Source organism: Bidens hawaiensis, unplaced genomic scaffold (assembly GCF_021521415.1).
Source record: "Bidens hawaiensis isolate Kalapana, Puna unplaced genomic scaffold, B.hawaiensis_p1.1 tig00004685_1, whole genome shotgun sequence".
Classification (NCBI taxonomy): Eukaryota; Viridiplantae; Streptophyta; class Magnoliopsida; order Asterales; family Asteraceae; genus Bidens; species Bidens hawaiensis.
Window position 1 is genome coordinate 1,419,856 of NW_027491287.1, and position 70,547 is coordinate 1,490,402.

General features: G+C 35.7%; 4 protein-coding genes, 1 non-coding gene and 2 pseudogenes across 6 annotated transcripts; 4 read left to right on the top strand and 3 right to left on the bottom strand.

The window, feature by feature from the left end:
* Nucleotides 1-235: 235 nt before the first annotated feature.
* LOC143627512 (protein AUXIN SIGNALING F-BOX 2 pseudogene) lies at nucleotides 236-604 on the bottom strand (annotated as a pseudogene).
* Nucleotides 605-13,625: 13,021 nt separating this feature from the next.
* Nucleotides 13,626-25,049, top strand: LOC143627587 (uncharacterized). Its single transcript, XM_077097372.1, has 10 exons — nucleotides 13,626-14,032; nucleotides 15,095-15,267; nucleotides 15,948-16,106; nucleotides 16,566-16,715; nucleotides 17,273-17,416; nucleotides 17,487-17,643; nucleotides 17,734-17,906; nucleotides 19,493-19,548; nucleotides 24,716-24,818; nucleotides 24,911-25,049. The coding sequence occupies exons 1-10, from the start codon at nucleotides 13,819-13,821 to the stop codon at nucleotides 24,998-25,000; spliced, it is 1,419 nt and encodes a 472-aa protein (XP_076953487.1). The 5' UTR covers nucleotides 13,626-13,818; the 3' UTR covers nucleotides 25,001-25,049.
* On the bottom strand, nucleotides 19,912-21,940 carry LOC143627476 (uncharacterized). Its single transcript, XM_077097285.1, has 3 exons — nucleotides 21,275-21,940; nucleotides 20,106-20,338; nucleotides 19,912-20,020 (listed from the first exon to the last, which is right to left on the bottom strand). The coding sequence occupies exons 1-3, from the start codon at nucleotides 21,938-21,940 to the stop codon at nucleotides 19,912-19,914; spliced, it is 1,008 nt and encodes a 335-aa protein (XP_076953400.1).
* Nucleotides 25,050-30,228: 5,179 nt separating the features above from the next.
* Nucleotides 30,229-37,175, top strand: LOC143627638 (uncharacterized). The gene is made up of 11 exons (XM_077097418.1): nucleotides 30,229-30,517; nucleotides 32,084-32,143; nucleotides 32,294-32,367; nucleotides 32,447-33,238; nucleotides 33,761-33,854; nucleotides 33,947-34,021; nucleotides 34,116-34,667; nucleotides 34,749-36,116; nucleotides 36,206-36,266; nucleotides 36,536-36,684; nucleotides 36,767-37,175. Exons 1-11 carry the CDS (start codon nucleotides 30,433-30,435, stop codon nucleotides 37,090-37,092), a joined length of 3,636 nt encoding a protein of 1,211 aa, XP_076953533.1. The 5' UTR covers nucleotides 30,229-30,432; the 3' UTR covers nucleotides 37,093-37,175.
* Nucleotides 37,176-38,837: 1,662 nt separating this feature from the next.
* TRNAV-AAC (transfer RNA valine (anticodon AAC)) lies at nucleotides 38,838-38,911 on the top strand. The gene has a single exon. It is a non-coding gene; the product is annotated as a tRNA-Val (tRNA).
* A 6,091-nt stretch (nucleotides 38,912-45,002) lies between these two features.
* LOC143627588 (ACT domain-containing protein ACR4-like) lies at nucleotides 45,003-48,333 on the bottom strand (annotated as a pseudogene). The gene is made up of 6 exons (XR_013152616.1): nucleotides 48,048-48,333; nucleotides 47,805-47,965; nucleotides 47,181-47,248; nucleotides 46,038-46,639; nucleotides 45,831-45,935; nucleotides 45,003-45,471 (listed from the first exon to the last, which is right to left on the bottom strand). The product of XR_013152616.1 is annotated as an ACT domain-containing protein ACR4-like (transcript).
* A 10,802-nt stretch (nucleotides 48,334-59,135) lies between these two features.
* Nucleotides 59,136-59,801, top strand: LOC143627513 (uncharacterized). Its single transcript, XM_077097306.1, has one exon. The coding sequence runs from the start codon at nucleotides 59,136-59,138 to the stop codon at nucleotides 59,799-59,801; it is 666 nt and encodes a 221-aa protein (XP_076953421.1).
* Nucleotides 59,802-70,547: the final 10,746 nt, after the last annotated feature.

Here is a 70,547-nt window from a genome sequence, read left to right on the forward strand (position 1 = left end):
TTTAACTCGGGCTCGGCTCATTTACACCTCCATTCCAAAAAACTAAAAATTGTTGGACTAGAGCTCAGTTTCCTACCAAATATACACATCTATTAAAGTAAAATAAAATTGTTAACATAATCTATACTTCCAATGAAAAGTAAAAAAAAAAAAATCCAAAATCCATCACCAAACCATAAAAAAAAACTCCTAAATCCGCCACCAGAACAAAACTCATCCAACACGAAATCATAACTTAATACTCGAAAGCATTAGCTGAAAACGCATCCTCACCAAAAGAACAAACCTTCTTCAAGTTCATGCACCCATTGAACACATACTGCAATCCCACATCAGTTCGACACACACTCGGGACCGAAAGCACCTCCAACCTGTCCGCATACATTCCAATATAAAGAAAAACATCATCGGTCAACCGTCCCGAAGCGGTCAGCTTCTTGAGGCCCTTGCATGATTCCACAATCGCACCAAACCCATAGTCAAACGCTTGAAGAGTCGTGTAGTCGGGCTCGGTTAAGTTCGATAAGATTAGTTTGAAGCGAGTGACGTTTAGGCAGTTCTTGTAAAAGGTTACCAGGGCGGTATTTGTCATTTGAAGAGTCATGGACATTAGGGTGAGGCCCGTAGTTTTCGAGGCCGATTTTTCTTTTATATATTTATAAATATAAACATTAGAAAATAAAGATTGAACTTTGATCATCTCTTAATTATTATGCCCAATTTTCTTTTTGACTTATATATTTCATTACTCGTTAGGGTCTACGAGCTTTTTTATATCGGTTTGGCCAAGTATTTAAACCCTCGTAAAACAACCCTGTATATTTTTGTAGGACCAGATTCATTGATCTAGCAACAAGAATTGCATTTCCAAATGTATTTTATGGTTTTGGTTGTCAAACAAATAGCTTAATTTTGATAAACGTTACATTGGCATGGTCACTTCGACGTCCTTTAACGAGAGGCACTCCTTCCAAAGTTACGAGACTATTTTGCTAAGTTTCTCAATGAGAGTTGTCTCCCGTCCCTAGGTATTCTCTACCCACCCACCTATGTTAGTTTCAGGTAGAAGACATGTATGAACTAAATAGTATTATTCTAGTTGCGAATGTACTTGTTGAAGTTGAAAATAAGATACGGGAAAATAATGTCTTTTCAAAGAAATCATAATGATCATTCAGCATATTACGCGTTGCATTAGGGCAAATGTTTAACAAACAAAAGGGCCGACCCTAAGGGTATGTCGGGTGGGCGGCCGCATAAGGCCTAAATTTGTTTTTCTTTTATATATGTGAATAAACTATATTCAAACTCATAACTTTGTTGAATGTTATAACATTTATTATCATACTTATGAACTTTGGTTTTTATATTCTATTCTAAGGGATCATTTTACCCATCCCGTAATTCAATAATATTGTGTTACACTCTCAACTCATTTCATCACAATTTTATATAGTATTAATATGCATTCTTGGTGATGTTTGCTTCTGATTAGTCCACGTGGCACCACATGGTTCATGTCATTTTTTAGTTTAAACGAAAAGAGACTAGACACTCATACTCGAACCCACGATACATTTCAACCCAAAAAACCCTCTCAAGCAATCCAAGTTCAACCACCGGCTCTACAATCCTGATTTCAACATGTTACCTAAACTCACAAGGATCGCAATAGTGTACCCCAACCAACCTACCTTAACCCGCAAGCGAGTAGGTTGACCGTCTCTTCCAAACTTCCACTCTAATAGTGTTTATTCATCCGGTCTAATATTCTCTCTCATAATCAACATAGTTGCATCCGGCATCTATCTATGATTTGACAACACATTGGAGATTATTCAAACACAAAATTTATCAACATACAATGGATGATATTGCAAAAGAATTAAAACAAGTTCAATTAAAAACAGGCAAAGTGATCCATGACCAGACAACAATAATTTAGAAGAGTTTTAAAATGTTCTAATATCTTTTAACTAACCTTTATTTTAATTATTTAATTACTTAAATAATTAATATTACTCAACATGTCTTTTTATATAAATACTATAAAATGGAATCATGTCATGTGTGCATTTTCTTTTATGCTGATTTAAGAATTCTAGAAACATATGTTACTGTTTATGTAAAAGTAACGTCATACTTTTGAATGTGTTGCGGCTCAAATTTTCCCACTTTCTTTTTAATTATAATTAAAATAAAATAAAATAAAAAGGAAAGAAAAAATATTGTTTAGGAGAGGTTTGCGTGTGGGAGTTGAAGTGGAGAAAAGATAGAAACGTCAAAGCCTGCAATTATTCCTTTTACTACCATTATATTTTCATTTAATAATTTACCTTTTTCTGCATAAAATATATGAACATATTATTTTTATTTAAAATATGAATTAATTTCATATATACCCTTACAAACATTACAAATAGCATATATACCTAAGCAAAATTTAAAATATCATATATACCTTTACAAAGTAACTAAAATATCATATATGCCCTTATTAACACAATTAAAGTATCATATATACCCCTATTAATTAATAATAATTTATTAAATGACCATTTCACTGTTATTTTTCAAAAAATTTAACTTCTATATATACTCATTTTAACGAATAGACCATACTACCCCTTTCTATTACATAATGTGTTTATACCGTATGTTATTATTTTAATTTTAATCAACATTTCTTACCTTTAACGACAACCAAATAGTCTCTCGTCACTTCTTCAAAATTACAAACTATTCAAAGATTTATCGCATCGAATGGTCTACATTATAAACATTTTGTCGCATCTAATCAAACTAGAGTAATATGGTCATTTTTTTAATGAATTTGGTATATATGATATATTAATAACTTTTCGAGGGTGTATATGATATTTTTAGTTTTGGATGGGTATATATGATATTTTCAATATTTGTAAGGGTATATATGAAATTACCCCTTAAAATAAATATAAAATAGAACATGAAGCTACATCTTAAATACCTTTACAGTTAATATTTATACCTATGGTGTAAATAACTTAATGAGTCGACTCAATGATAAAGTCTCTTAAAAACCTAAAGATTTTGTATGTGTTTTAAGTCTCGAAAAACAAGAAATGTATCGATAGAAAAAATTCACTCATCTGTTATTTATTAATTTTTTTTATTTATATACATATATTATTAGCTTTATACAGTTATAATTATACTTATAGCATGGTATGTCTTATTTATCTATTTCTATTATAATTAGTATATACATTGCAGTATTTATTATGTGAGGTAAAGTTATTATATTAAAATAAAGTTATTAGATTTTTTGGTAAATAACATAATCGTTTTAGTTATGTACCTAGCTAAGCTTGGTATAAAAAGTTCCGTTCTAGGTTGTTTATTTGAACGAACGGATCTTGAGTAGCTTAAACTACATTTTCTTGATGACCTTGACAAGTAAGTTCTTGTTCCGCCATTGTTCAAGATCATCCGGGCACGATAACCTCACGTGGTATTAATAAATTATTTAATTTAGACAAAATCGTAAACACAGATCAGCTCGCTAAAATGAGTGCTTTGGACTAAATCGGAACAAATAGTCAATTTAAACTAAATTTGCAGATTTAACAAATATTTTGGAGACCCAAGTTTGTAAATAACTAAATACTAATAAGCTCTAATAATTTCTCTAACCAAATATTTGTATATAATTTTTTTGTTAAAAAACATAAAAAACTAAAGTGGAGATACCTCTAAAATGTGACTTTAATATTCTTGTGTTTCCATGTTTAAAGGGTAAAGGAGGTCTTTTGATTTGAAGGTGATGGTGGAGTAATAGTTTAATGAAAGAAAGTGGTTAAATTCAACTCTTTAAAGAGGTTGCCCTTCTTTGAAGCATACCACATTGACCTTCATTTCTTTTTTATAAAAAGACTCACATGTTTTACAAAACTAAAAGAAAGATGCAAGAAATTAAAGTGGTGAGGAATACACCTTTTTTTACTTGTTTTTCTTTTTATTGGCCCAATGGCTACAATGTCATATATAGAAAACCTAATTAGTAATCGAACTTATTTACATTTCTCAAGATTTCAGTATACATTATCGTTGTAGAAATCGCTAGACGTTTTCAAGGTGTTTGGCTTAGAAGTTGCGAGTATTCAGTCTAAATAGAGAGTCGGAGAGTAATCAAGAAATACTCGGACTTGGCAAATTATAAAGAAATTATATTTTAGAAAATTATATGTGACAAATATTATAAATTTACTAATATTTATAATAAAAAAACACATACCTGTATAAATAAAAAATACATTTTCAAACAGTAAAGTATTCTAAAAACCGATGATCATTAATTAAAAAGTGTTATTAATTATTTAATAATATAGACATATGAATTATGTTTGTTTATTTTTAAGTCAATATCGGTGCGAGTTGACAGACTAGATTCGATTATTACCGATGTTGACCACCTTTGATCGATTCCACGTAACTAGATTGAGTTAACGAGAGTCGTCTCGGCACCATACCTGGTAGCGACTACTTCTGGACCTCCTTTTACAATACTGCTAAAAGTATTCAAAATTTTTAACTGTATTAACAAGAAAGAAATTCAATATTTTTTTATTTAATTTATAAACAATATGGTCTTGTAGATGAAAATGAAAGTTATAAAATGAGTTGTTAAATAATCATGATCACTACGTTTATACTTCTACAGACATAAGATAAGTTATTTGAAAACTTAAAATGAATACACAAAACACCCCGTTCTAAAATAAATAAATAAAATAAAAATGAAAGAAAACAAAATGGATACGTGAAAAAGAAGCACACATAAAATAATTAATGGATCATATATTCATCTTTCTTAAAAGAATCATTCCATACATTAAAATCAATAAGAAACGTGAAATATGTTCAAACATATACTTATTATAGATAAAAAAACTTACCCGGCATGCTTACTAATGTGTATATTTACGCAAAAGTAACTATTATACATACATGGAAAAAAACGTGTCAAGTAGGTTTCACTTTACACATGTACATCTAGTCAGTTTTGGGATTGTTGGTAGTCATATCCTTATAATTACAAGTAGTTTTAAACAAAATGTGGTCTTTAACACTCAATTGTAATTGAGTAGTTCATTCATGTATCAAACAAACGATTACTAGATGCGCAATTGCAATTAGTTTAGACGGTAACAAGTTTGGACTTGATCTTCAGGAAAAAAAAGAAGAAGAAACACCTTCTTATAGATACATGAAACCTAAGCTTTATATGATTTTTCTCAATCTAGTTATATATAAAATAATCACACTATGGTATGCAATGATGGGCTTATATTTTCATTGAATAATAATTAAAGCAAAAGGGAGTTGCACAAGTTAGAAAATGTTAATAAAATGGTTGAATAAGAATTAATATTATAATTAAGAGACATGCACATTATTATTAGTATAATAATATATGTCAATCATTCAAATATAATGGCCTTCTCCTTTTCTATTCCATTAGGTTATCATTTGATAATGGCTAATGGCTATGTCTCAACTCACATATTTGGTGCCTTATCAATATTTTAGTTTCTAGCGTCTTTAACCATTTTTTCTATAAAATAATGTCGTTTGTCATCTTTTATATATAAAATCTTATATTTTTTTAAATAATTAACTTTCTTTAATTTATTGTTTTCTGTGTGACTTGAACTCATTACTTCCCAAACCAACTCAACTCAATATGTTTAAAGCTCATATTAATCAAATTTCTAAACATGTATAATTAAAGTTAACGTAAACATACAAGTAAAGCGTTCTTTTTTAATTATAAGGTAAAAACTTGCTTCCGTATGTTTCATTTTATATTTTAGTTTTTTTTACGACAAATTTCTTTCTCTATAAATAACTCATGAATCACGGATCGAGTTTTATATTTTGCTGAGAGGTGTAAATGAACTAAGCCGCTAATGAGATAGCAAAAATCGATTCATGACCTTAAATGAACTCACCGTGTAAACGAACTCAAACCTAAGCTCATTAAAGTAAATAAACACATAACTTATATAAATATAATAGTAATTATATGCATGACATAATATAACATATAATTACTTAATAAATATTTTTAAAAAACTGAAAAAAAATATTATTTACTATTATACTTATATGTATAAATATATTAAAAATATATAAAGAGAAAATAATAAAAGTGATTAATAAAAAAATGCATATAGCAGTATTACTTACGAGTCAAAATCGAGTTTTAAACATAGTTTAAATCAGTTAAACAAGCAATTGATTATAATCTTTCTCATGGATTTTATCCAATATTTTTGATTTTTTTTCTTTTGGATTTAGATCTTTTGCCTATGATACACGTATATTTTAGGCCTTGTCGAAGCACGAAATGAATCTTACCTGATCCATGACGATGTTTCTACGGATTTAGAGATGAACGAACCACATCTGGATCTTCTCGTCCGGCTGCTGTGACCTGCAATAGCCTTTTGGGGGTGTGGAGGTGACCGCTAAGATGTCGAAGCACGAAATGAATCTTACCTGATCCATGACGATGTTTCTACGGATTTAGAGATGAACGAACCACATCTGGATCTTCTCGTCCGGCTGCTGTGACCTGCAATAGCCTTTTGGGGGTGTGGAGGTGACCGCTAAGATGATCTTGAAGATCTCTTGTTCACAGACACAAAAATATGATGGTGGCTCTTACTGAGAATGACCAACCCCTGATAAGGAGGTGGAGACCTGCTTATATAGGGAGTCTCATGGCCACCATCATGGTACCCTAATGGGCCTAGCCCAGTTAGGGTTACCTCCACAAAACCCCCTCGGCCCAATAACAATATATTAGTCCATGTAATGAAATAAGCCAAACGTAATAGATTTAGGGTCGTAGAACCGGGTTTTAGTACCATACCCCTACAGGCCTCAACTCGTACCAAAATCAAATTTCTTAAATAAAGTAAAAGTTTTATTTATGAGATGAAGAAGAAACCAAATTAATTAAAATAGTGGTAGTTTGCTTTATTTTGAGTTGGTTACTTAAAATCATTATTAGTTAATTGATTAATTATGATTAAAAAAAACATAACATAATACAAGTGAAGTCTTCCTTCAAACAAGCAAACATAGATACGTAAGCTTGAATTAATAACACTCCCCACTGCAAGCTTGTCACATTATACATCCATCTATTTAATTCATTTGGTTGCGTTCATATATTCTTATTTTATTTAATTAATAATTTGTTTAGGTATCCCAAAAATCATATTCTATAATCGGGTCGGGTTGTGTCGGACCGGATAGACTGAGATTGGTCCACTTTAGCATACCTATTTTCGTTTACATCTATCGGTTGAGCTGGACCGATGGTTGGATCACATTTTTAATAGAATAGCGTAATTATTTTATTAACATTGAAAATACACATCAAAATATAATTTAGTTTTGTAGTTTATTAAAGATGATATGTGACACCATCAGGGTTTTAAACTGGTCAACTAGTTCGATAACCCTCCCAGTTGTGAAAACATTGCACAAAAGTATTGATAGACTCGGTTGCAAATCAGAATTTATGTGGGTCTAAATGGGTCAGATTTGAATGGGTCGGGTCAAACAATTTAATTAAATTGTAGCAAAAATTCAAACTCCAAAAGATATAATGAATTTCATTTTAGGCCATAGTCGTGAATTAGAAATTACAAATAGTAGCTAAAAAAATCAAAAAAATTTAAGTGTTAGTGAGAATAACAGTTTTACCGATAGACTAAATAATTAGCCCGTTAAAATTAAGTTAAATTCCATCGAGTTTTTAACGAGCTAATTATCGTTAAACCTATATTTCTACAAATACTTTTATTTATTTCAATATTTTTTTCATTTTGTTTACACGTTCTTTCATGAAAAACATGTTGGTGTATATAAACCAAAACAACGTACATGAGTGTACTTTTATAGGTTATAGTGTAAGCAATGGTAGTGGCATGTGGGGACACAAAGGTTTCGTGAAAAATAACGTTCTCTAAAGTAGAAAAAAATAAGAAAAAAATAAAAGAAAATAAAAAAGAAAAAGAAACGTATTGGTATGGTGAAGAATGGGGTTTCACTTTAGTGTTTGGACATAATAACACGATACCTCTATCTCTATGCACCTTCCTATTCATGTTCTTAACCAAAACCATCTTTATTGTGATTTTATCAAGATTCTATGCCTTTTTTTACCATCTAAGGCACTTTTGTACTCAAAATATTATGTTCATATACACACTCGATGGGCTTTCGTGTTTCGCATTTAGGGTAAAAGACGCGTTAGACGTATAAAGCTTCAAGTCGTGTGGTACAATCGGGTCCCGGTTGAGTTATATTTTAAGTTTCTTGTAATGATATACAAGATGTGTTAGATGTTTTTTTTACTTAAGATTAAATTATATTTAAACTATGTTCAATGATATTTAGTATGGCCGTTTTGCGGAATTGTTATAGAGAGGAGAGTTGATGAGTTTTTAGTTAAGTTTATAAAATTTAAGAAATCATGAATATTGTAACTAATATGATAACATAAAACAATTGGTTTTGGAAGGCTGACTAGTTAAACGTGGAATCATGGGCGGACCTGGTATTAGAGGTGGTCAAAAAAACCGGTCCGGGAACCGGTTTGGCGGTTTAAACCGGAAAAAGGTTTTTAAGAAAACCGGTTTTTTAAAAACCGGTTTGACCGGTTTACAAACCGCCGGTTTGTATTTCGGTTACACATTTTAGAGCCAAAACCGGTTTACAAACCGGTTATAAAAAAAACCGGTTTTTTTTAATAACCGGTTATAAAAAAACCGGTTAACCGGTTTTTTTATAAACCGGTTTTTGACCGTTGTAAAAAAACCGGTTAACCGGTTTTTCCATAACCGGTTAACCGGTTAAAAACCGGTTTTTTTTCCGTTGTGGAACGGCTATATAGCCGTTTTTTTTTTTTGACCGTTTTTTTTTTTTACCATTTTACCCCCACAAACATCTATATATAGTTTAGGTTGGGTATTGGTTAGATCACACTCGATTATACAACTCCAAACGCTCTAAACGTTTATTTCATACGCGATTATTTTGTTATCTCACGCTCAATTATACCACATTACCACTCCATACGCTCTTATTTCGTAGTCGATTATCATGGCCTCCCAAAGTGCTGCTTCATCCGTCAACATGGGTGCCTCGAACACGGGAGAAACGGTTGTTCGGGTCATCCCCACGAAACGAAACCAAGATGTTTGGCAACATTTCGACCTATGCGAAATGTCTAACGGTAGCCAAAAAGCTCGATGCAAACATTGTTTGAAGTTTTATGGTAAAGATGCAAACTCCACTTTAAAAGCGCATGTACAAAGGCCCTTTTGCAAGGCGTTGAAGGACGAATCGGGAAGTAGTTCGCAGCCGGAGATGACGAATCAAGGAACGGTGTTTACGTACGACCTTGAAGCGGTACGTCAAAAGTTTTCAAACTTTGTGATTCAACAAACACTTCCTTTCAACCACTTCGACAACCCTCAATTCACGGAGATGATGCAAAAGTATGTTCAACCACGCTACCAACACGTAAGTCGTTCGACCCTTAGAAGAGATTGTCTTAAAGCATGGAAAAACGCTAAATCCGAACTAATTTCATACTTTTCAAACTTACAAACTGGTGTAAACTTAACAACGGATGTGTGGTCGGTACCTAATGGTTCGCCCGACTCATACATTTGTGTGACGGCTCATTGGGTTGACCCCGAGTCGTGGCAAATGATGAAACGAACCGTTGCGTTTCAATTGTTTGATTACCCGCACACGGGTAGAAATATTTTTAAACTTTTGGATAAAGTCATTCGACAATACAAGATTGAACATAAAATCTTTTCAATTTCGTTTGATAACGCGTCCAACAATACGGCCGCGGTTGGCCATTTAAAATTAAAGTATAAACCTATTTGTGATGGAGCGTTTTTTCATAGCCGATGCATTGCACATATTATCAACTTGGCCGTGCAAGATGGGTTAAACGTGATCGAAACGCAAAGAAACAATTTTAAAAGAATGTTACGAGATGTTTTTAGCAACAATAAAACATTTTCAAGATACAAAAAATTTTGTGTAGAAGCTAATTGTCAATGGTTGGGGCCAAATTGGGATTGTCCAACAAGATGGAACTCGACTTGTGATATGTTTGAGAAAGCCATCCAACAAAAAGAATCATTAATTGCGTTTCATCAAATTTTGTCAAGTAGGGGTAAATGTGCACCGTACGATCCTAGAAACTGGTTATTGATTGAGATCGTTCAGGAGGTCCTTCAAATTTTTAAATCTTGCACAACTAGTTTATCCGGGGTTTACTATCCAACAAGCCCCATTGCTTTACCAAAAATTGCTGTCATGTGCACAAAGTTGAGTGAACTTCATTGTAGGGGTGCACCTTATTTTGATATGGGTGTAAAAATGAAAGAAAAATTTAGAAAATATTTTCAAGAACTACCCGCTGTTTTGACATGTGTTGCTGCGTTAAACCCTTGCATCAATGTTGGTGGTGTTGAAGCTTTAATAGAAAAAATATGTGACGAGCTAGAGTTAAACGACGATCAAAACCCCTATTATAACCAAACTTTAAAGAATGCTTTCAACACCACCTTGTCAAACATGTATGATGTTTACCTTACAAAATACGGGTCGTCTTCCCAAATTCATGACTCGTTAAGAGCTGTTGCCCAATCCCAATCCCAAACCGACCTTGAAATGGGGATGTACTACATGATTTAGGAAGACGCCGGTAAACGTCAAAAGGTAAACACCCCAAGCAGTGAACTTGGAAGGTATGGTGGTACCAACTTTGTGAAACACATGACTCCGGATGAATTTAGAAGTCTTGATTTGCTGGCTTGGTGGAGAGGTAAGGAGGATGAGTTTCCGATCCTCGCCGCCATGGCCAAAGATTTACTAACGGTCCAAGCTTCCACGGTAGCTTCGGAGTCTGCTTTTTCTGTTTCTGGCAGGGTTATATCGATTAGGAGGACTCGACTCACTCCACCAGCTGTAGAGATGTCGATTTGCTACAAGGATTACTTGGACTCTTTAGATAGGGCACAACATCAACGCTCACTCGAGGGGGAAATGGAGTATGAGGCGGGCTTGTATGAAGACGAGGTCAATCAAGGACACACTCAACCAATGACCGATGAAGAAGCCGCGTACGACGATTACCTAAGGAATAGCTCGGGATCGGGTAGCGAAGAAAATTAGTTAAAGAAACAGCAAACATGGAGGCAAATAATGAGTAAGAAACAGCAAGTTGTTAATGTAATCGTGTCTAAGCATTCTTTAATGTTTGTATTTTTGAGTTACGAATATGCGATAACGATTTAATGTTTGTATTTTTAATGTAAAAGCTATAAATGAAAGTTATGTGTTTTTAATCTTCCAAGCAAAGAACCATAACAACGAAAGCAAAGAATGAAGTGAGTCCGTTTTGCCTTGTAGTTACCGGTTTGCCTTGTAGTTACCGGTTTGTTTATACTGTGAAAAAATAATGGTTATTTAAAAAAATAAATAAATAAATAAAATAAAAAAACCGGTTTTTATAAAACCGGTTAATAAAAAAACCGATTTATTAACCGGTTCTAACCGGTTTCTAAACCGGTCCTAACCGGTTAGACCGGTTAGGGTTTTCAGATACAAAAACCGGTTATTAACCGGTCCGGTTATTAACCGAACCGGTTTTTTTTCCGGGTCAAAAAAAACCGGTCCGGTTAATAACCGAACCGGTTTTTTTAAAAAAACCGATTTGTGCACCTCTACCTGGTATATAGGGTGTGGGTTCCCTTGATCACGTACTTCAGCTATTTTTCTAAATGGTTATTGACAGGGCCGGCCTAGGGGTGTGGCCGGGTAGTCGACGGCCACGGGCCCGACACCCCGCTAGGCCCGAATTTTTTTTTAAAAAAAAATTATAGGTATTTTTATGAAAATTATTTGTGTATAATCATTGTTTCAACATAATTTTATAATCACTAACTTGGTCTAGTGGTAAAGAAGTACGACATCTAACTAAGAGGTTGTGGGTTCTAATCTTAGTTGAGACATTTTTATGTTTATTTTTACACACAAGTTTTTTATACAACTAAAATCATAACTAAGTTAGTCTACTTCAAATTAAATTGTTTAAATTGTTTAAACAAACCGAAATTGTTTAAACCCAAAATTTTTTTCGCCTTTGGCCCAAAAAAAATTCCGTATTTTCGGAGCCGGCCCTGGTTATTAATCACGTTGAAAACTTCTTTGTAACGTTTTATGTTATTGATATGAATTGAAAATTCGAACATTGAGTTAAGAGACACTTGAGCATCGAGTAAAAAATGATCCTGGTGGAAAAGTTTCTAGGTACACCATTATCTTGAACCTCGAACATCATCACAGTGGTTATGAGTTAATAGACGCAACATGTTAAGTGTGGAGTCACCATTGTTATAAGTTATGAGACCGAGAACAAATGAAATGATCGGTTTTGTGTAATTTAACAAAACCACCTAAACCCGAAACAACAATGTTGAATGTTGACGCTTGCTTCTTATATTTGCTAGTTGAAACGGTATGCTGGTGGAACTACCGATTCGACACCCGGTCCGGTTATACAATATTTATAAAGAAGTTATGTCGTGAGATTAAATGATCATAAACCCATTTAGGTTTGGGTTGCGTTATTTCTATTGGGCTGGAGACTTCTCTAAGATTGCTCATACAAATATACAGCTTAAGTTACTTTTTAGTTTAATTGGGCTTTAAAGGATGACTTGTGTTTACAGATTGGGCTAAAGTTCACATAGTTTATTAGTTTTGGGCTAAATGGCTAAAGTGCTAAACCGGCTAACTTTTGTTTTAAAATTGAAAAAGAAAACATAAATACATTTATATCTCTCTAAAAAAAATAAAAAGAAATTGAAAATACTCATTTCCGGTCACATTATTTGTTGCATAGTTTTATTTGTGTCTCTTTATTTATCACACTTTAATTTTCTACGGCGTATGGAACAACCATGAATCAATACGTAACGCGTGAGATGTGTGTAATTATGATGTTAATTTTAAACCACCAAGTGTGAGATAAGGTTATAAAAAACTAGGATATGTTATTCAGAATTAAAATTAAGATTTATGATGATAGTTTAGACGTTAATATCATTGTTTCGTAAGGGCATGGGGTTGACGTCACCTGCGGGTACGCCATGAAACGCCACGCTAGGCCTGTGGTTTGACCGTTCGAGATTTTTCATTTATAGAAGCACAAAGAAAATGAATTATGTCAGGTTGCCCGGGTAGTTGGTAAATGCGATTATGTAATTGGACCGGGTGATCGAGCATATTGCAAACCGCATACCCTTCTCAAATCCGTAAAAATTTTCAAAACTAATCTCAACCCCATCCCATACCCTAATAAGACGGAAATTACACTTTCCAAATATCTCAGATTACGGGTATTCCCGTCAGGTTTGACTATATAAAAAATTGTATGCACACACCAATACTTTTAGTGGTCCATTGCCACCCTAGCATGTCCGGTAATTATTGTTTTCCAGGTTTCCCATGTATTATCCAATGTTTTTTTATGTATTATTTCAAAATCATTAATATTATTTATATCCAAAAATCAATAAAAAAAGGTGAGTGGTGAATTACTAAATTAGTTAATTGAATGAGTTTGAAAGTGGACGAGGAAGTTGATTGTAACGTGACAAAGACCACAAAGAATGAACAACAATATCTAGTTGCATAAATCTTGTTTATCATCAGTTCAACTTTCTCATGAATCCTGCAATGGAAATGAACTCGTCTCGATTGATACTGCACAACGCGTTAATCGTCACTATGGATGATGAACTTTGTGTGTTTCGTAACGGTGGAATTGTTATCGAAAATGACCGAATTGTAGCCATCGGGCAATCCTCGGATATCGTTAGTCAATACTTGTCAAATTCGCATGAAATAATCGATCTACATGGCCAATATCTTCTTCCTGGTATGTTCCTCTACACCTTCAATCATAGATTGAATTCGTAACGTAAGAAAAAACAAATTGGATCGGTCTTGCTATCCAAAAAGAGGTTGCAACGCAACTTTACAGCTTGTTGCCTGCTTAACTGTCACTTTATTGTGACTGTTTGACAATCTTGTACTAAATGATTGATCAAGTAAACTTGAAACAAAAACTTTGTTACAATGTTTTTATAACATATAAAAAATTTTAGCTAGGCTCAAAACTTTATATCTAATACGAACATAACTTAATATATATCAAAACTTGAATTCTTTTCTGAATCGGGTTGTACATTCGGTAAGCTTTCGTGCTTGGTTCCGACCCGAAACAGACCAATGGTCTTCTTCGACCATCTATTTTTATTTTTATTTTTCAAATTGACCATGTGTTCAAGTTCAAAGCCTAAAAAGGATCGATCACAAGTAAAGCGCTTTCGGTGTGGCCAATTCGCAGGGCCGACTCATCCTTTTTAATGGCCTAAAACAATGACTAAAAATGATGCCTTATTGTAAAAAAAAAAAGAAAAAACGTTACTCAAATCAGACACATTAATCTAAATCCCAAATTACAAGTAGGGGCCTAAAGCCCTAGCTTCATTTCACTGTCCCCTAGAGACGACACTATCAATTCCGACACTTCGCATCCGTGTGTCCGGAACAACTAGCCAATCTCGCCGTAACCAATGAGCGCAACCTGGCTCAAGAACCATTGAAACCGTATTCCTAAACGAAAACAAAATAATTCAAAGCCAATTTGACTCCGAACCAATAGGCATTTATACTGACAACGGAGCGTCAAACCACGTGACTGGTAATCAAACGTACTTCTCGGAATTAAAGGAACAAATCACGGGAATGGTGAAGTTTGGAGATGACTCTTTAACATCGGCTACTAGCCGACATTTATTAAGTAACCCAATTCCATAACTCAAAACCGGTCGACTCGACCCAAACCGACACTGTCAACATTTAACACATTGTGTTAAACATAATGCGATTACTTAACATGTTTAACTTAAACTAATCAATAAGCATTGTTAGCCAGGTCTGATCAATACACACGTACATACGTCTCAACAACTAGCTAGAGGTATTGCTGATGACGTGGACTTGCTTACGTGGCTGCACCATCGCATTTGGCCGTACGAATCCAATATGACTGAAGAAGATTCCTACATTTCAACTTTACTTTGTGGAATCGAACTCATTCACTCTGGTGTAAGTTCATTAGCTCCCGGTCTGCTCGTTTATTGTTTATTAATTATTTTACGTACATTTTTATTTTTTTATATATTTTGAAAAGAATCTTAAACGAGCGAAAGCTTGGCTCGAGGTCGACTCGTTTTGACTTACGAGAGCTCGACCTTTGCTCGTTTTCCAATAACCTCGGAGTTCAGTTCGTTTATTATTTCTTAATTATTTTATATTCATTTTAGTTATTTATATACTATGAAAAAAATCTTAAACGAGCCCAAGTTTGGCTCGGGCTCTGCCCATTTTGACTTACGAGAGCTCGCGCTTGGCTCGTCTCAATCTCTTTTTCTAAAGCTAGAACTCGGCTCGGGCTCGGCTAATTTATTTATTTATTAATTGTTGTATCTGCATTCTATTTTCTTATGTATTTTGAACAAATATTAAATGAGCCTAAGCTTGGCTCGAGCTCAGCTCTGTGGTGTGAAATTAATACATAGAAGTCCAAGAGAGTTAAAACGTAAAAGTACACTAGGCTCCTTAACGCCCAAAGAGCTTAACGATCTTCTCATAGAAGGCTCGAGCTTAGGCTTGATAACTAAATGGATTTTTTTTGAGGTTCGGGCTCAATAAGGCTTAGTTTGCTTCAAGCTTTTTTATCATCTCGAGTAACTCTTGAGCAGCTCGGCTAATTTGTCGAATATCAGGTCACTTGCTTTGCGGAAGCAGGAGGACAACATGTATCAGGAATGGCGAAGGCCGTAGAATTACTCGGTTTGCGTGCATGTTTAACGCAGTCAATCATGGATTCTGGTGATAGTTTACCATCTTCATGGGCCATTAAGTCTGCAGATGAATGTATTCAGGTCAATTTCCAACTCTTCAAGTAGGTGTGTGTAAACGAGCTCGGATCATGAGTAGTTTTTCAAGCTTGAGCCCGGGCTCAACTCGTTTATTATTTATAAATTATTTTACTAATAAATATACCTATTTTTTGTATATATTTTGATTGTAACTTTTATTTTTTTATAACATAACACATACTATTTACTTATTGTATCATAATATTATACATATAATTATCATAAAAAATCTTTATTTAATATGTTAAGAAATATTAGGTAAATAACAGGCTTGCGAGCTCGGGCTCGTTTATTAAACAAGCTTATTGTTAAGCTTGAGCTCAGGCTCGGTTCAAGCTTATAAAGAGTCGATCTCGAGTAGCTAACGAGCTGGTCGGCTTGTTTATACCACTAACTGCAAGCTTCAAATGTATTGAACTAATGTCTTAATGAGAAACTAATGTTGCTTCTGTAAAATCACAGTCCCAGAAAGAGTTGTACAAGAAGCACAATAACACTGCTGATGGACGCATCCGAATATGGCTTGGGATTAGACAGATTATGAATTCAACCGATCAGTTACTTCTTCAAACACGAGATGCTGCGAAAGAACTGCAAACTGGAATCCACATGGTCTCTTTTACCTCCACCCCCCAACTATGTTTTATATCTAACTAGTATTAAACCGGCGTGCATTGTGGCACGAAAAAAGTTAACATCATCGAAAGTTTTCAAACTCAAAACCTTTACGTGAACCATGGAAAAATATGTCTTGGAATATGTGTACAACTTTAGCAATGTGTTATGTGTACATTGTACATAATCACGCTCAACTTCATTTTAAACAAAACTTACATTGAAACGTAGATGAAAATAAGCATATCGCGATGGTATATTCAGAGTTTTATAAAACATAATATTTTAAAAGTAAAAAAAAAACACTTATGAGTTTGACACTTGTCAAATTGTAATTGGCCAATAATATAAAATATTAAACATCTGAAAAAATCTATGGTTTGAATGGTAAGTTTAGTTAAAGTGAAGAGGGTTATATTGTAAAATTTATAGGGCTAATATAACATTTAAAACCATTGCATTAATAATTGTAACAAATGAATAGTGTTTTTTTAGACACAAACATTTTTTGCTAATTATGAATTTATGATATAAATAACTATTTCAAACCTTAGCATGTTGCAGAGATACCCTTTGAGAATCATCTCATGATGCAAACTCGAGAAATCGATCATGTAACCGTTACATACCTAGAGAAAGTCGGGTTTCTGACAAGCAATTTACTTTCAGCTCACACTGTTTGGGTAAATGAAAATGAGGTAAATTTCATAAACAAAATTATAAGCTTTTAGTGTATATGAATTTGATCTTATATTATATCATTTTTAGATTGGATATCTTTCTAAAGGTGGAGTTAAAGTGTCACACTGTCCTGCTGCTGCAATGCGCATGCTCGGATTTGCACCGGTTAAAGAAATGCTTGATGCAAATGTTTGTGTATCGTTGGGTACAGATGGCGCACCTTCTAATAACCGAATGAGCATTGGTAAGTAAATGTGAATTTTGGTAGCAAATATTTTAGTTTTAACTTATTTAATGAAGTGGTTTAAAGTATTTTAGTTACATGTTTAAACAGTTGATGAAATGTATCTAGCTTCTTTGATTAATAAAGGGAGAGAAGTATATTCAAAAGGTACTACTGACCCTACAGCTCTACCTGCTGAAACCATTCTTAAAATGGCAACTATAAATGGTGCAAAAGGTGTACTTTGGGAGAATGATATTGGATCTCTTCAAGTTGGAAAAAAGGTTTTCTTTTTTTTTTCCTTTTTAGTTTTAACCAAAACCGAACCCGTATTTCCGTTGTTTCTTCTTTATGCTAAGGGTGTAAACCAGTCGAGTTGAACCAAGTTACGCCTAAGCCTGAGCTCGGGTCGCTTTACATTTTTTAGTTTTTTTTAACTGTTTAAGCCCTGCTTGCGGTGCGCGCATATAATGTATATATGTGTGGGCCCTCGGGTAGGAAAAAGTGAAATTGCACTAATTTTGACGTTATTTTACTAATTTCGTGAAAATAACGTTAAAAGTGGCGGAAGGCTAATCAGGCATCATGTGGTGGCGTTGATAGCCGAAAGACAAGGGTACATGCACCAGTTAGTCGGGGTCTCGATGGTTGAGTGTTATGTGCCTTATGTCCAAGGCTTGATGCAAAACTACTATCGAGCCGGAGGTCTCACCAGAAACAGCCTTTTTATTCCTACGGGGTAGAGGCAGGGGCGGACCCACATAGTGTGGATCGGGGTCCCGGGACACCAATGTTTTTTAAAAATTTATTAGAAGCGGTATATTAAATTTTTTGAGGACCCCATAAGATTTAATACTTGGAACCCATACTATTAATGTTGATGTGGTCTGGTGGAAAGTCTCTTGTTTTATCTTTGAAAGGTCATGGGTTCAAGTCTTACAAGGCTCAGTTTTTGGTTTTTTGTGTTAATTTTTAGTGTTAATCAATCATTTGATTGCTAATGTTGCAATGATAACTTTGGAAACATTCAAACACCTCTAAAATACATATCATTGTTTTCAACTTTATGCATGGTTTTCTTTAGAAACATTCAAACACTTTAAAATATCAGTTTTATTTTTCACTAGTTTAAGTTAATGGTTTTCAACACATGCTTATGAAAGGGTGGATCTAAGTTCTATCTCAAAAATGTTTAAGAAAGGGAAAACAAAGTGTTTATGTGTCAACCCGACCCATTTTGACCCGTTCAGGTAGTGATGATTGAAAAGAAAGTTTTATTATGATATTGTTTTTTATTATGTTCTTCGCCTCGACCCGACCTGAACAACGACCGACCCGAAAAATTTGAACACCGAAAATATGGGACCCCATTGACAAAAAATCCTGGGTCCGCCACTGGGTAGAGGTAAGGCTGTCTACATCTTACCCTCCGCAGACCCTACCATAGCTTTGCTATTGGTGGGATTTACTGAGTACGATGATGATGACGATGTATAATGATTTTTATAAATTTTACAATTATAATTTTTGTATAGCATTATATACATTATTTAATTAGTTTTATCATAATTTTATTTTTATATGTATATAGTTTTGATAAATTGAACAAAATACAAATGATATGCTTGTTTGGGCCTGCAAGCTTATACAAGTTTAATGCATGAAGCTTGGGCTCATGCTCGTTTGTTAAATAAGCTCCAATATAGTCTCGGGCTTGAGCTCGTTTAAGCTCCCCTCGACTTGAACTTTTAATTAGCGTATCTCTAGTAGCTCACGAGTAGCTCACTCGCTGCGTTGCTACTAGTAGAGTTGACAAGTTTGACCCATTTACGCATTATCCATGATTTTAATTCTATGCATATCTCTGCAGGCTGATATGATTGTAATCAATCCTTCCTCGTGGTCTATGGTTCCAATTCATGACTGGTATGTACATCAATTGCATTAACTATTTTTAGAATAATAAAGATGGTTTTGATGAATATATACACACACGAATATGTATATAGTCGGTTTGGTTAACTCGTTGGGTTCTAGGCTTTAAACTAAACCGAACCGTTAAACCACCAAACCGCAAATTTAATCTCGAATCGATCAAACTGGCCAACGTGCTTTAGTTTGGGAGGTTTGATTGGTTTCAATGCTATGACTAATTAGAATGACTTGTTCATACATATTTGAATATAACTATGAATGACACTGATTAATATAAACTCATGAATAAATCAAACGTGAACTCAAAAATGTAAATCATGCAATTTACACACGAAAAAAATATTATGCGAGAATTCAAAATCTAAAGCATAAAAGCCCATGCCTACATCCTCGACGCTTCTGTAATTGTCTCCGGTCCGCTTTCGCCATTCTTATAGGACTACTGTTCCACTCATTCTGCAGTCTACACACAACAAAAATATTATTAGATTATAATATTATATCAGATACGCGCTTCAATATGAACACAAAATTTATTATTTTATTACATGGGGAAGGCAAACGATTGGGTGCTAGTCGTGCTGCTATCTGATCGACTAGACGTGCTTCCAGAAAATCCTATATGCCCAGAATATGTTACGAGTCCTAAAGTGGGACCAGCAACCGCAAAACTCGAGTCTCCTTCGCCACCATGGTGGACCACTGCAACATTATTTGGACCCGCATCTTGAAGCTTTGGTGCACCACTACTCGTTGCTGGTTCGGTTTTGTTTACAGGACTCTGTAATTAAAATTATATAATTCAGTAAAAAGTTTGTTAAGAAAAAAAAAAAGTAGGTGCATATATAACGGGCCGGGTCAAAACAGTTCAGGTTGTTTTGAGTTAAGAGTTAAGACTTTAGCTGCAAACCTTTTTGACCGGTTTTCATGAATAGATAATTAATGTGTTAAATACAATGTGTTAAAAACCGGTTCAAACCGGCCAGGTGAACCGGTTAAACATCATACCTGCGGTTTTTATCTAAAATACCGGTTTTTACCGGCAAACTGGTTTTATGTCTGAGAATTTTTAGATATTTGCGGGCCATATGTTTTTCAAAATTTCTTTAAACCAGCAATTAACATTCAAACATGTAAACTTTAGGACTATTTTTTTTTTAAAATTGAGTGCTTTAGATTATTTTTTGTTATGGAATCATTTACTTTTGTGTTATGTTTGGATTGAAGTTACATTTATAGGAAATTATAAGGTAAATTATTCAACCGGTTGAACCTTCTGGTTGTACCATTTTTTTAGTCCAATCCGGTACAAGTAAAATACCAGTTTTTAAAACATTGGTTAAATATGATTAAAAACCAATGTTGTTAAAACCGGACCGGACTGGCCGGTCGGACCGGGAATTGGTCCACCAACCGGTCCGGTTCTATGCTGCTCGCTCGGTATCCATAAAACCGGTTGAACCGGTTTTCCTATTATTATTTTTTTTTGAGAAATTTGTATTCCTAGCATTTTTTTAAGCCGAATTCGTTCGGCCGGTTGAACCGGTCGCCCGACCGGTTCGCTATCCGGTCCGGTTATGAAAACATTGTTAAAAACTACACCATTACAATAATTCTATCCTAAACTTTTGACCTGTTTGACCCGGTTCTTTTTTAGCTAAATTTCTAAAAACTATACCATAGCAAATGAACCATGAAACAGTTGGAAAATACTAACCTGAAAAGACTGTTGATCATTATCAACTGTTTCAAGGAGAGATTTAAGGGATGGCAGTGGTTCTTCACCGGGCTGCAATGAGATCATAGGCCCGTTACCGTCAATGGCTTTAAATATCAACTCCTTTGAAACAGTAGAGCCGAAAACTTCTTCATGGGTCCCACGTTCTTCGGAATCTAGTTTTGAATTCTGTAAATCTTGATCGTTGATAGGTTCATTTACAGTTAAATCAGCCTGCACATCTTGGCTTCCTGAAGATGCACCAGATGAACTTTTGATCACTTCATCATTATTATCTTTAATATTCATATGATCATTAAAAGATTCTAGTGAAGTCAAACCAGTATTATTATTGTTATTATGATTATTTTCATCAAACAAAATCCTTTCTTCATCAACACAAATATCTTTGTATAGTTCGGTTTCTTTCTCGCATAATACGGATGGTGTTAACGAAGTTATCAGCTTATCATCTTCAATATTTGAATGGTTAAGTTCTTGAGTCCATGAGTTGACTTTTCCATTCGCTTCGTCTGATAAAAACGGGTCTGTGTATCTTTCAGGGCTCTCTTTCATGGCTTCCTTTAGATCATCCGCGTCAAAAGTCAAAACAAAACCAATGTTAGACTCACATGACACGAAAACAATCAGGTTTTGAGTTGTCATATAACATGTTTAATAAATGTGTCATGTTCATGTTAAAAAGAAAAACAAAATCCACTAAGCTCATTTAAATATTATTTACACAACATAATAAAATAGCTAAACAGAAAAATTAAATTAATTTTTAATTTAATTAATGAAACTCTATGCTAGTCATAACTCATAACAAATTCTATATAACTGCATATTTAGGATGAAAGGTATAAAGAAAAAAATCATTAAAAAATTATATTTACATAATATTTTTCAGAGTTTTTGTAAATAAACACATGTTAGAAGCCGTTTTAATAGAAAATATAAAAGAAAGCTTAAAAAGCGGTTTAGAAAAGAATAATAAAATTTATTAAACCGTCTACTAAATGTGTTTATCTGCAAATTCTCCAAAAACATTATGCAAAAATTAATTTTTTACATGTAAAACTCACACTTCACCGGTTCCTTTTTTTCTTTTTTCTAGTGAACCTCTAAGCCACATTAATTACCTGTAGACAAACTCAGGCAAATTAATAAAAGTCTGTTTCGCCTCCGTTACCGCAGCGGTTTAGAAACACAATTAAGGCTGCAAAACATAAAAAGTAAAAAAAAAACAGGTTTAGGTTAAATATTGATTGATTGTAATAAAATACATATATAGTAACAAATATTGACGTGAAAGAAAAGGAAAACAAATCAACATTCACACATAGATTCGTATATCTATATCTATAATAAATATAAAGAGCCAATATTAAATGCAATGTACAACCAACGATGCATTAATTTGAAAATTTAGGGGTAATATGATATTTGGCCATATGATTTATGGTTGGTTAAATGGTTACCTATTTGGTTTCAAAAATAATAACATTGGTCCTTCAATTTTAACTATTTTTTTTGTTAATTTATAATATAATTACATATTTACCCTTTATTTTAAATCAACTACTCTCATGACTTTTTAACGGCCATAACTTTTTCACACGCTAGTATTTTTTAACAATAAAATACATCATAAAAACGAGCATTTTATTCTCTTTAAGTTGAGTATGGTATTGCTATACCTTTTAATTTTAAAAAACTAACATGTTACGAAATTATGCGTTAGGACCAGCAATGGTTCCAAGTAAGGCGGATATGGTCTTGTATAAGACCATATTAGGGTTGAAACAGGTTGATACAAAAAACAGTTAATTTGGTTCGGTTCGGGTCGGCAGTAGGGTTCAAATCGAAATGGGTCAGGTAAGAACGTTTTTATTTAGACCAGTGACGGGTCGAAACATGATTTGAGTCAAAACAGGGTGGTTTAAAAATCGATTTATTTAAAACTACTACATATTTAAGCTTTGCTTCTTTATTTTCACCACTTGTTGCACGCGTTCAGGCAATTGCTACGCGGATGACATTGCGTGATGCACTTACCAACACTGGTTACAAGTCCGATGTCGCGTTGTGCGCATACCATCATTGGGTTACCGTCGTTCCGTTGCAAGATTATGCACGTGTTGACACATGTTACGCGTTCGATGTTATGTTTGCGTATGTAACCCGCAACATCGCGCAAGCACTATCCTAGTTATATATAATACAAAGGGTAAATTAATACACTTGATTTTAAGAGTTTTACAAATGTTAATGCATAAAGTACATGTGTTAGTATGGGTAAACTTGTCTAAACACAATCCATTCAACTTATAAATTTGGTCCCTCATCTTTAACCATATTATGTTTTTAATTTAAATTATAACTAACTCCCCACCCATGATTTTTAAATAACTATAACATTTTCATACGTTAATATTTTTATAAAAAATTACATCATAAAAATGAGCATTTTATTATCTTTAATTTGAATATGATATTGTTACAATATTTTTACGTAGGGGTGTTCGGTGTCGGTTTTGATGGTTTTTAAGTTAAACTTGTGAGCCCAACTGTTAATACCAATTTTTTGTCATCCAAAACCAAACTGAACCATTGAAAGTTGAAACCGAATCGTTACCAACGGTCTGGATCCAGTTTAGTTTCCCAATTTAAACTTTAATCATAAATTTAGTTTAAAATAATTATTAATTTAACTGTACCATCTTTTTTAACTAAACACCAACATAATATGATACTTGAGAGGATTATAAATAAAGAATGATAAATTTAGCCACATAAATGGTAAACACTAATGGAAGACCTATGACCTGAAATAATAACAACAAATATTACAAAAAGATTCATACTACAATTAGGTTAATTCAAAGTTGTAATAGCAAAGTTATTTGTATTAAAAGGATTATGTTCAATTATATTTTAACTATATCTAATATATATATCAAAACATATCTAATAATTAATAATAAAAGAGATTAAAATACATTCAACATTTACAGTATGGTCTGGTTTCATATAGCCGGTTTTCAATATAAACCGCAAACCAACCGTTCACTACGTTTTGAAAATTTTGAAACCGACCAAGTAACCGAAAGTAAAAAAAGAAGCCAAACCAATGACCGGTTTAACTCATTTAACCGATTTCAAGGTTTTAACCGAACCATAAACACTCATATTTGTTACGTGATTAACGAGGTCTGTGTTCAAACACCCGCTGCATCACGCTGGCACCCGCCTAGTAATTGATATATATATTATTAACATTAACGAAAAGTGATCAAATAAACAATGTTAACCATATTAACAAAAAAAAAAAAATCCCTAGCTAATTGGTAAGTTACCAATGGTAACCAACTTTGGTCCAATTTATATTTAAGTTAACCATCAATTTTGTGCCAAGATTAACCATTAAACTTTCAGCATCTCCAGCCTCGTGTATAGCCTGCGAACTGAAAATATAGTCTCGGTTATGTGCAATGGCCGTTGGATCATGAAGAATCAGAAAGTCGTGAACGTTGATGAGGTATATTAATTAATATTACTCTTATGTATACGCTACTCGAATATTTGCACGAAAAATGTTATACCGTTTACAAAATTTGCTGCTTGTAACAGGATGAAATTATTTCAATGGCAAAGCATGCTTCTGCGCAACTTTTGAACCGGGCAGGCATACAAATACCAAACAGGATGAATGTGATTTAAACCCGAAATCTATAATATGAAGATGGCAATGATGTTTATACGACACGATATATTTGTTACATGAACTGAACTAATGTATTTAAACTGTAACACAATATATTTGTTACAAAAACTATTATTTAGACGTCTACACGAGTCTCGTTTTTCATTAAATATTGGTGCCTTTCTCTCTTTACGACCATTTACATTGACTCGTCAAGAGCTAAACGTGGTTAACATTGAATCTTGACTTCACGTGAAGTGGACTAGAAACCAACGAAAGCTGGCACGTCTAACACACCGCTTATTCGATTTAAGCTTTTCTATCGATTGTCTTTGTTTAAATAATTTAAGCTTTTTCCCGTGATTTTCCACTTCTATATTATTTAAGTTTTTAGTTAATAAGAACACAAGACGTCACGCATCGGAATCATGTAATAATGTTGTTTTTCATTATTTTTCATTTTATAATTGTCTTTTTTACATGATTCTAATCAAAATAAATCACATAAAATAAACTACTAAATCACACCATGAAACACATAAATATGATTTAAATATGTCAACATTGATATTGTGTAACTAAACTTTTATCAATATGATTTAAAAACTATTTCCCATATATAAATCACCAACTTTTATTCTCACATAAATGTTATTTAATTTTTATCTTTTGCTGTTTTTTATAAAAATATTTTTCGAAAACACAATGCGTAAACGTTTTGATAATTTTTTTGTAACCGCAACGCTTACAGGTTTCGTTCCATTTTGCTTTTCTTAATAAACTTTGGAAGACATTTTCTCGCGTCACAACACAAGTGTTTGAACGTACGTTTACTTTGAGGAGGTCACTCACTCATATTGCTACTAACAAAAAAAACAAAAACAAAATTATCATTTTACCCCTGATTTAACGAACAAAATAGATTGGGTTAACAAAAAGTACTCAAATGACATGATTTTGGTAACGTCGGATATCGATTCACACGAATTTAAAAAATATACTAAAGTTGCGTAGCTGACCAAACATCGGGTACGAAAACGACACTTTAACGCTTGATTTAATTTAAATTCTAACAAATTTGCCATATTTTAACCTTTCCCGCCACAACACATTTTGGCAAAACACTCGTTACATTTAAACCTTCATTTCATCTTCTTCACTACATAAACAACTTCCTCTTATTCCTTCAAATAATCAATCACTAATCTGCAATAACAATAATAATAATAATAATAATATTACAAATCATGTTTAACACGGAAGTAATTCAAATTCCGGTCCACTTCATGTCATCCGTACGATCCAAATTATCAACGTTGATGATTCAACGAGTGTTCAGAGGATTTACGGTCCGGAAAAGCGTGAACAAGTTATCGGCAATCCGAAACGAGTTACGCGAGGTTGAATCGAGTATTAACGATACCGAAACCGTTCAACTGATTCGGTTAGATAACAAGGAGTGGTTGCGAGTGAACGAGAGGATAATGCTGTTGCTGTTGAAGCTGGATTCGGTTCGAGGCGTTGGTTGCGGAGTTAGAGAGCTGCGAAAAGCGGTTATTAGGCACGCGATTTCGGTACAAGAGAAGATTGATTCAATTGTTGATAATAATAATAATAATAATATGACTGGATATGAGATATTTGGTGAAGTTATATCTGAACAGGTTATCGATTCGTTATTGATTAATGATGCTATGAATACAATTAGATCTGATATTGAGAGTGACGCTAAGTCTGAAGAGGTTATGGAAAAAGTGTCGTTTCGTGATCGGTTTGTTGATGAAGTTGAGGTTGAGATTGAGAGTGAAGTTAAATCCGAACAGGTTATGGATTTGATATTGAATGTTGCTGATATGGATACGAGTAGATCGGATGTAACTGGATCTGAAATTGAGATGGATATTGCTCGTGGAGTTAGCTCCGAACAGGTTATTGATTAGTCATTGATTGTTGCTTGCTAGTTAGGGCTGTTCACGAGCATAGCCGAGTCAAGGCAAGCTTGGACTTGGCTTGCTTTTAAACTGAGCTGAATTGACCTGGCTCGGTTTTGAAATGGAGCCAAAAGTTTGAGCTTGAGTTGGCTTGGGTCGGTTTTAAAAAGGAAATTTTTTAAATATATTTCAACCGAATGCAAATTATTTTTTTTAACAAATTCAACCAAATACAAAATAAGTTTTAACATCATACATAACAAGTTCAGATTACATTTACAGAATCGTCATCGATTTTTGCTGCTACTAGGCCTGTTCACAGCCGAGCCAGGGCAAGATCTCACTCAGTTTGGTTTTAAACCAAGCATGCTCGGCTCGGTGTTGAAACAGAGCTGAAAATTTGAGCTCAAGCTCGGCTTGGTTTAGAAAAGGGAATTTTATAAATACAATTTAGGGGTGTGTGTGGTGCGGTTCAGTGTGGGTTTTGGTTAAAACCGAACCGAAAACCAAAACTTCGGTTTTTTTAGTATTTGAAACAGTTTGGTTTCGGTTTTTTCAGTTTTTGACATTTGATCTTGAAAATTTTAGACCGAAAATAAAGTTGGCAAAAAATAATGAATTTATGTATAAATAATGTTGTTTATTGTAAAATAATAGACTATCGTACATTTTACCAAAAATATTTGAGTCACGTTTTTATTAAATCTTATAAATTATTTAATATGAAATATTAAAAAAACAAAAAATTAGTAATTCAGTTCGGTTCGGTTTTTTCGGTTGTTGTTACATGCAAAACCAAAACCAAAACCAAACCGTTAGTTCGGTTTTTACAAAAACATAAAACCAAACCGTCGGTTTTTGTTTTTTTTTTGGTTTTTTCAGTTTGGATTTTTCGGTTTTTTCTGTTTCGGATTTGTTTTTTCGTTTTCTTGCACACCCCTAATACATTTCAACCAAATAAAAAATACATAACAAAATAAGTTTAACATAATGCATAGCGAGTTCAAATCAAGTTTAATCTAAAACATAAGTCATAACATGTATATATTAGGTTGTATGTATTAAATACTAATACATAACAAGTTTCAAGTATACTTAATTATATATACAGGTTATAATGTTACATGTATCAAATTTTAACATATAAAAAGTAAAAAAGGTCGAGCCGAGCTGTATAGCGAGTTTCAAGCTTTTTGGACAGCCGTAGCTGCTACGATCAGATCTGCTGAAACCGAATCTGAAATGTCGTTGTTTTCGTGATCAGATCGTTGATGATTCAACGAGCTTGCCAGCCGGTGTGGAATCTGTGATGAATGCAACAATGGAAGTTGTGAAGGAGATCGGTGTGTATTGTGATCCGGTTGAAGGTGCAGGAACGGAATCTGTGATGAATGTAACAGCGGAAGTTGTGAAGGAGATCGGTGTGAATTGCGATTCGGTTGAAGGTGAAGGAACTGATGATAATAATAATAAGAATAAGAAGAGAAGTATGCAGCTGCTGGAGAAACTGATGGATGATAATGAGAAGATGATGACAATGATGAGCCAAATGTTTGAGAGGAATTAAAATCAGACTCGGATGATTAACTCGCTGAGTCGACGAGTTGAACAGTTGGAGAAGACGTTCGGTTGAGATAAACCTCGAAAGAAGAAGAACAAGATGCATTCTGTGTAACAAGGTGTTTTGTAACAATTTGCATCTGTTTCTGTCATTGTACTTGTTGAATTACTCGTCGAGTACTTTGTAGGGACGGAGTACTTGACTATTTGGGGATTACTCGTCAAGTACTCGGTTGCCGACTAAGACCAATTTTTACCCCATAGAACCTCAATGACTGCAGAGCATGTTAAAAATGGATCTCAAGTTGGTCTTGATCAATTTGGAAGAGGTTTTTTTGAATTTAAATAATAAAAATATTATTTTTTAGTGTTAAATAGAGAAATGGAGAATGGATAATATGTTTTTTTTAGTTGTGAAAAATCCACGTCATCTTTCATTAAGTTTTAGAACTTGATACTTGATCAAGTGTAACATGTTAATTTGATAAAGACCTGAAGTTGTGTAAGATTAAAATAACAAATGAGAAGTGTTTCTCAAAAGTTAAGTCACTTTCGTTAAGTTGTGTTTTTTAACTTTTAATAAAAGAAAGAGTTAAATATTTTCACCCGCTTATGGCTTCACTCTCTGTGTATGTTTGAGATTGAGAATGGTTTGGAAACCATTTACTTACCTCTTTTTCAAAAAGTCATTTTAAAAAGTTAATATTTGTGTGTTTTAAAAAAACAACTTTTTAAACTTATAAAAAACTAAAATCAAAAGGGACGTTTGCGAGTGTCAAAACATTTTTTAAAGTTGCTTTTTAACTCAATCTCAAACACGCCTATCGATGGAAGAAAATGTAATTTCAGTTTAAAAAAAAATGAACAAAACCAACTCGTCAGGTTTTACTTGGGGTCAATTATTTCAACCCACTTAACCAAAGTGAGCTCATTTTAACAAAATTAGATAACCATTTGGGTCCAATCAAGGTCTCTCGTTTGACCAGTTAATCAGGTTAGGTACTTAGGTAGTACCCAATTTTCAAGTATAAAATCCCTAACCAGTATAACCGGTTTTGTAACTAAACCGGTTAACTAGTAATTAACCAACAAAAAACCCATTTTTTAAAAATAATTATATTTCCATATTCTCAATTTTATAAACATTTAACACCAACCAAACTACATCTGGATAATGGGTAAGCGAGCAACAAGCTGCGCGCTATCCCCTTTTGGATCGCAGAGCCTATTCTACTAAATATAAATCTTTGGTTTCTCGGGCTCTGCGAGTCACTGTGGACCACCTTTTGCACCCGTTCCAAGAAGCGAACCGTCTCGGGAGCTAGAGATCCAAATGTGTCGAAGGCAAATGGAATGAACACGTGCTAATTCTCCAAACACGCTGCCTCATGCTTAGCAACCTTCTTAGATTCCGCCTTCAAAACCGCCTGTCTCGGAACAAAACCACTATCTCTCAGCCCCATCAACGGGGACACCCCAGTGAGGTCGACAGATGCATGCTTACCCTCTTCCCATCCAAACACAAAATAATTTAAAAACCTAAAACTAGCTAAAATGAAAAACCAATTAATGACCGGTAATTAACCAAGAAAAAAACCGATTATTTTTACTACCTGTCAGTTTTTTCCGGGTAAAAACCGATTAGAGAGAAACTTGTCGTTAACCGGTTTGGACGTGCACCGTCCGATCAAGGACTCTCGTATCACCCCACCCAGACACACACACACACACAATCTCCCAATCGTGTTCTCTCTCTCTATCTGCAACAAACCCTTGTCATTATTATTATTATTATTATTATTATTATTATTTCAATTTCCAAGCCCTAAAAATAAATAAACAAAACCAAATCTCCCCATTGATTTCCGTTTATTTAAATTAATAATTAAATTAAATCTCATCTCCACTCACTCTTTCTTCAATCTCCTTAACCGGATCTAATCTTCTCGAACCTTCCGATGACTGAACCACAACAACAACAACACCGCAAGCTTCATCTTCCCGACGATCTCATCTCCTCCAAGCTACCTTCTGCTGCCAAAGGTTTATTATTATTTAATCGTTTTATTATTTCATTTCTTCATTTATGTATTATTATTATTATTAGCTAGGGTTTACTGATCTGTTATGCGCTAGTTATGACTTATCCAGTTATCTGTATTGAATGTGTTTACTTCCGTTTGGCTTTACGAGTTTAGGTCTATCTCGCATTGGCTTTACCTAATTGGTTAATTATCAATTCATTTCGTTTCACTTGATATAAATAGTTTAGATAATAATCAATTAGGGATGATATCGGTATTGTACCGATAGATACTAGGATGAGTGTTTTTTTATCTACTGAGCACAATCGGTACTTCATGTACCATTCAGTTTCGGTATTTTTAATGGCACCGGTAACGATCAGTACTGAACCGGAAAAAATCGGTATGGTATTTGGTACATGGTTTCACTCTTTTTCGGTGTCGGTGTTTTTCGGTACGGTGCCGTACCGATATCGTCCTTACCGAAAACGAGTGAAACCATATACCAAATACCATACCGATTTTTTCCGGTTCAGTACTGATCGTTACCGGTGCCATTGAAGATACCGAAATCGAATGGTATCGATACTGAAAAAATGAAAATTGAGTAGCAGTACTGATTGTGTTCAGTGACTTCAGTCAGTACTGGTATACTGTAAAAAATGCTTATCCTTATTTATTTATTTATATAATCAGTAAGAATGTGTTTTGTGATTCTGACAATCTGTATAGCTTAGCTTTATGATTCCGTCATCAATTGAGCAATCACTATTGAAGAGAGAATTTATAATATGGCGGAGAAGTTTGGCTACACTGATAGGAACATGACTAGATCTGTAGCTGCATCAGTGCTTGTGTTAGCTGCACTTTTTGCTATTTAAGGTTAACCTATTTAATATGACTGGAGGTGCGCTAGTGCGGCATTTCTAAGTTATCAGGACACGTAGAGTGAATTGATGAGCAGTTTACTTATGTGTTTTAGTAATATGTTTTTTAAGTGTTTTAACAGTGGGATATTCTTGCTAAGGGCTGATATATCTTGATTTAGTTGATATATTTTCTGACAGGAAAATGAATAATTCTTGCTGTATGTGATTTAGTTTTATCTCAGTGCCACTCTGGATCTATTTTTTAGAATTAACTTTGGTTTTGTGTTGATATTCTGTATTCAATAGTTTTGTAGGACTTAAACATCATAATTCTTTGTGGTCTAGATCTTTAGCAGTTTAGCTGCAATAATGCCTGTGATAGTTGTATGCTTCAGCACTTGAGAAGCTTTTTTTATTCTTTAACTTCTTAATTTGTATAGAGGTAATTTAGTGCAACATTTCTAAGTTATTAGGATTTAGGACATGTGAATTGAAATGATAATTGATTTTACTGTGTTAAAAGCATCCACGAGGACTGTTAACAATCTTTAATAATAGAAGTTGGAAGTTTCTCTTCTCAAAGGGATGTTTTTATCATTTATCAAATACAAATGAGACTTTGTATTTTCATATGATCTCCGTACATTTGTTTTAATAGAATTACAAAATCATCACTCATTTGATTATTCTTTTAACCTGTAATGGTTTGATGACAGTGGACACTTCAGGGGGGAATTCTGAGGATAAGATGACAGGTTTGCTGGATGATTTCAAGGGTAGGCTCTATGAATAAGTTATACTATTACAGCTGTTTTATAGCAAATAAGTAGTAGATTGGTAGTTGAATTTTCAATTTTCAACTGCCATCTTTCGTTCATTAGTTTTTTAAGTTCTTATGATTTTGTGCTTTTTTTTATTTAATATAGATCAAGCTGGTCTGGACAGCAGCATCCCCTTGTCTCCTCAGTGGCTTTATGCTAAACCAAATGAAACTAAGATGGTAACAATTGAATAAAATTAAATTTGTCTTACATATATCTGTGTGTGTTCTGAACAGTATATTTGTAATTCGATTACAGGAAACACGTGCACCAAGTTCTCTTTCTCTTGGGACTGATTCCAATGTGAAAGAACGACGTGCTGATGTCACTGATGACAAAAAAGATTGGAGAAAACTTGCAAATGACACAAGTACACGCAGTTGGCGGGAAGAAGAAAGAGAAACAGGCTTACTTGGTAGAAGAGATCGCCGGAAAACCGACAACCGCCGTGCTGACGTTGGTAGAGACGCCACTGATACTAGAGGCTCACCTCCTGACAGATGGCATGATGCTGGTAAAACTAACTCTGGTCTTGAACCTCGGCGTGATAGCAAATGGTCATCTAGGTGGGGCCCAGATGAAAAAGACAAGGAGGAGAATCATAGTGAAACTCAAACAACTCAAACGCATTCAACTACGACAAGATTAACGTCTGAACGTGATCCAGAAGCCCGCGATAAGTGGAGGCCCCGCCACAGAATGGAGGCTAACTCATCTGGGCCGGGTTCTTTTCGGGCTGCACCTGGATTCGGGTCAGAGAAAGGACGGGCTGATGGGCCAACCACAGGCTTCACCATTGGACGTGGCAGGCCTATTGCAAGGCCTTCATCTGCATGGTCCATTGATAATAATGATAGTGTGCCTGGCAAGCCCGGTCTTACAACTGGCGTGTTTTTTTACCCGAGGGGAAAACTTCTTGATATATACCGTACACAAAAACTTGACCTGAGTTTTGCTAACATGCCTGATGATATCATGCAAGTTTCTCCTATAACACAAGTAGCTGCTGTTGAACCACTTGCTTTTGTTGCTCCTGATAAAGATGAAGAGGTAAGCTAGTGTATCCTCACAGTTGACTTATATTAAGGGAGAATTTCATATATACCTCTAAACTTATAAAATGTTATATATATACCCTAATCAAATTCAAAATATCAAGTATACCCTTTAATGATTTTTTAATATATAACAGTTTTACTCCTTTTCAACGTATATTTTTTAGCCTTTTCTTGTTATATTTCAATCTTTATAAGACATGCTCTATTGTGTATATAAAGATTTCGTATTAATCTTAGCTTTTGATAAAAATGAGCTCCGATATAAATCGATTTGAAGCAATGTTAGAAAGATATGTTAAAAATGATTATAAAGTTAATATGGGTAAATATGAAATTTTAAAAGTTTTACAAAAATAAGGGTAAAAATGGTCTTTTTTTAATTTGTTTTTAATTTTAAGCTTGGGTTGGATGTATATGATATGTTTATAAGTTTGTAGGGTATATTTGAATTTCTCCCTTTTTATTATTGCTGTTGTTATTATCTGTATTTAGCAAGTTAATGTGTTTGGCACAGTCTGTTCTTGGTGATATATGGAAGGGGAAAGTCACTAGTAGTGAGGTGTCTAACAATTCATTTCCAAAGGTCAGGTCAACCGAGAGTATTACAGGTAATTAATGGTCAATCTTAAATCTTAATGAAAAACCCTGGTAAATAAAGGTTAATTTGTATGATTTAAAAATCTGAGTTTGTTATATATAGATGCTGGAAAAGATGGTAATCAAACTGATGCTGGGAGTACCATACTTTTTAAAGGTCCTAAAAGTAACTTAGAAGGTGAGATATACATTTTTATATGTAGTTAAAAAGTTCTTCATTGACATAACATTATCTAGCAAATAAATCATACAAACGTTGTACTTTGTTTCAGGGGAGCAAAGAATTCCAGAAATAGAATCCTATGAAGAGAAAACACAGTCGGCTGGAATCATAGTCAACAATCTTGATGACAGTTCTAATCTTAAACTTACTGATTCAGCCTATGCGAAGCATCAGTTGCTTGATGATGTCATGCCGCCATCATCTGAGCAATATTGGGTTGGAAATATGCAGCCGCCCATGACTAGTAGTATTAATAAACATTTGGCGAGTAGTATTCCGCCCGAGGAGCTAAGTTTATATTATCGTGACCCGCAAGGCGAGATTCAAGGCCCGTTTCTCGGGGTCGACATCATCTTGTGGTTCGAACAAGGGTTTTTTGGAGCTGATTTACCCGTTCGTGTGGCGGATGCTCCAGATGGAACTCCTTTTGAAGAATTAGGAGATGTTATACCACATCTTAAATCTAGTAATTATACCACTGATGCTGACGTGGCGGCACTGCCTCCTGTTTCTGAAGTGGATGTTTTGATGGATGATCCACGCTGGCAGATGTCTGGTAATAATGGGTCACACTCTGAAAATCAAGGCTTCAATGATGAAGGTTAAATTTAAATGCCCTTTTTAATCATTTTTGATGTTATCATTTGTATCTTTTTCATTACTTTTCCTTTTCTTTTTTCAGAAATTGTTTTTCCGGGAAGGCCTGAAAAATATGTGAACAATCACTCAGGCCCTTCTGAACTTGGTGCTTTGAACCAAAATGATAATAAGATGCACCCGTTTGGGTTGTTGTGGTCTGAGCTTGAAGGGTCAAGTTTAAGGAAAGACTCGCCACGCCAGCAACAAGTTATGAACCCTATTGGTGGACTACCTTCTGATTACAGAAGGGATACATATCAAGATGCCATGTCCGCATTCAACATGAATCAAGAAGCTAATCACTTTGGTATAGCGGAAAAACTTAGGTCTCAACATATTCAACAGCAGCTACTTCAACAGCACAATCTGTTATCTTCTCACGTGAATGAACAACGGTTGACTGGTTTGACTGGTCAAGATTTTGACCACATTATGGCACTTCAGTTACAGCAACAGCAACAACAACAACAACAGAGGCAGATTCAGCTTCAACAACAAATGTTACTTAAGGAGCAACAATCCAGACAGCAAATGCTGCTTGAACAACTGTTACACAATCAAAGATCTCACACGGATTCTGCACGGTCTCATAACGCACTTGATCAAATGCTTTTGAAGCAACAGATTTTAAGTGAAATGCAACAACGTGAGCAGATGATGCAAGCAAAATATAGCCATCAAGGGCACGGAAACGATCTTTTGGAGATGATGATGCGTGCAAAGCATGAATCAGCATCATCTTTAGAAAACCAGATGCTTCAACATGAGCAGTTAAGACTGTTGGAATTGAGGCAGAGAGTTGAAATGGAGGAAGAAAGACAACTCGGTTATGATCGGTTTCATCGAGTCAACTCACCTGGACTCAGGATCGGTTCTCCAGATTTGAGTCACATTGAACGGAACCATTTGATGCAGGAACAGATTCAATGTGGGATTTACGACCAACAGCTGTTACCGTATGAACGATCAATGTCGATGCCAGGTGGCGGATCGGGAATGAATCTTTTAGTTTCTAATAATTTAATGTCAAATGAGTGGATGGAATCAAGGATTCAACAAAATAGAGATGTGGAAGCAAGGAGAAGTTCAGAAAGTCAAAGTCAATGGATGTCTGGTGGGACCAATGATGATAATTCAAAAAGACTGCTTATGGAATTACTTCACCAGAAGCCAGCTATTCAGCCTACTGAACCGTTGGATATAAATTCTGGACCAAACCGCCCATTTGGTGTTGGATCTTATGGCTTGAACCCTGGTGGACGCATTGATGACACGTTAGTCGGCTTCAAAGGCAATGAAGAGAGCCTGCACCCAATGAATGCTTTAGGTGCTGAAACTCATGAAAGTATGCTGACTCAGCAGGGTGGTTTTACTGCTGTACATCACAGAAATAACTCACTTGGAATTGGTGGTAATCTCTCTCTCTCTCTACACACACACACACACACCGTGGATATTAATTTATTATTGTTTATAATATGGTTATGATTGTGAATGCAGGGTACATGGACAATATTGGAGTTGGAGCAGCTGATTCTTTTTCATTAGATTCGGAAGATCGGTAAGAAAAACTACATTTAAGTCAATATTGAATATTATAATCTGTCTTGTTAGTTTTGCATTTATGCTTTTTTGTTATGAGAAATTTTAGTATATCATGCAAATTTAAATAATTTTTAACATTAATTTGCGTGGCTGAGAAAGTTTTACTTATTATTAAACTAGAGGTAGTATGATTGCAATTTGATTAACAATTATAATCAATTAATTTTTAATATAGTATTTTATTTAAATTTGAAGAGGCTTTAAAATTAGATGCTTTGTGTGCAGAATGACAGCTACATCCCAAAGGCCCGAAAATATTTTGCTGAAGCGTCCACCGGTCCCACGTGCTGCCTCGTCACACGAAGCGTTATCTGAGCTGTTGTCAAAATCAGATGTCAGAGGTAGGAGCGTTCCTACTATTATTTCTCCCGAAGGTATATATTTATTGCTTTATATGCTTGTATAGTTGCATTGCGTTAGAAACATTCAGAAACCGATTATTTGTTTTATTATTAGGCGGGAGATGGGAAGCAGGAGGTAATGCAGCAAATCAAGCCACCGAGAACACGGCAGACATTCGTTTTAGAAGAACGTCATCATGGAGCGAAGCTGACGTGGCAGAAACAGCGTCTTTTAGTGACATGCTTAAAAGCAATAATGCTAGAAAGTCAGATAAAGATAATCATGCATCAGCAGCCGCTTTAGAAAGTGCAGACGGACAAGGGGGTAAAACCGGAAAGAAAAAAGGTAAAAAAGGGAGGCAAATCGATCCCGCTCTTTTAGGGTTTAAGGTTACCAGTAACCGGATAATGATGGGCGAGATTCAACGGATCGATGATTAACCCGGCGGGTCTTTTTTTTTTTTTTTTTACATTTGTTGTTTGTTAATTTGTATGGATTTATACAATGTTGTAAAGCCTTTTTTATTCACCTCAGTGCTGCATCCAAATTTTCAGATGTTTGGTAATGAGGTTAGGCTTGCATAGAGTTAAGAGTTTGCTTGTAAAGCTTGTACAGACCTTTTATTTTTAGATTTATTATTATTATGTAGCTCAGTTGAAAATATATATATTCTTGTTAGTATTATTTAAGTATGAAAAGTACTAATTACGGGTGTTCATTGGATTGGATAACAGATTATTGGTTTATTCGGTTCAAATTAGGGGTGTTCTTGTCAGATCCGAAATGAATTTGGATAATCCGAAATAAACAGTATAACAAATATGCAAGTTAAATAAGCATACAAAATCAGAAAATTAAAATAAAGCGTATACATACAAAGGTCTAGTTAAATAAGCATACAAAGCCGGTTAAATAAGCATATACACTGAAGTTTAAACAACTATTCGATTTCTTATTGAAATTCGTATTCGAATCCAATCTGAATCCGAATTGGTTGTTCGAATAAGAATTTGGATCGGATTATTCGGATTTTGGAACTCCTGAACACCCCTAACTAGAGATGTTCAACGAAACCGGTTCCTGGAACCGAACCGGTGGACCCGAACCGGACCCGAACCGGTTCCTACCCGTTTTTTGTAGGAACCGGACCCTATCTGATTCAACCCGATGATCCGTGACCGGTTCTTGCATTTCTGAGTGGGGGCGGGTAGGAACCGGAACCGGTTCTGGAACCGAACCATCCGGAACCGGTTCCTAACCGGTTCTAGCCTGTTAATTGTTTTGTTTATTTTTCATGCTATACAAATACGAATCGTAGTTTAGAATCCAAATCGCAAACGAAAAACGAAAAAAAAATTTTTTTTTACACTGTAACCGGTTGGAACCGGTTACGGTACAGGAACCGGGTTAGGAACCGGTAAGAACCGGTTAGATAGGTTAGGGGTCCGAGGGTGGGAGAACCGGTTCGGTTCCCTAACCGGTTCGAGCCTGGAACCGGTTTAAAAGGGGGTTTTGAATATAGGAACCGGTTAGGAACCGGTTCCGGTTCCTAGTCCCAAACCGTTTTGAACATGCCTACCCCTAACTACGTATGTATCTAGTTTGTTTTTACTTGACAAAATGATTAATATGGCGCTTTAACCACACTTCAACAACGTAAGTGAAATCAATGCACATGTATAAGATTCAAACTTAGATTGTTCTTATGATCGAGTTAATTGAACCAAAAATGTGTTGACAAGATGGTAAACGCTTGAGTCCCCTAATGTTGGCCAATACAAATGTAACTTCCATTAGCCTTTTGATGTCATTGGTTAGTGGAATATGTTTTTCGTTATGATAGTTTTCAGACATGGCCGGCTTTCATGGGAGGGTAGGGTAACTGACAGCTTCGGCTCAATCAACCCACTAAACTCAACAAAAAACGCTTTAATTAAGGCCCAATTTTTTTTTCACCTTTGGCCTAAAACATTTTAACGATTTTCGTAGACGATCTTGTTTTCGCATAAGAGGTTTCCATAGTTAAATAATAGGTCTTCTATTTTGAAGTAGCGTATAATCTTACTAGTCTATGCCTATATGGTACATTAAAACTAATATTAATTAAGATATTAAATATGATTTTGAATAATGAGTCATGAGTTTTACATGAATTATTAAAAAATGGAAACTGAGATTAACAAATGGTTTCGTGGTGTAGTTGGTTATCACGTCAGTCTAACACACTGAAGGTCTCCGGTTCGAACCCGGGCGAAGCCATGTTTTCTTTTTATTTGGATCTTCTTATTGTTTTCTCACTAATAAACAAGAGACTTACATAACATTGAAGCTTCAAAGATTCATTATTTCATTTGTGTTAATAAATTCATAGTCTCACCTTATTATAGAAAGGTTAACATGAAAACAGATTATGTGATCTCCTCTTGAAAACGTTTAGTACAAACTATATATTTATTATCACGTTATATTATCATTGAACATCTATGTACCAGTACGATCATAAAAATCTATTGCACAAACGACTTCATGTTTTTGCATGTCATGGTTATCTTGGGCTAACATATTGTAAGCGCATTGCGATTCACATTATTCAAGTGATTTTAACCACGTAGTAGTATATATACTACATTATCATCTCGTGGCAAAATCAAGGAATCAATATCACGTATAGGGCCGAAAACCATACAAAATGAAAGAATTATTAGAACATAAAAAACACACCCTCGTCCAACGTCCGGACATTTCCCTATGGTGAAAAGAATAGCTGCCACAAAAACAAACTATGTACACATTAAAAAAGGCTAGACCAAAACACACAACACTCGTGGATAAGGACTCTTAAATCACAAAGATTTTATGCCCAAAGTGACAAAAATACAACTAATTCATGGGGTATACAAAAATTAGAATGTAGCTAGTTGATAAGAACAACTAATTTGTAAGTTGTGGCATCCATGTGCAAAAATATGATAACGAAAGTAGCATATTCTTGATTCTGGTATCAAAGGTCTAGGTTTCGAGTCTTATAAAGTAAAAAATATTTGTCTTTCAAAAAAAGTACGGATCTAAAACATAATATGTGAGATTTGCATAGTTTAAAATTTAAATTGATTTGAGCTATTTTCGGGCCAAATTTCCATGAACAACGGGTATGTGTGTTAACCGTTTTATTTATAACTAATTTAAATGTGTTTTTACTTAGAAGGAGCTACACATGACAATAAAATAATTTACATAGTTATTCCAAAGGTGCTAGGAGCCTAAGAGTAGAGCTAATGTGGTGTAATGGCAGAAACTCCTGGTTAAAGGCGTTTAAGTGTTATGTACGGTTGGGTTGAGCTAACTAGCAGTGATCTTTTGATATTGTGTAATCCCGTACGAAGTACCTAGACAATTATATATTTGTGGGCCGTTAAGAAAAATATTTATATTTATAAGAAATTTAATAAATTTCATGGTTGAGAAAATTAGGAAAAGAAAAAGGTCCAATTGGTGTTTGAATGTTGATACTTTTGATAGTTGAAGAAAAAATATGAATGAATGAAGGGTTACATAAGAAGACTTATACTTGGCTCAGGATTATCCTTAAATAGTCTAGAAAGATTTGGTGCAGGATATGTTTTCTTGGTGGTCCCACACCTCTGTCTACTGGTGGCCTGAATTCTATTAGGGTGGCGAAAGCGACGGATCATGGTGGTACACCACCATCCCTGCTGTCATTGTTTGTAGGCTCCACTTCTTTAACACACTATCCACTTGTTATATGACTTTTAAGACTTTTAGTCCATTAAACTTTGAAATATATATGAAACAATTCCACTCCTAGACCACCGTGGCGGTGGTGGTGGTGGTCAGTTTTAGTGGAATGGGTTTGGTCAAACCTGTACAAAATTTTGTTTTAGTGTTATATATTAGTGTATTTTGACATTGAACCCATACAAATTTCAAAATCGAATCCGTTGAAAACCCAGATCTAAGATAAAAAATCGATCGTCCGTCCCTCGAAATTTTTTGAACCCGTAGAAAAAACTTTCTGGCTACGCCACTGGTGGTGGGTGGTTAGCTCTTGATCATTGGCTCGAAGTTTGGTTGACCAAACTGAAACCCACGTCGTCGATTTTCACAAAATGGTCAAGACATATTGGGCCTCCAAAGCGTCTCGGGGGCGATTTTCCGGGGCTCACTGCAGGGGGTCTTATTGTTACAGACCTTTTTTTATATATGTGTTAAAATTAAGTTAACAAAACTGAACTGATTATGAAACATGATTACTATTTATTGATTGTCCTTTTCAGTTATTTTTTCGGAAATATGCAGCTACAAAGAAAACAAGTCATCAAATAATAGTACAGATTTTTTAATTGTTTTTTTTTTATCAATAAAAAGATATAATTTAATTGTTTCACTTAGGCCATTTAATTTTAAAATTGTTATAAAACCTTGCATGACGATGAAGCAATACTGAAACTCGAATAATTTTTGAAGTCTGAAAAAAAGGTTTGTGTGGATTTATTGGAACTTGATTACTAATTGAATGTATTTTATCCTTCAAATACCAGTGGTGTTTGTTTTACGGTATGGTTTTCCTATGTTACCATGACTCATGAGGCTCTTTAGGCACCTCTCTGTTATAGTCGCCACCTATTAATCCCAACATCACATCCAACGTTGTCGTTAACATTGATCACCCTCACCAATGCCAACGTTGTGGTTGACAAATCGATGGTTACGTCATTAGGCAACTATGATGATAGTTGCAATGGTGATCAATGGGTGAACATTTTTTGTGTTCACAAATGTCTTCGGCATCCTAAAATTAAAGCATTGGTCAGGTCACCCTCTACATCACAACTCGCTTATAAAGTGTGTTTAAAAAGTTAAGACAATATTTTGAATGAGAATTAAAGACAAAATTTGTTTGAGGAATTAATTGTTTATTAATTATTACTCATATTCAATAAAACCTAAAAATGAACCGTTGAAATAGCCATCGATTTGATGAAAGATTGTGAGATTTTGCTTTCAACTCTCCTAACTCATGTATTGTGGTTGCTTATGCGGCATGTGTAGGGAGATTTAAGTTGCGACTATTTACATGGGCATAGAAAAATTGTCGTTAATAAAAAATGTTGATTTTTTTCCGGAACGTCCAACGAAATCCACCAAAAGAGCTACTAATTAAATTAATCAATTCGGAATACACTCGGGGAAAACCCTCACCCAATGCTAACGACCATGAACATTCGCCCAGAGGTACGTAAGTGTGTAAGATAAAACTCGTTCAGTTCAAAGATCCAGCTAGTGAATACCAAATACTCGCATTATCTTTCATCAACACCTCACCCGGTACTGCTCAAACTAAATAATGAGAACATGAATAAAACCTTAGATTATATAAACACCAAGTTTCTCAAATAGAAATAAGTTAAGAAACCAAAACAATAATACAAACTTATGATGTAAAATAATACATTTAGAAGAAAATTATTTAAAACCCTTGGGCTACCGAAAAGCAATTGGAGGATTGGGTAGGTAAAATAATAAGATTTAAAGAAAAAGTCATAAGTATGCATAATATAAGTTAGGAGCCGATTCTGAAATAAACAACAACAATAATAAAAGGTGGCTGCTACATAGATGATGACTCATATCACTTAATAATTTACTTTTTTAATCACGTGACTTTTCTTTGTCCTTGTCAGTTTCCCACGTCTTTGGACCATAGTTTGTTTTTCTTCTTTTTTATAAAATATATTTTATAATCACTAACGCGTGAATGACTCACCCGATTATTTTCATTTCATTATCAAGAGAAACCCACCGTCAAACTTGGAGCCCTTAATTTTTGTCACACGTACCTCTCTTTTTTTAAATGAAGTGTTTGGTTGTCTCACATCAACCACCTAGGTTGGGATCATCGACCATATAAAATTAGTTGTCACTGAATTCAACAATTGAACTTCTGGTTCAATGACAAATTAGTGATGGTTAAGGTTTGAGATCTCTTAGGTTTTAGGTTCAAAACCAAACTCAAAGAGGGTTTATACTTTTTTATACAGTGGTGAGTTTTTTTCTTGATATTGTAGAACATCAAAATCTGTATGAACTATTAACTTTCTCATCTTAAAAATTAAAATACAGTAAACGAAATATAAAACATAGCATGCTTTTAATTATTTATTTTATGCAATAGTGTTTTTGTTATACAAATTCTTACATATGTATTAGGGTGCTAAGGGCATCCTTCAATTTCATCACCGGGTACATAGTTTAGGCCTCCAAAATCACGCGTAGTAAATAAGTCGGTCATTATGTTCTATTCTTCAGGCAGAATGGTGATTTATTTGTCAGGGTAATCCCAAGTGTTCGAGCATTTGTTAAAAAAAAGAATTTGACAAACTCAATCAGTTAAGGAATTTGGTTTCACGAACTCGAATTGGCTTAGATGGGTGAAATGATTGTGTATCCGATTGGTTGTAACACATTTGTTTCATCTCCAAAAGCATCACAACAAATTTAGCAAACTTTTATGTACTTTAGAAAAAAATAATCATAAAAATGAGATGTCATTTGACTGAATAATGTGAACTGGTTTTCGAATATTTCTACATGTGCCCCTAGTACCCTTAATAGAATACGTAAATAGTCTTTTTATACTCTTACAACTATTTTTGGTAAAGGTGAGGCTTATACTTTTCAGGATATTAGTTTCTAACGATGTGTAATATAAAGGAAGTATACAAATCTTCTACGTATATATAACCTATAACTATATTATATATTACTTTTTTAGATAAACGTTGCAGTATGAATATATTACAAAAGTAGATATATTTTTATTCTTTTAAACAACTAGTCAATAAACGACGAAAAATGAATTCACCATGAATCTTTAAAGTTTGTTCGAATATATATTGAAAGTGATAATATATGATAATGACTACTTAAAATAAGATACATGATGTTTGCAATTAGCTATTTAAAAAGAAAATAAAATATAATTAACATCGTTCAATTTTTGTCGGGCTTTTTTCTGGGTAGCTACAACGAGTGCTGGTATCTGGTGTCCTACAGATATTGTGTAATAAATCGAATCAGCACCATAACAAATCAAACTGATACCAGCCAAATTTTTATCACGTTGCTACTGCAATGCCCAAGTTGACTAGTAGCGGGCAATAAAGTTAAAAGTGATCGGGTAATGAAGTTAAAAGTGAAACAATAGAAGCGGTTTGAAACGCAATTGGTGAGACAATACTTATAACTAAACGAAGATGATATATTTATATACTTGAAAATCATTAGGTAAAAACAGCTAAGAAGCCTCTTGTGAGGCTATATATATTATAGATTTACCAATCAAAAACACATAAGTTATAACCGATAGATATCAACACGGTTTTAATACAAAACTAATTTTAAATAAAAAATCTCTGATAAATATTTAAAATGTGTCTATTGCTTTGAATATGCTTTGAATGTGATATTTTAACAATGAGATATCTAAGACTCTCTCTCTCTCTCTCATGCGGCTTATAATTATTCTCATGTACAACTTACACAATACATGCGTATCATGTATTTCTCATCGTTCTTTATTTAAAACTAGTGATTTACTCGCGGGTTGCGCGGTGAAATCGGTCGGTAAAATCCGGGTGTTGGAGTGTTAAGTCAATGTGAATTCACTCGTTCTTAACTATGTTTGTTACGATACTGAAACTAAAACAAAACGAAAAACCATTCTTTGTTAAAACGAAACTGGTTTGGGGTTAACCCGAAAATAAACACCAACATCCAATTAAACTCAAGGATGTAATCTTCATATACCACCCCCCATGGTGACTATAAAGGCCTATACAGCTCGTATAAGGCTAAACGGGTTGTGTAGGTCATGCATGACTGACAAGTGTACGACCGGGGAACACAAAACAACGTTTTCAAGAAGATTCATGGCGATGTATGATATCCTACGCCAAACTCAATAACAAAAACGAAGAACTTCCACAACAACACAGCATATTGGGAAACACCGAATCTTAAGTTTACCGATCGTCGGCACACCTCAGACACTTACGTCATGCAAATACCGTTTTACAATATACAGGATCCAGCAAATAAAAAAAATTTAGCAGCCCTTAATAAAGCTCTAAATTAAATATAAGCAGCCATTGATGCAGCTCTAAATAGAGAATAAAAAAATTTAGCAGCCCTTGATGTTTTAACCGGACTCGAACCTGCGTAGTCAGAAGTTAAGCACAATACATGCGTATCATGTATTTCTCATCGTTCTTTACTTAAAATAAGTTATGCAACAGACATTGCTATTACAATATGACTCTTTAACGTTTAAATTCGAAACTTAAAAGCCATTCATGTATATATTTACAATGAGCCTAGAGAATCAAGAATCTACAATTAAAGAAAAGAAACATATAATATAACCTACATTCTTTTCTGAATCCTAAATTCAAGCCACTTCCGAACAAGATCTAATGAGACCCAAATTGTAAAGGAACCTTTCGGACCGGTTCCTAAAAAGATTACCCAACGAAAACCCACCCGTTCGTTGCCCAGGCGAGTTTGAGCAAGTTAACATTTCATCTTCGTTCACTTTAAGTACGCTCTCCCCAATTGCGTTCAATTGTTTCACTTTTAACTTCATTGCCAGTTGAATCGATCACATAGAAAGCGTTCACAGCTTTAGATCCTCTGGTTTTCACCTCGGCCCGAGTGACTGAAAGCCCGTTCTCTCTAAAGATCCGAATCACGTCAGATTATAACCCGACCCTGTCTTCACCACATAATTCTAGTCTTAAACCCTGTAAATCACACGTAACAAACTTTTATGTAAAAGTTGTAAATAAAAGAATATGGTTTTTTTAATATATTTATTGTTTTCAATATTCATAGGGTACTTTTTAAAAAATTCAAATTATCTATGAAACCAATAGAAAACACTAACAAAAAGACATTCTTGTGAGAATTAAAAAAAGTAACGTGGTAAAAAGATAATATTTAAACATTTGATAATTAACTTTGTTAATAAAATATTTAACCCATAAATATTTAAATTATAAAAAGTAAAATATGTTTATCGAAACATCAAAATCTGATTATTGCGATTTTAGCTCGCAATAATCAGTATACAATATTAAATTATAGAATTTTGGTTTGTTACCTTTGAGACTCGTCTCTTGACGGCTGCCTCGAGGCAATGAATTACTCGTTGCCTCTCGGCTTCTGAACTAATGGGGCACCCGTCAGTATGTCGAATGTAAAATTCCTATAAATCGAAACAAAATAAACACGATTAATACACAAAATATAAAAAATATCACACGTTTAAAGTCATAATGGACTCTATGCATTTTATTACAAATATTACCTGTAAAGCCTCAGAGCCTTCAGCAATGATGGTAGCATGAAACACAACATATTGCATATCCGTTAATGTGCAAACAGTATCAAATAGTAACTTAGGCCGATCCGGACACCGCAAATTAACGACGGTGTACCCTTTTTCGAAACAATTTTCCACCGTCACTATCGGTTTGTGGCTACCCAACCCATCGGGTACAATGTCATATTCATGCGTATCATAATCCCGATCCGCATACATTAACTGGTGCAACCGTCTTCGTGTGTGAGTGGACCCCACAGAGACCGCGGTTTGTGCACCACGTCGGTCTAGATCGCCTTTGAGAACGTATAGTAAAAGTTGTTTGATTTTGGCTAGTCGGTCTGGGTCGTTGATTGGAAGATTGGTTGCTTCGTGGTAATGTACACGATTGATGCCATTCGTGAATTGTGGGTCCATATTTCGGAAGCGACCACGTTGCATTTGAGGTCGGTTAGGACCGCGAAGATTTCTGAAAGTAAGCCGGGTCGGTCTCGGCCGGTTAGCTCGATTGTTGTGTTTTCGGATGCGTACTGGACCCCGACTGAACCTCTTAGGGACCGGAAGCTACATCCCCTTGGTCCAAGTGACTACAACACAACATAACATAACATAACATAACATAACACGGTCAATAAAGTAGAATCTTTTTTAAAAATATATTAAATTTAAAACGAGATTATTAGTTTCAACAAATAAATCCAAACTTTTGAGTTTTTCAACGTCCAGTTCAACTAGTTTTGACAAAAATTTTAAGTCAAACTCTTAATAACGGTTTTATGAAACAACAAACCAATCTGGTACAATTTTACTGGTTGGCGGTTTGACAGTTTGATTTAACAGTTTGAAATACTTTTTATTATTGTTTTATAAATCAACTAGTTGTACTAAATAAATTAAAATAATAAAAAACAATTTATTATTATAATATATCTTAAAATACAAATTCCAAAAATAAAAGAAAAATAAATATTTAAATTCCAAGTTTCAAACTAGATCGAACCGTCAAACCATTAAACCCAAAAACTTGTACCGTGAACCAAATCATTCGAATCTCAAACCAATTAAACTCGTCGATTTTATTCAATCGATCTAACGATTTATAAACACGCCTAAATTCAAATCCAATACCTGTTGGATTCGATCCGCAACATCATCTCCGGACAACTTATTTCCATATTGATCCGTCACATGAAACACTACAACAAAAACAAATCCAATTTTCATCAATTCAAACAAAAAAATAATCAAAATAATTTAAGAAGAAACATAAATTCATCAAACACATATAATAATAATACTAATAATAATAATAATAATTGTAAAAATCCTAACTATGCGCCGTGGTGATTAATCCCCATTTGTCCAAAATCGGCCAAAATTAAAAATAATTAAAAAAAACATAAATTCATCAAACGCATTTAATAATAAAATAATAATAATTGTAAAAATCCTGACTAGTCGTCGTGCTGATTAATCCTCATTTGTCCAAAATCGGTCAAAATTAAAAATAATTAAAAAAAACATATATTCATCAAACACATTTAATAATAAAATAATAGTAATTGTAAAAATCCTGACTAGCCGCCGTGCTGATTAATCCTCATTTGTCCAAAATCGGTCAAAATTAAAAATTTAATATACAAATAATTTGGAAAATATATATATATGTATATTCGAAAATTTACATATAAATCCCAATTACCCGACCAGCGCCTAGCGATTTCTACGACACTCTGATAATATATTAATTACCATCCATGAACCATCCACCATCAGAAGAAATATACGCCCGTTTGATCAACAAATTCATATCCGTCAAAACTTGCACCACTTCCAATAAACTCCCACGCTTATTCGCACTGTCCACTTTAACCAACGTTGATTTCTTATCCGTCATATGATCAACAGTTACCCTGGATAACACATAATTGGGTGTCAATTATGTTATAAGAATTCATATTATTATTATTATTAGAAATTGTGATGAATTGGTACCTGGGTGGATGCATACGGTGAACAAGTTTTTCGAATTCATGATCAACGTCTAATGAAGGAGACCAGTAATGCATATTGGTGGAATTGTGTTGGTGGGTGTGGAGATTTTTGGGTTTAAAATGGGTGACTCTTGAAGATGAATGTTATTATTAATATGATGATGATGATGAATATTAATATTATTATTATGGATGTGTGATGTGGCTGTGTGTGTGCCTGTGAATTTTGTATGGGATTTTAGAAAGAGAAAGAGGTGGGATGAAGGTGATGTGTTGCCTCCTGAAATAGGTGAAGAGTTTTTCTTTTATTTATTTATTTATTATTATTATTATTATTATTAATGAGCTGGTGGTGAAGTGTGAGGAAGAGACGTGGTGTTTTACGTGACATAGATTTGATTCCTGTTCACATCATTTAGTTTCAATGGCACCCGGGGGCGGAGGATATCAAGAGCCAGGGGTGGCCCCCGCCCCCTGTTTATTCACGCATTAGTGTAAATTTAGTTGTTTTTCGTATAGAAATTTTATACGTAGTGTAATTTTATCTGTTTTCGGCCAAAAGTTTGAGCCCGGCCCCCCTCGTTTATGATTTTTATAATACATTTTGAGTTCACCCCCCGACATTCGTGTCCAAGCTTTGGCACTGATGACATCAATGTGATGATGGAAGACTAGATGGGTATGTGGCGTTCAATAGTCGGATCCTTAAATTGAACGAGTTTTATTTTATTGCATTGTCGTGTCTTCGGGCGACTGTCTAAGGGAGTTGGGTTTGGGGGAGAGTTTTTCTCGGATCAAAAGACGAGTGTATCACGATGTAGTGAATTTAGCTACTAGCTCATTTGAATGATTCGTTGGTCGTTCAAAAAAATAAGTTATATTATTATTATTATATTACCAAGGTAGAGCTGTTATTTTTAATAGAAACTCAACCTAAATACGAAGTCATCCGAACCTGAATAATCATAACTTGATCAATACATAGTACACATCTTCAATGGGATGGTTATCAGATCACTTTTACTATTCAAAACTCTAAGTGATCTGAAAATAATTGACCCTAAAAAACACCAATGTAATAAGGGGCATTTGGCTCAAAGATATATGGTGGTGTCGTAGGTATATATTCTCTTTGAAGGTTGAAGATTCAAATTCTACAGCAAAAGCTAGACGGTTAGATGTATCTAAGAGTATAATATTAGCGGTAGGAGAAATAATAATAAAAAAGTTATTTATTATTTTATACCTTTTGTTTTTGTTTTTTAGAGGGGTGAGACATACACACACAAACACCAAAACACATAGTGGTATGGGTCACCACACTTTGACCCTATCATATCATACATTGTTCGAATCTCGTTGTGTATACCACTTGCATTATGTTTGGTACTTCAAAGGTACATGTGTACTTTGATAAAGAAAAAAACATAATATAATTATTCAGTTGTGTTTCAAGAACAGTATAAAATGTTTGTTTGTTTTTCAATGGTGTTATCATGAAAGAACCGGACTAACTTGGTGGATCGTAAACCGCCTACACAAGAAACACAATCAATCTGGTTGGGGGTTACTGAAATGTCTTTATATTTTTTAATTAAAATAATTTTGAATTAGTTATAACATCATCCATATTTTTTTAAGATGGTTTTAATATAGAATAAGACGGCGATTAATTTAAAATGAAATTGTCTTTATATATGATGTATTTTTCATTGAAAACCCATGTGATCTATTTTTTTTAACACAATATGAAACATTTGGGAAATAATATCATTTAGGGAAAATAAAATTCTTGATTGATCACAATGTTGGTCCATTAAATTAAAAGTCATAGGCAAGGTTTCACATGAAGATTCAATGTATGTTTGAAGAGGATATTCATAGTTGTCATTTCGAACTAATATCAAGACATATTCCAGTACTTCATTAACGTGAACATAAAGTTGTCGGCATGTACAAGCTTATCATGTTTGTCATTGAAGTTTACAGTATTCATTACAGTGTGCATACTACATGTCAGCAGATAAAACGTGTTACGTGGTTATCATTGAACTTTCCAGAATTCATTAGTGTGTGAATACAGCTGTCGACAGGTAAAATCCATAACCTGTTTGTCATTTAAGGTTTCTTTGTGTAGTATGAAACATCACTATTACGTCATTGTTTTCTACGAATATGGTATTATTATTTTTTACAACTCTTATCATATTTACACGTCACATAAGTTTGTTTCTCTCAAATTTCACGCTAAAACCACACTATACAACACACAATTTCCTTTAATTTCAAAGGCAACATGTGTATTAGAGCCTCGCCAATTGGTTAGAGCACGAGTGCCTTCACGTCAAGGGCCCTCAACGATGAAGAGGGACGCATATGGTGTCCCACTTCTTCCTCTCACGATTTCCATATGTGGGCATTCGTCAACACGAATTTCTTTAGCTCTCTCCTCCACATTAGCTTTACATTGAACATGAATTTCTCACAAAATTTGGCATGTTCTTATATGTGATTGTATTATTTTTTTTTCACGTTCTTTTTGCCATTTTTTACTGATGGCTTATTAATACTATATTTTCAATATTTTTTGTTTTATGCGGGTTAAATTCAATGATAAGCATTCTTACGTGTCTAATATACTTTCTGTGTTCAAATGTAGTTTGGTAACCGAAGGTTTTCCTTGTAACGCATACATAGCGAACTCACATCTCACATAACACAGTAACACACAATCTTATATTGTATTTATACACAAATACTTAACTACGTAAATCCAGTTAAATTTAGAGAGAGATAATACGAATAAACTTTATATAACGTGAACCACAAGAATACTTTAATATGAACATGAGATGAGAGTTAAGAATACATAACTAACATAGTATTGTTCATTATCAAACATAAGTGTCCTTTTTAGTAAATTTAGATTCTTAATAAATCGTGTTTCTTTTATTGTTTCTTAAATAGATATTATCATCAACTAACAATATTATTTTTTTAATAACATAATATACTATAGGGTGAGATCCGTTATAAATAAAATAAACTTATTAAAATGACAGATTTAAACTAGAGTAATTATGTTATAAAAATTAAAATAGTGTAATTATAATTACTCTAGTCCACAAGTTATAAATAATAATTACTGTTAACATATTCCTCTAATTATTTGCATATTTTTCACGATAAACATCATTTATATTTGATTCATACATATATATCGTCTATGTTAATATGTATATTAGCACTCATGTCTAAATTAAACTTAGGAAAGATTAAGAGGCTAGATACGGTCTAAGTCTAACCCAACAAAATATTTTAACATAGATTCCGATTGTAATATTATTTTTTTTAAGGAATTACTAAGATTCTTGAAAATTGAACTAAAATTTAGACATGATTTTAATGAAAGTTGTTTTATTTAGGTATGAGAGTTTGTAAGCATCCCACGCGCTTTGAGTAAAATGAAGACATCACTCACACTCACATGATGCCGGTGTTGTTTTCATGAATCAAATCGTATCTTTGAGAGTAGCTGTAAAACTCCGTTTGTCTCAAGATGCGTTATGGGACCAGATCCCCTCTTGTCCCACTATCGAATTATTATTATTATTAAATAGTTTTATTTTTTGGGTAAGTTATAGAATGGTGAATTGGTGATCTAGTAAGAACTAGTTACGTTTTTTCCAATATGGTGCAGTGCTAAAATACATGGGTTAGTTAATGGAGAATATTTTAGGGGAGAGACTCAGTGAAGGAAGACTGAGATTTTTGGGTTTCTCGATAAGAGGAATCCAAAATTCATATATTATGGGTTTCATGACTCATTTTCTAGCCCATGATATATTCGTTCTATTTCTTGGCGTTTTGTTGTCCACCCATCTTGTTTATTTTTAGTACCGACGTATAATTTCTCATCCAAACTCTTCCTGAATCCTTATAACATTTCCCGAGACTTGAAATTATGCTCCGGTCTTCCCGAGATATCATTCCATGCTCGTACAAGTCTCCAATTTAGTATCCTTAACGATCAATGATCTGAAATACAAAAGCATGTATAAAGTACCAAAGTTCTAACAATATACTCAATAAAATTACATAATTAACACACTACTATATATACAAAATATCCGACCATCATAAACGAAACATGTTAAAGCCATACCCGATACATGTTAAAGCCATATAGGTTCGTGTCATGTATCCGTGTATCATGTCTTTTCAGCCCTATATGGTGTTACGAATCTTGAATGTATACTCCATGACTTAGTTATCCGATTTACTAATATTTAAACAAGCATTTAAATATGTTGTTGGTGTTGGAGTAGTTAATTTAATTCATGTTCAGCATGTTTTGGGGAAGACATGTTGATTAATAAATGGTGGAGATAAGTATCATCCCACTCATGAATGTTGGAGATCCCACAGAAAGTAGGTGAGATGTTTGGATTCTCACTTAATATATTTAAGGTAAAAGCCTAAAAGGTGGTTTTATAAAAAATCCTCATATGTTATTAAAGGTAAAAGGTGGTTCACTGGTTTGGAATATGAAATTCCTATGTGATTAAAAAACATTTATATTTCTAAAAGTTCCTTATTAATTAAATCCAATCACATATATCTATCTCTATTTATTGAAATAACATTTCATTATCTTTATCTGTTGATTTTTCAGTTTCTTTCGCCATAGAAGATAGATATATAAAGTGATTAGTGATTACCTATATACAGATATACCATAAATTACGTCATATTTGTGACGCGCGCATATAATTTATATATGTGGTGGGCCCTTGCGTAGTTACAAGTCAAATTACACTAAATTTGATTTTATTTTACTAATTTCGTGAAAATAACGTTAAAAATGACGAAAGATTAATTAGGCATCATGTGGTGGCGTTGATAGCCGAAAGACAAGGGTACATGCACCAATCGGCCAGTGTCCCAATTGTTGAATGTTACGTGCCTTATGTCCAAGGTTGTCTACATTTTACTATTCTTAAACCATATCATAGTTTTGCTATTAATAAAATTTACTGAGTACGATGATAATAAATATAATATAAATATTTAATAATTTAGTGTTTAGTAACGAACCTCAACATTTGTGAGAAATGAAATGATTTTAGCCCATCACCTTTTCTCTCTTAGAGCATTTACAATTTACATTACCATAATTCTATCATATAATTTTAGTAAATAAATTATCTTTCACATACCGCATACAAGTGCAGAAATGCTCATATGATTTAGGTAATATGCATTAAACATGCTCTGATAATAAAATATATGAAACTTGTAATCATGGTGATAAATGGTTTAAACATGGTTTGGTATAATAAATAAAAAAATAAAGAATGAAACAAATGAAATCAAAGACAAAATCTATATTTATTTTTCTAAAACAATTTCAAATATAATAATAAACCGGGGTGATGCATGGTGGAAATTGGGGGGTGAACGTCTCCATTATTGGATTAAGCTTTTACTTAGATCCTAATAAAACTGGATACAATCTCATGTGTTTAAAAAAAATTATTATTATTATTATTATTATAGTAATAACAATAACAATCTCATGAGTTTGAAAAAAAATATAAATAAATAAAGAAAAGCGAGTGAAAGTTATCTTAATTGATGAGTTTATACATCTAAAGAGAATGAATTGAGGTTTCAATTAAAAAGATAAAGAGACAATAGAAAGTTATCATAAGATTTGCTTGTTTGAGCAAGTTAAATTGTTAAAAGCGGATTCTCAAGCCAAAAGGAAATGAAAAAGAAAAGAGGACACGGGTGAAAAGCTAAAATAAAGGAAGAAAAGAGAGAAAAGCGAGCAGAAATCGATGCATGGTATAGTTTCGGTTAACTGCTGACTATATATGAATATCGTAATCTTTAACAAGACTATACAGATTACAAACCATATATGAAAAATAGTTACTTTTAGCTTATCAACTTCATTTATTTGGTTTATTCACGGTTCAAGCTGAATTTAAGTATATGAAACCAGGAACCAAATGTGTAATTAGGTTCGGTTTATACAATTTTGATCCGGTCAATTTTAGTTTTCGGTTTTTGCTTTAATATGATTGAAACAAAATAGTGACCACCCCTCTTGTAAATGGAGTAATTTCTCTTCAAAGCTCTATCAAGTATCAACCCAAAAACAACCAATTTTAACTACCAAAATTTTGGTTCTAACCGAAATTATTAGATTACTAAAGAGCCAAGAGGTAAGCATAGTGTATTAGTTAATACTTTTAATAACAAACCTTTTTTAATAAAGTAAATCGTTTTAAACAAAAATTATAACATTCTAAAAGAACATAAATATTATACCACTAGTTTTTATCCCCCGTATTACGGGGATTTCTTTTATATTATTTGTTTCTAATATTTATTTATTTTTGAATTTGTATCTTTTTTATTGTATGAAAGTTAATAATATACTTATGCTTTGATGATAAATTGTTTCACAAATAAATGAGATGTTATAACCCGGTTTAAAAGTTATGTGGGTTTGATGAGACCAAATACCCGTTTATTTTTTTTACTACAAATTGGTTTTTTAATTATAAATAATATATATATATATATATTTTAAATAAATCATATATTAATTTTTAGTATATCCCTACTTTATAGATTATTATATCAAATATTTGGTGAGATTAGTTTTTAATTTAATGAGATGTTATAACCTGTTTAATAAATATATGGGTTTGATAAGACCTATACCCGTGAATTCGGGTCAAATGCATGAGAATCCTCCATTTAAAAATCAAGTAAATCTGGTGACTCCAAAAAAGGGGGAGCAACCACATCGCGACACCTAGGATTTTTGGGTTTTCGTTTATATATATTGTAGATTATGATACGAGGACAAATATATTGTTTTTTTTTAAGTAAACTGCGGTTTTCGTCCATGTGGTTTATTCAAATATGCGTTTTTAGTTCAAGAGTTTCAAATTTGTGATTTTCGTCTCTCTGGTTTCATTTCACTTGCAATTATACCCGAATTCATTAACCCCGTTATGTATGGTCGTTAAACTCATCAACGTGCCCTTCATGTGAGGTGCAATTTTGTCATTTTTCTCCCCAAATAAACTCTAGTCTTAATTCGCAAGCCCGTCATGTGAGGGGTAGGGGGTGTATTTGGGGGAAAAATGACAAAATTGCCCCTCACGTGAAGGGCATGCTGATGGATATAACAGCCATACATAACAATAACATGGTTAATGAATTCGGGTATAATTGAAAGTGAAATGAAACCATGGGTGATTAAAATTCATATTAATGATTTGATAAATCGAACTCATAATCCATATTAACAATTTTAGAGAGAATATGTCATTAGTGGTGAAAGAAAAAGTTATGAGTGACATTGGTAAGATTTATATACCTTTAAATAAAAGTCTAAAATAATAATTAAAACTTAAAATAGATATGACAATGGGGCAAGTTTGAGACAAGCATTGATGATCTTAGTCTCGTACTTGAATGTAAAACCGTATCTCATACCTGACGTAATTTCCTTCAAGTAATTACCCGTAAATTGTCCAATGTGTCAACAGATATCGATTATACATGTTTTTTTGTTTGTTAAAAGTCCCTGTTGATATTTCCAAATGATTTTTCTTTTACAAATCTAATTTTAACAAACTTATACTTTTTTACAATTACATCGAATGAAAAATATAATAAATTAAATCCAGATCATTACTACCATAAATGTGTACAATATATAAAATATGTAAAACTTTATAGATCCTAAAAAAATGATAAGTTTGTACTTCATACCATATAATACATCAACATCTATAATATATATATATAAACGAAACATTTAAAAACTATCTGTTTGCTCCCTACAATTTTCTTAAGCCACTAGATTGCTTTATATGTAAATGAAGGTTTCTCATGCATTTGACCTGAATTCACGAGTATGGGTCTCACCAAACCCAGATTGTCGTTAAATGGGTTATAACATCCCATTAAATTAAAAATTAATCTCATCAAATATTTGATACGGAAATCCAATAGAATAGCTGATATACTAAAAATTAATATATGATTTTCTTAAAAGATATTATTATAGTTAAGAAACAATTTTATGGTAAAAAAACGGGTCTTGGGTCACACCAAACCCATATAGCTTTTAACCCGGGTTATAACATTTCATTTATTTGTGAAACTTTTTATCATCAAACCATAATTATATTATTAACTTCGATGCAATAAAAATATTAAAACTTAAAAAATATATAAATATTAAAAACAAATAATATAAAACAACCCATGTATGGATAAAAACTAGTATTGTAATATATGTATCAAAACAAAAACTAATTTCCAGTGATAAACCAATTAGCATGAATCGTTAGTTTGTACCTTTTAACTAGCAATTACAAGCTACTCAAGTACTCATTAGGAAAATAATTAGTGAATAAGTGATCCAATGGGCAGTTGGGCACTGCTCCATGCCTCCATGAAGTGTAAACATGGGCTGCAACATACATGGGCTCACTTTTTTTCTTAACATAGTATACTCGAATCAAGTTATCGACAACCAGATTAGTTCTTGTAAGTTGTAACATAAAATACATGGGCCTAAGTGAAAGTTGGTGAGAACTTATAGAGATGTTTTAATGTGTTTGTAATGATGAAATACATTGTTTTAGATTAGTCTCATGTTAAAATTTTAGAGACATTTCATTAGACAGTTTTCTATTGTCATAATATAATACATGTTCTGAGAATTTTAACAAAGTATATATTGAAAAGTGTTTATATAAATCTTATTAGTCTACTTATATATTGTCATGAAATATACTCTGTTAACATTTTATAATCAATTTTTAATATATAAATATATAAACGTATAACGCCCCAGTCACACAAGTTCTATATAATATATATTTTGTTTGTATGTATGTATGCATGCATACTGGGTTTGAGCACACTATGAGTTGATGAAGAGTTTATGGGCTGGGCTTGAAGCTGTGTAGCTGCAGAAGATTTGGGCTTGTAGCTGATGATTTGGGTGATTTGGGCTTGTCCTATAAGTACCATTAAATAGGTCCAGGTAGGGTTTCACGGGACTGGCAATTTTCTCTTTACATAAACTGGGTAAGATTCGTGAGACACACAAGACCCAAACCAATTAGACCCGATAATTTACAAATTACAATAGGGTTTGGTCCCGGGTCATGAGAATACCACTAAACGGGGCTGGGTCAGTTCTTCCAGCTCTAACGAGTGCTATTTAAACTTTTGTGCACTATTTAAAGTGGACATGAAGTAAAAACTTGCTACCTTGTTATTCTTAGTTGGAGATTTGAGCCTCTATATGGGAAGTGTAAATTTAAAATGGATGTGTAACAATGACACTCTGCAAATAATTAGTATGATACATGTTTGTTTCGTAAAGATAAGATAAGTATTACTGAAAGTTTGGAACTATCAATAAGTGTAACTCCACTTCCATCCAAAGAAGTTAAGAAGAGTTTTAACCTGTTCCTCTTTAGATTTTATGTTATCAATAAATGTATATCCTTTTTTATTTTGCTTCAACCTTCCACATCTAATAGTAATATTTGACGTGCCACCTCGAATTCTCCAACTAGCCCTCTTCCATAAATTTGCATGCTCTAGCGGATAAATCTGAAGGTTGAATACAATTCATTCATGAGAACAATAAGCATATATTCCTTGTGGTGACAATCCTCTATTTGAGATAGAGGATTTTAGGGGTTGTGACACGTGTCCAGAAGGTAAAAACGGAGATTTCAGATGGTAAGTGGTAAATGTTGGTGAAATGAGTTTATGTAATCCTCTATCTCAAATAGAGGATTCCACGTGTCTGACCCCGTTGCTATACGTAAAAGTATCAAGGTCATGAGTGTATATGGAGGTTATATTTGTAGATTAATTAATTCACAGATGACAAGTATTGTAGTAGACTAAACAATCCTTATTACTTTTTATGTTGCATTTATTGGTTTGTATCATAACAAGTACAACTTATTTTAACTACTTGTTGAGTTATGTTGTATTTAACGATTTGTGTTATAACAAGTGCAACGTATATAAATATAAACACATAAATGACCACAATAGACATCTAGGTGAAACAACGTTCTTTGAACGACTCGGTCATGTCAAGTGTCACATTGCATGAAACATAACAAGTTTGATATGAGACGGGAACGTGTTATAAATATGACTTACACTATTTGATATATACATAGGTGGTCAAAATGAAGATTCAGTCCATGACTATGACCCTATTTATTTTTAAGTACAATTGTTTAAGTTTGATATATTTGCTTGACTATTATTATAGACCTATAGTGACTAAAACTGTAGTACAATTGTGTACATTGTGATGTGGATATGAAGGCAATTGGTCCTGGTTACCCTAACCTGAAGAAAGTTTATTAATAAAATATAATACTAATAATAAAAAAAATAACATAATATTCCCTTGTGGCTTAATGATAGAAAGTTTGGGTTATTTAATGGAGATCCAAGCTTGATCCTTATTTGTGACATCTTGAGTGGATTTTGACAATGAATGCTTTGAGCTAAACCTTTAGCAAGGCTATGAATTCGAATCCCGAGCCTACCCGAGTTTTTCCCATTGTGTGTTACACCAGAGAGTTCTGCTCTTCAGCCGGCACAACGACTATTAATTCGTAACTGACGGTATAGTTTCCCACCGGAACACCGAAGCCAAACTTTGACGCAATTATGGGCCAGGTTAAGACAATATAGTCTGGCCAGGGTGGGGCAACAGGACTCTCCAAATTTGAGGAGTGTGGTAGCCTATACACAAGATACTTTCTTGTGTTTTTCAAGCCACCGCACTTCTTAAATTGGAGATCTCTGTCGCCCCACTCTAGCCAGACTATGTTGTCTTAGCCGTCCGTGCCCATGCTGGTTTCAGAGTTTGGCTTGGGCGTTCATCCTGGAAACTATACCGCCGACTGTAACTTAACAGTAATAATAATAATAATAATAATAATAATAATAATAATAATAATCTCTTTTATGTCCAACTCACTCACTCACAAACCCTCACTAAAACATGAAGATGAGAAACAACAACAAAGGTAAAGTCTCACCTTCTCCGGCGTCATTTCCGTCCGGCGACTCTCTCGCCGTCTTAAACCTCCTTCCGGCGGCTATCCTCACTTTAGCCGTTACTCTCTCACTCGAAGACCGTGAAGTTTTAGCCTACATGATAACTCGTTCTATCAAATCCACAAACCCTAAGTCATCCAATAATAATAATAATAATAATAATAATAAGAATAAGTCACCATCCGTACACAAATCTCCAGTATTCGACTGCGATTGCTTCGACTGTTACACTAACTACTGGTTCCGGTGGGACACGTCAGCTAACCGTGAGCTAATTCATCAAGTTATCGAAGCGTTTGAAGAAAACCTTACCAGTAGTGAACATCAACAGGTTAACTGCCGCGGCGGCCGGAAACCTAAGAAGACGAGTCACCGGAAGCTCGCCGGAAAAGCCTTAACTCCTCCGCCAGAGGTTTCGGTTTCGGTTTCGCCGCCGTACGACGTCGCATTAGCTGAAGAATGTACGGAGAGAGATGACGTGACGGAGGAGTCGCCGCCGTTGCCGGAAACGGATTCGACGGCGGTAGTTAGAGGTTCTCCGGCGAGAAAGGTGGTGGCGGACGTGAAAGGATTGTTTAATTGGCGTTTATGGGGAATTTGGAGTCCGTGATATTAATAATATTAATATTGTGGGAAAATGAAATAGGAAACATTAATCCGGTTTACTTTTTTTATGATATTAATAATTTTATAAAAGTTTAACCGGGAAAGTGTTTATTTTTAATGATTTTTATTATTTTTGGGTTTTAAAGAATATTAATTTTTTAACATCTCGATGTGTGTAATTGTATCTACATGCCTACTAGTGTTTGTCTCTGTGTCATTATGAAGGCATTGGTGTTTGTTCCGTTTGTTCCCAAGTATAGGTGCATACAAATTTTGTTAAATAATATAGCAAAACTTCAATTAATCGGTCCGTTTTGTGTCATGGAACGTCACGTCAGCTTTTTATAACAAAAGAGAGTAGCGGATAAAGCCCATTTAATATTCTTTTCATTTATTTTTAACAAAAGTTAAAGATATGATTGGTTGAATAACGCGGAAGATGCTATGTATGAAAACGCTTCTAACCCAAAACAAGCCTAAGGCGCCTGGGGATGGTGTGCTCGGACGTTTTGAATGTTTCTTGGGCTGAAGACGGCCACTACTTATGGTTTTAGGTCTATCAATTATCAATATCCAAATTGTGTGATTTTTAGTATGAGGGAAAGTTTTTTAGTTTTTATATTAGTTTGTGTATTTGTTAGTATAAAAGTTAAATATGGTAAGTTGAGTAGGTGATTGATGATATTTGGGGAAGGGGACAATAAATGTGACATGTCAACTTTAGACCCAATTGATGTAAGCCTCTCGCTTACCTTAGAATCTACGCAAGGCACAAAATTTTGAAGTTCGTGTGACATAGACATTAATGTAGTACATGTTTTTTTTTAATAACTAAGGCTGAGGGGTGTGGGGCTTCAGCGGGGGCGCGAGAGCCCCTCCGCTCGCGCCCCCAGGCGCGAGCACCACACCACCGAGGCGCGAGAGGGGCGCTAGAGGGGCGCGAGCACGGGAACCAAGGCGGGGCGCAAGGCCGGTCGCGGGAAGGCTGAGGCGTAAAGGGACGTGGGAATGCGTGAAAGAGCCGTTGGGATGAGAAATGAGCCGTTGGACTTGTTTATTTTTATTCACATAAAATCTGTTTATCCTATATATAAACCTAAACCAATTACCACACCCAAAATCACATACCACACCCAAAATCACATAAAACAATTACAACAACTTCAAAAAAAACCCAAAATCAACCCATCTTCCAAACCTTTTTTTAAAAACATGGCTGGAAATTGGTACCCAAACCTAGATTCAGGTTATAGTTACGACGATTTATAGTCGTCACCAGACCAATCGATGTTTTTTTCGGGGTCGCAAGAAACATCCGAAAGAGGTTGATCGAAGAAGACCAAGCCGAAGAATAAGAATAATGTTTTTTTAGTACTTTAATTTTTTTTTTAATTTTAGATATTAATGTGTTTTTTTTAATAATTTATGAGTTTTTTTAATAATACGTTTTTTGAATATATTTATAAAAAAATAAAAAAAAAATCCGCTGGAGCCCCTGTTGGAGCCCCTCCACACCAGGGCCAGGGGCTCCAGCGGGGGCTCCATCACCCATCTTATCCAGTTTCTCTCTCTGCCACACGTCACAATATTATTGGCTGGAGCCCCCACTTGCGCCCCCGTTAGAGCCCCCCACACCCCTCAGCCTAAGATTGTTTTTCGAATAGACTGTTTACTGGCCTAACAGATTTTTAAAATAAGCACAACATCATAAATTAATGTGTGTATGAAAATGTATGCACCCGCCTTAACATCGAGCGGGCACGGGTCAACCCACAAGATATAGACAAGAGGCTTAAAATCAGGATGTCATGAAGGCACAAAGCCAAAACCTATGCGCATGGCGCATATCACATATGCTCACGCATATCACATGTGCTCACGCATCACATATGCTCACGCACCATATATGCTCACGCATATCACATCTGCGCGTGGCGCATCTGCGCGTGGCGCATATCACATATGCTCACGCATCGTATATGCTCACGCATATCACATCTGCGCGTGGCGCATATCACATATGCTCACGCATATTACATATGCTTGCGCATATCACATCTGCGCATGAAACATCTGCGCGTGAGAATAAAGAGAAGACCTCGCGCATCCCCAGGATAGGCGCATATCACACATGCACATAATCAACCTCGTCCTTATCCAAATCAGGATAAGGACAACCCTGATTGTGCTCATCAGACAACCTTCCAGAATGTATCCTTTAAGGAATAAAGAATATGCTGATGTTGACAGCTGCCAATGAAAGGTGGACAACTCAGCAAAACCCATGTGCTACCACGTGATTGCACATGGGTCAGGTGAAATACCTTGGTCAGAGAATAATCAATGAAAAAGCACCAGGTGTCCTAAGGACACGTGGCGCGAAGCAATAGGAGGAGGCCAAAAAGGCCCTAATGGGATCTGAGCCCAATCATAGGAAACCCTAACACTATAAATACCACACCACCTCCACAAGGGGAGGTAAGCAAGAAAATACACTCTAAATCCTCACTCACTTTCAGATTATTATTATCTACTCCTACAATCTCTTATTCTCACACCGGAGGGTTACCCCAAAGAGGACCCCTCTGTCCCTTTCTGAGGGGTAAGTTCACGGTGCTGCTCGTTTTGTAGGTGGAAGAATTCATACTCCGGAACACCATCGGTGATATAGCACACTCATACCCGAGGAAAGTTGATCGTCTACTAGTGAGCCGATCCACGTTTCTTCATTGGCGCTATCACCTGTTACAACGGCAACAAAACCACTATCTCATCAGTTCTCTCTGAAAATCTTCACCATGGTTTCCGGTGCTCGAAACAACGATCAAGTTCTGGAGGATAATGAGCTTGAGGATGTTAATGAGGGACAGCAGTTTCTGAGGGCGCCGCGTGATACTGCGCGCACCACCAGTAACCATCCCTTCATCACAACACCTCATAGCCAGACTGAAACTCCTCCAGACGATCTCACGTTCCAAAATCTGGCTGGTGCAAAACAAAAAGGACCAATGGGTCCAGAAGTTGAAACCAATGACCCTAAAGAATGGCTCATAAACGAACAACGGCGTTTAATGGACAAATACAACGAGCTGGTCAAACACAAAAAGTTAGCCGACTTAACACAAAGGCTCGCATTTGATAAACAAACCATTCAGGGAACAACAAAAAGGGCGCGTGCGCCGGAAGATGGTCACTCTGTTCACACCGAACACGCTGATTTTAGTGATGAAGAAGTGCACAGCATGAGGAAGACGCGAGATACTCATGCAGGAGGCTCACAGCTCCGCGCGCACATGAACATAGCGCCTGGAGCCAAAGCCGATATGGATCTATACACACCGTACAACCCGCCAGCGAGAGGGCAAGTGGACGTAACCACACCATATAGGCCAGCCATCTTGGTGAAGCATTCAAAATTCACTGAGCGCATTACGAAGGCTCCCATTCAACACAAAACCAAGATGCCAAGTGGTCTAGGCAAGTACGATGGTACAACAGATCCAGATGATTTCTTACAAGGTTTTTAAAACACTGGAAACCTAGAAAGCTGGACGATGCCAACATGGTGAAGCATTCAAAATTCACTGAGCGCATTGCGAAGGCTCCCATTCAACACAAAACCAAGATGCCAAGTGGTCTAGGCAAGTACGATGGTACAACAGATCCAGATGATTTCTTACAAGGTTTTTAAAACACTGGAAACCTAGAAAGCTGGACGATGCCAACATGGTGTCACATGTTTGCTCGCTGCCTCACGGGCGCAGCGCGTGTCTGGTTCGAAAGCTTGCCGACAGGACAAATCGATGGGTTCGAAGAGCTATTGGAGAAGTTCCAGGCTCACTTTGTACAGCAGCGCAGACACACGCGCGACCCCGATGACATCATGCACTGCGTGCGCAGGAATGATGAAACAATTGAAGACTACATAACTCGTTTCAATCAGGAATCTCTTGCAATTGGAGGTATCACTGAACAACTCTTGCGCGTGGCCTTTATACAAGGTGCGCGCAGTGATCAACTCCGCAGAGCTCTCGTGAGCAGAGATGGCATGCCAATCACTTGGGCTAAGCTTATGGAAGCATCGCGAGTCTTCGCGCGAAATGAAAAACAAATTGCCCAAGACAGAGCAAGAGAGAGAGGGCATCAAACAGAAGCACCACGCAACAATGAAAGGATGGGCAAACAAAACTCCGTATGGTCCAGGTTGCAACAAACCAGTTATTCTCCCGCAGAAAAGCAGGTGCAACAAAGTTCACCCCAGCCCCAAAAAGACATTCGTAATCACGGAGAAGGTGACAAGAGGGAAGGCGGCAGAGAGCCTAACAGACCTCTACCAAGAATATGGACTCCCCTCACCAAAACGCCTTCGCAAGTGTTAAGCACAGAGAATGTCCAGTTTAAAAGCCCCAAGCCATTACTCCATAAGGGACCATCAAACAGTGGCAAGTATTGTGAATTTCACAAGTCCACAGGGCACAACACCGACGCATGCCACCATTTGAAGGATGCGATTGAAAGAGATGTGAAATCAGGCAAGTTGGCTCACCTGGTGAAAAACCCAAGACCAGAGAATGAACAACCAGATGGAGCCTCAGCCAGTAAAAAATTCAAAAGAATCTGTGTAGCTGAAGGAGGAAGGCAAGGGCAAAGATCGAGGAAGAGAAGCGCGCAAGTCCAAGGGGATTGGCGCGAGCAACAAGTAATCTTCCCAAGAATCAAAGGAGGCCCGTTTATCGGCAGTCCTCTAGTCATCACTACACACATCGCTCATTATGAGGTGTCAAAAGTCCTGGTGGACACCGGCAGTGAATCAGACATCATGTATGAGCAATGTTTCAGGAAGTTGGATCCAGCAGACCAAGCAAGGCTCGAAATTGTGAATGCACCAATCTCGGGTGTCTCAAATGAAATTATTCACCCCCTAGGTCAGATACAATTCGAACTAACTATGGGGGATGAGAAACACAAGCGAGCTGAAATTGTCAACTTCTTGGTCTTGCCCACCACTTCATGCCATAATATGATCTCGGGTAGAGGAACGATTGCCCAATTCAACGCCATACCGTCACCAGCGCACGGCGCGTTGGGGTTCCCAACACCAACAGGTGTAACATTTGTATACCGAGATCATTTGTGCGCAGTAACAAGTATACCGCGAGAAGGGAGAATGAAGCTTCCAATGGCAAACAACGCGCCAGAGGAATGGATTCTCAACCCAAAATTCCCAGAACAAACAATCACAATTGGAGCTACGATATCAGATGACACAAGGGTGAGAATGAAAAGATTGCTCACAACGTATATATCGGTCTTCGCGTGGCAACATTCTGATATGACTGGGGTTCCGCGAGACCTGGCGCAGCATTCTCTCAACACATTCAAGTCTGTAGAGCCAATTGCTCAAAAGAAAAGAGTCATGGGGGATGAGAAGGCTAAGGCCATGAATGAGCAAGTAGAAGATCTACTGCGCGCAAATATCATCCGCCCAATACGATACCAAACATGGGTAGCCAATCCTGTGATGGTAAAGAAGAGCAACGGGTCATGGAGAATGTGCATTGATTTCAAGGACCTCAACAAAGCGTGTCCAAAAGATTGTTACCCCCTCCCAAACATTGACGCAAAGGTGGACTCTGTGGCGCCATTTAAGCTCAAATGTTTCCTGGATGCCTATAAGGGCTATCACCAAATTCAAATGGCACCACAAGATGAGGACAAGACTGCCTTCAGAACTGACAAGGGTGTTTTCTGTTACACAAAAATGCCCTTTGGTTTGAAGAATGCAGGAGCCACTTACCAAAGACTCATGGATGCGGTTTTCAACGAGCAAATTGGAAGAAACCTAGAAGTCTACGTGGATGATTTGGTGATTAAAAGCAGGGAGGAAAAACAAATGCTCAAAGACATCGAAGAAACCCTTTGGCGCCTAAAGGAAGTAAACATGAAGCTCAACCCGAGCAAATGCACATTCGGCGTAGAAGAAGGGAAATTTCTCGGTGTAATGGTCACCAAGGATGGTTTCAAGGTGAACCCAGAGAAGGTGGAGGCTATCCTTGACATGCCCTCACCATCCACCATGAAGGAAGTTCAAAAGTTGAATGGTAGATTGGTATCAATTAACAGATTCCTAGCGAACCATGCAAGCAAATCTACCCCATTCGTTAACACATTGAGAAATTGCTTAAAGAAAAGCCAATTCAAGTGGACGCCAGAGGCCGAGCAAGCTTTCAGTGAGATAAAAGAATGTCTGATAAATCTGCCTGCGCTCACAGCTCCACTACCTGGCGAAACTCTAACGTTGTACCTGTCAGCAGGAGAGCGCGCCATTGGCGCAGTGTTGTTGGTGGATCGCAAGGGAATCCAAACACCAATCTATTATGTAAGTCGGGTGCTGACAGATCCTGAGACACGCTACTCCATCATGGAAAAGTTAGTTTTATCACTAACGCATGCATCACGCAAGCTTCACAGATATTTCAATGGTCATCCTATTGAAGTCCTGACTGGTTACAACATCTAGCAAGTCTTTCGGCGTCCCGCGCTCTCAGGAAGGCAGACAAAATGGGCGCTGGAATTAGGAGAGCACACGATCGCTTATAAGCCTCGTCCAGCAATCAAGGGACAAGTCTTAGCTGATTTCATCGCAGAAATCCCTGAAGGAAAAATTGAAGAGGCTCAGCGCGAGGTAGACCCTCCGCAAGCCAATAATGAAGAAAATGTTTGGAGATTATTCACTGATGGAGCTTCAAACAACGAAGGGTCCGGCGCAGGCCTCAAACTGGTTGATCCAGAAAGTCATGAGTATACTTACGCAATCAGGTTGGATTTCAAGAGCACCAACAATGAAGCTGAGTATGAAGCCCTGCTGGCTGGTCTGCACATCGCGCACAAGTTCGGAGTTAAAAAGCTAGAGGCCCATGTCGATTCATACTTGGTAGCAGCACAGGTCAATGGCCTTTATGATGCCAAGGAGAACACCATGCCTCTGTATTTAGAGCAGGCGAAGAAACTCACTGAGCAATTTGACTTTTTCAGAATCATACATATTCCGCGCAGCGAAAACAAGTCTGCTGACGCGCTGAGCAAGATGGCATCAACCAGCTTCGATCACTTTGGCAAAGATGTCAGGGTGGAAGTAATGAGCAACCCGTCGGTGGGAGCGAAGTCTGTCCTTGTAATTCATACAACACATTCATCATGGATAACTCCATTAATGGAATTCTTGAAGGAGGGAAAGGTACTGGACGATCGCGCACAGGCGAGGAAGATAAGACACAAGTCGCAGAACTACGAACTGCTTGATGGTACGTTATATCGACGCTCTTATCTTGGACCGCTCATGAAATGCCTGGACGCCGAGGAAGCAAGCTATGTGATCAGAGAGATACACGAAGGAATCTGTGGAATACATGTTGGCCCGCGCATGGTGGTTGCCAAGGCAATGAACGCAGGTTACTATTGGCCAGGCATGTACTTGGACGCGTTAAAAGAGATCCAAAAATGCAAAGCGTGTCAAAGCTATGCGCCAAACACCATGCGGCCAAAGAACAACTTGATTCCGGTGACCTCCGCATGGCCTTTCCACAAATGGGCAATCGATATTGTGGGCCCCTTACCACAAGCGCAAGGGCGAGTAAAGTTTTTGGTAGTGGCAGTAGACTATTTCACAAAATGGGTTGAAGCCAAGCCACTAGCAAAAATCACAGCTGAAGCAATGAAGCAATTCATTTGGAGCCACATCATATGCCGTTTTGGCCTGCCAATGGAAATTGTGAGCGACAATGGCAAACAATTCACTGCCAGGAAGATATCCAGTTGGCTCAAGGAATTGCGCATCAACCAAATCTTCACTTCAGTATACCACCCTCAAGGGAATGGCCAAGTGGAGCGCACGAACCAAAGCTTGCTGAATGGGCTGAAGAAAAGGTTGGAGGGAGAATCCCATGCATGGGTCGAGGAGTTACCTAATGTCCTGTGGGCGCACAGGACATTAAGCAAAACCAGCAATGGCGAGTCCCCGTTCAGCCTAACCTATGGAACGGAGGCCATGATTCCAGCAGAGATTGGATGCCCATCCTATAGGGTGCTCATGATGAGTAAAAAAGATAACGAGCGCGAAAGGAGGTTGGATCTCAACTTACTTGAAGGGCGCAGAGAGGCGGCTATCATCAGTGAAGCCAAATACAAGAAAAAAAACTAGAAAAATATTACAATCAGCGCGTGAAAGAATGCCACTTCAAGAAGAATGATTTTGTCCTTCGGAACAATGAAGCTAGTCGCGCGATAACCCCGGGAAAGATGTCCCCCAACTGGGAGGGACCTTATCAAATCTCGGAAGAATTGGGAAAAGGCGCATACGCTTTAAAAGATTTGAACTGAAAGAAGATCCCGCGCACATGGAACGCAGCACAGCTTAGAAAATGTTTCATGTAAAATTGTCAAGTTTGTAATCAAGGCCCTCTAGGCCATTATGAATAATGATGCGCACTATTTTCTCTTAATGTGTGTTCTATTACCTTTTGCATACATGTTTCACACTTCCCTTTATTAATTTTGAGCAATATGACAACATTGTATTGACATCAAAACTAAAAATAAAACGAAGTAAAACATACATGCGCGAGCTTCAAGCTCAAACGCGTTAACGAGTTTTAACTCTAAAACGTCAGGGCCTTAGCCCAATAATATGAGCCTTAGCTCAAATTACTCACAACATCCATCCTACATGCTGCACAGCTAGACCATAAAAATACCTAAGCACAGCTAAGGCAAAGCACGTGCCAAAACATAGTTGTTAAGGTCTCAGGTCGAGGTCGCGCATGGGATTATAATGGATATCAGAGTAACACATACTGACACGTAAAGGCTAAAAAACTCATAATTCCCTATAATAAATGCGCGATAACGTCGCGCAAAAGAGGAATAATGAAACGCCAAGGCACGTATCAGCATATTCAGGATATTGCAAAATAACTCGAAATATGACAAGGATTAAGTAAAGTAATTTCCTTACAACCTTGTTCAAGTTTCAATGTGCAAACATATCTTATATTCAACAAGCAAACATATGCAATATAAAGAGATGAATTGGGAATGCGCAAGATGCGAATAAGGGGAAAACAAAATTTCATTCCAAAACATAGAAGTTTACAAATTTATAAAATGATGAGATAAAAACTACAAACAAAAAAAAAAAAAAAAAAAACATGAAGGGCTTTTCAAGTCTCTATATCAACATCAGCCTCTTCATTGTCCTCATTATTACCCCCTCCCTCAGCATCTGGCGCAGCCCGTTCCTCGTCATCTCCAAACTTACCATAATCAAGCTGTTCGTCTTGAATGGAGTCGTCTTCTATCACGATAGTGTCAGGAGTAGGTCCTTTGGCCACGCCAGAGCCGCTAGCAGAGGCAGCATTGCCCGCGCCATCATCGCTGCCACCAGTCCCTTCACACTCGTCAAGTAATTTCTTTAGCGCGCCGAGATCGGGCTGGTCAGCAAGCGCGGCTATCTGCAAGTCACAAGGAAAAGTATGAGTACAAAAGACTAGGAAAATAAGTCAAGGTAAACTCATTAAGGTTAAAATACCTGCTCAAGGATGGGAATTGGAGTATTCAAATACTTCTCCCCCACCTCGGCCATGTCAGCGCAGACAACGTCGAGCTGATAAGGGTAGTCGGATGGATTCTTCTTCAGCATGCCATATTCATAGCCATCCTTGAACCCTTCAGCTCGACCCACCAAGCGCGACGCAGCATTGCAATCCATCACAAGGGTCTGAAACTCGTCTGAGTATTTCATCGCATAAGCGCAACGAGTCACACCCTGTGAAACTAGCCATTGGCGATCCTGCGCGAGGGAAGAAACAGACGTCTCAAGAGCAGGAATCTGAGAGTTTAACAACTCAACAGTTTCCTTGGTCTGTTTTAGCTCTTCTCTGTCGGACGCTGCTGCCGCCAAGGCCTCATTCCTTTCCGCTCGCGCAGCATCGAGCTCTTCGCTGTTAGACGCTGCTGCCGCCAGGGCTTCATCCTTTTCTGCCCGCGCAGCTTCGAGCTCTTTCTTCAGGCGTGCAACCTCACTCTCTAATAAAGATTTGTCAGTGATAGCCTGCACAAGAGTTTGATCACGCGCCTCTGCCTCTAACTCCAAATCACGCGCTCGCCGCGCGTACCTGGCCGCATCCGCCTCTGCCGCCTGCAGCTTCTCCCGCGCAGCCTGCAGCTCATGCCCGCGCTTCACAAAGGCAGCGTTGGCACTTGCTCGGTTCTCGCAAAGTTCTGCTTGGAGTTTCTCAGCTCTCTCTCGAGCGTCAGAAAGATTCCAAGCAGAAACCTTAGCCTCTTGCTTGGCCTCCGCAAGGGCATCACACACTTTTATATAATCATTGCGAAGCTCTTGGGAGGCAGCAAAGAACGCAGACCCAGCAAAAAGATGGTCGTTGAGCAAGTCCACGCGGGCGCGGTCCTCCTGAAACCTCCTTTCAGCCGGAGGCACAGAGTGAGCCCAGAAGTCTCCACACACGCCCATGGATTGAAATGAGCTATCCTCAGTAATATTCCATCTCGGGCGGTACATGTGATCGGCTTCCTGCAAACACAAAGCAACGCAAAAGCAACGTTTTAGTCATCTAAACACTAATATGGAAGTCCGCACAGCGGAACAAAACAAACTTATACCTGCGGAGAGCCAGCAGAAAAGTCAGCGCCAGCCCCACGAGAAGGCTGCGCCACGAAATCTTGTGGCGCTACA

What these genes read in the sequence shown, in the direction of transcription:
- LOC143627587 (XM_077097372.1), top strand. Translation starts at nt 13,819, where the DNA reads ATGAATCCTGCAATGGAAATGAACTCGTCTCGATTGATACTGCACAAC. An exon ending in TGGCCAATATCTTCTTCCTG is followed by an intron (nt 14,033 to 15,094) that starts GTATGTTCCTCT and finishes ATTGTTAGCCAG; the next exon opens with GTCTGATCAATACACACGTA. An exon ending in TCGAACTCATTCACTCTGGT is followed by an intron (nt 15,268 to 15,947) that starts GTAAGTTCATTA and finishes GTCGAATATCAG; the next exon opens with GTCACTTGCTTTGCGGAAGC.
- LOC143627476 (XM_077097285.1), bottom strand. Translation starts at nt 21,940, where the DNA reads ATGACAACTCAAAACCTGATTGTTTTCGTGTCATGTGAGTCTAACATT. An exon ending in ATGATCAACAGTCTTTTCAG is followed by an intron (nt 20,339 to 21,274) that starts GTTAGTATTTTC and finishes TTTTAATTACAG; the next exon opens with AGTCCTGTAAACAAAACCGA. An exon ending in CAATCGTTTGCCTTCCCCAT is followed by an intron (nt 20,021 to 20,105) that starts GTAATAAAATAA and finishes TGTTGTGTGTAG; the next exon opens with ACTGCAGAATGAGTGGAACA.
- LOC143627638 (XM_077097418.1), top strand. Translation starts at nt 30,433, where the DNA reads ATGACTGAACCACAACAACAACAACACCGCAAGCTTCATCTTCCCGAC. An exon ending in TTTGCTGGATGATTTCAAGG is followed by an intron (nt 32,144 to 32,293) that starts GTAGGCTCTATG and finishes TATTTAATATAG; the next exon opens with ATCAAGCTGGTCTGGACAGC. An exon ending in TACTATTATTTCTCCCGAAG is followed by an intron (nt 36,685 to 36,766) that starts GTATATATTTAT and finishes TTTTATTATTAG; the next exon opens with GCGGGAGATGGGAAGCAGGA.
- LOC143627513 (XM_077097306.1), top strand. Translation starts at nt 59,136, where the DNA reads ATGAAGATGAGAAACAACAACAAAGGTAAAGTCTCACCTTCTCCGGCG.